The sequence below is a fragment of the Quercus lobata genome, chromosome 6, assembly GCF_001633185.2.
Source record: "Quercus lobata isolate SW786 chromosome 6, ValleyOak3.0 Primary Assembly, whole genome shotgun sequence".
NCBI lineage: Eukaryota > Viridiplantae > Streptophyta > Magnoliopsida > Fagales > Fagaceae > Quercus > Quercus lobata.
The window spans coordinates 13,755,498-13,827,308 of NC_044909.1; the positions used below are offsets into that span (position 1 = coordinate 13,755,498).

Sequence of the window (71,811 nt, forward strand, 5' to 3'; positions counted from 1 at the left end):
ATAACCAAATACATCAATTGTTTGGTCAGTTTATAAAAGTTATATAGTAAAATTTACAATATTTTTAACATTTTCTCTATATATACCATTTGTGACACTATTTGATAATTTAGGCTATTTAAGTATGTACAAAGTTCATTAATTTGAAGATTCACAATGCTTAAAATCCCACTAAGAGTGCGTTTGGATACCGTTTACATGAACAGTGCAAGAGACGCTGGTTCAAAAAAAAAAAAAAAAAAAAAAAAAAAAAAAAAAAAAAACGCAGCTCAAATAATCTGAATCCAAATGCATACTAAGAGTCTGTTTGTGGTCTGCTTATTTTGCTAAAAATGAAAACTTTTTAGTGAAAGTACTGTAAATAAAAGTGAAAGTTAGCTAGAACAGTACCATGAAACTCTTAAATAGTACTAAAAAGTGCAATGAGCTAATAAATAGTAACAAAAATAAATTAAATAGTAAAATAAATTAATTTTTTAATTTGAAACCAAAAGCTAAAAGTTGAAATGGAAGAGATGGAGATCCTCTTTTCAGCCTCATGGGGACACAGAGCCTGCGAGCCTGGACTCCAACCTGTTTTGAGTTGAAAGAAATGGCAAGCTTGTCACAAGCCCCGATGAAATGCGATCAATAATGTAAAATCTGATCACTTTCTCAAATTTTCTTCTCGTGGATCCCAGCACCAGCCTGTCCAACGGTCAAAAAGTGTCTTCAATTATGGAGTAAATTCCGGAGACCTTTTTCTGTACACTCACAGTCACTCACATTGGTGCCAAAGTCACTAACCTACTCATCAGATTGAACTCGTTTTGCTCTTCTTTGTTCTACTACACTCCTACCTACATTACATGAAAATTAAATAAAATTGCATCAAAATGCAATCTACACTAACACCCTACACCCCATTCTTCAAGCTTCGAATCTTAACACTACTATTATTACAACTTCAAATCCTCCCTACTCTCTCTCTCTCCCCTTGCCGTACCTCCTGTGGCAACGTTGCTATAAAGTACCCATTTGGTCTCGACGATGGTTGCGGCGCACCACAGTTCAGGCACATGTTTAACTGCACCACTGACTTGTTCTTCACAACACCTTCTGGTGCCTACAAAGTCCAATCCATCGACTACGACAAAAAAACTATGGTAGTCTATGACCCAGCAATGTCTACATGTTCCATTCTACAACCTCACCACGACTTTCTTATGACTGACATTCAATCTGTCATAATACCTCCTTCACCAGACACCATTTTTGTACTCCTCAATTGCTCCATTGACTCTCCTGTACTTAACCATTACAAGAATCTTTGTTTCAACTTTTCGGGTCACTCTTGCGACGAGCTTTATGGTTCATGCAATGCTTTTAGATTGTTCCATTTGTTGACTAATAGTACTCCACCATGTTGTTTTACTGGTTATGATACTGTGAAGTACATGAGCATGAATATCTTGGATTGCACGCATTATACTACGGTGATTAATAGTGATAATTTGAAGGGAATAGGACCTTTGGATTGGGTATATGGGATCAAGCTTTCGTTCACTGTTGCGGAAACTGGGTGTGAAAGGTGTGCAGACTCTGGTGGCACTTGTGGGTTTGATACTGAGACCGTGGGGTTCTCCTGCCTTTGCTCAACTTCTATGAATGCTACTAGAGAATGTGGTAAGGCCTGTTGGAACTATTTGAAAGAAAAAAAAAATAGAACAATTAGTATTTTCTTAAGAATTTTTTTTTTTTTTTTTTTTTTTTTGAGAAGGTTAAGAAAAATTCTTAATTTACATAAGTTTACATTATTTTTAAATAAATGTGTACAGTATTGTACACTTTTATGCAAATGTATATAATATTATATATTTTTTGCAAATTTTATATTAATAGCACAATGTAAACATATATTGTCATTTTCTTAAATTATTATTATTATGAACAAGAATTTTTATTAAAACAAAGTTACTGATTGCACTTGCACATAACAAAGAGACCAACTACTCTAGTACTTAGTGTAAGAAAAATGTTAAAGTCACAAATTATTTTACAGTTTTTTTTTACAAATTGCTAATATGGTGAATGATTATTAGTAAATAACAAAATGATATCAGTGATGGGTCTATATTAGAACCAATAAAAATTTGTCACATCAATAGTTCGTAAAATAATTTGTAGCTATAGTATTACTCATACTCAACATTTAGGCTTCGTTTGGATTGGTGTCTGTGTCCAAGGAGCCTGCGTTTTTGGCTTTTTTTTTTTTTTTTTTTTTTTTTTTGACCAACGCCTCTTGTACTGTTCATGGGACATGAACCAAAAATTATTTTTTTATTATTTTCAGTTTTCAGCAAAATAAGCGATATCCAAACGCACACTTAGTGTTCGATTGACATTTATCAGTTTATAAGCTTACCTTTTAGTTTTTATGTACAACTTTTTAAAACCTCACATTTTATTACTTTTTCATATTTTTTCAAGGTACAATTATATTTTAATACACTTTCAACAAAAAGTAAAATAAGTTGAATATTTGGTATAACTTTTTTTTTTTTTTTTTTAGTTTTTAAAAAATGAGAGAGTTTGAAAAAATTGTCCTAAAAAATAGTGAAATTTAAAGTAGTTGTACTTGTACAAAGTAAAGTTTCAAACTACGAATTTAACCATTTTTTCTTTTATTTTGACAAACATCTTAATTCGATTAAATAACATAACACGTATTTTCACAATACTTTTTCATTCATACGTATTTTCACAACACTTAAAACAGTAACTTGCCAATTTTCCTTTGCAGCCCAAGCTAACTAGCTCCCCATCCCAAATCCAAATAGTTTTTAGGTTGTAAACTTGTACTAATTAAGTGACTAAGAGCACAAGGGTATTTAATATTTTGTTAAATAATATTTTTTATATTTTTTCTTTAAAAATAAAGTCAATATTGTGTACAATCATTAAAAAAACACATACACTTGTGTGAACTTAGTAATTTTGTATGTGCAAGGTGCAAACTAATGAATTATTGAAAAGTTTGTTTATTTTCTAGATAAATATGTATTACAGCTTGTAATTGAATATTGATTATTTCTTAATATGTGCACTTAAGACACTCATTAACAGGATTCTATTAGGAATATTCGCTAATTTATCAACACTTTGTATTTCAGCTGCAGGCAGTGTTACAGATGAGGGACACGGTCATGCTCCGATGTTATTATTCCAAGCATTTGTTTTGATTCTGGGGACATTTCTGTGCATGAATTTATAATGATGTCTCGCTGTTATTTGATTTTGATTTTTTTTTTGGTTGTGGGGAGAGAGAGTTGGGCTTGGGCGCAAACAATTTGTAATATCTTTTTGGACCTATTGAGAACATGCTTTGCTTGGGTTTTGCAATCTTTCCAAATAGCAAAGGTAGCTAGCAGAAGGGAGTTCGCATGAATTTACTATGACTTCCCTACTCGATTTGTACATTTTTATGTTGTTTCTCATACAAGGCTGGGAACTCTGTGGGAGAAACTCATCACCAAAATGTCATAAATAACTGTGTTGAAATTTGCGCTTCAGAAGTTGTCTCAATTAGAATATTTGAATCATGTAATATGATCAATCTTTATTACCATATTCAAGCAATGGAACAAAAATGGGTTTTAAGTTATAAGAAAACTTGTATTGGATTTGATGGAGAATAAAAATGAGCCATCGTCCAAAGTACTTGTCTAAGTAATGACATCATCCATAGTAATTTATCTCTATCACTTAGTAATTTTTAGCTACATTAATTCATCAGTTTTGGAATTTATCACAAAAGTCTACTACTTTAGAACTTATCACAAAAGTCTACTACTTTAGAACGTGGAAATGAATTCTCCAAAACTCGCTCTCATTCACCTCACTAAGTCCACACTTTTCTCTTGAGGAGAGTGACACAAAACAATGAGACCTACTCAAGATCCTCTATATAAAGGATTAGACTTTATCAAATCAAAGGTAAGTGAGAAATTTACCAACTCTTGCACTTTGAGAATTACATGAAGATTTTGAGAGAATTCTAACTTAACCATCAGAAGGGCCGGCCCATGGCTTAGGCAAGTTAGGCCTATGCCTCAGGCCCCACACCCCCCCCCCCCCCAAAAAAAAAAAAAAAAAATCTCCTTAGAGAAAAGGCTCCATCCACTTCCAATGATTAAAGACCCAAATTTTTATAATTTTTTTTTATATATAAATGTTGTGCATTTTTTATATTAGTGATGTTAAAGATACTACAAATTTTACTATTAACTTACAAATTGCCATGTTGCTAATAAAAAAAAAGTGGTTAAACACTCATTAGTTAGATTGATGAATTTCATCAATGAGAGTCAATGTCACATCATATTGTGAACATTTTATAGTGATTTAAGTGCATTTTTCCTTTTCATTTCTATTAGGACTCTTAATGTACGAGACCAATAGAACCCTAACCCAATTGAAACTCTAAAATGTTGCAAATGTGTTAAATTATCAATTATGGATTAATCTCCCTTAATAGTTTGAGACTTTAATTTTTATAAATTGGTATCCTACAAAAACGCACACCAAATAATATCTATCTCCCTCTCTTAAAAACAAGATATAAAATTAAAAATTAGATTTTAATTTTACTTAACTATGTATTGTTGTATATCCAAAATAAAGTGTTTTTTTAATTGTAATATATTTTTATATTTTTTTTCTTAATATTTATGGTTCAACTTTGATATTCAATTCTCTATATGAAATTGACATTAGTTTAGTCAAGTGTGAGTAAAAGAGATTTAAAATCTATGTTGTGTATCCAAGATTTAGACCCTTTTGGATATATACTACTGTAAGTTCTAAAAAAAAAAAACATTCTCCCCTCTTCCCGTGTGTATATATTAAAAATACTTAGTATTTTCAAAAAAAAAAATTATGTATTTAATGTATCAAATTAATCTAGATTTAATTAGTATTAAATAATTTTGTTTAATTAATATTTACATATTAAAAGTCTCACATAAATTTTTCACCTTAAAGCCCAAATAATATTGGGCCACCCTTGACTATCAGAGAGTCCTTGCTCGGCACCACATTGGTGTACTCCAATAATGTTTTTCCCTTCTTTCCAGGTCTTCAATCATACACCAAGTTTGAAGTATACAGCTCACTGATTTCATACTTGATACTTGAACATTACACACTTGACACTTCTACATCTAAATAAATTTTTTCTTGAACTAACCATGTCACTGCCACCCATGACCCACACGTAGCTTTTTTTCTTCCCCTATTCTGAGCAGTAGACTTTGAAGCGTTAACTCTCTAGTAAGTTAAAAGTGGTAGACTCTAACAGAATAAAGTCAATAAACAATAACGGCTAGATTTTAAACAGTAAAAGTTCATCTTATTTATAAGGACACATACAAATATACAATGGTACAGTAGTGACTAGTGACGATTCAAGAATCTAAAAATCAGATAGTCGTGATGATTCTTGTAAATTCTATGTCATAAAATTAGCCTTCACGAACTTAAGGGCTTTTTTAAAGGGTTTTTAAAAACTATTTTCGATTAGTTCAATATTTTTTTGAAAGGGGGAAAAAAAAAACAGAAAACGTCTTATAAGCATCTTAGCTCTGCATTCAGAATATATCAGTTGTGAGAATGAAACGTCCTGCATCTTATACTTCTCCTCTTTTAATTAAGTGGATCAGTAGTTCTTTGGATTATGTAAACAGTCACTTATTCAAGAGTATCATACTGAAACTACAAGTTTCATGGAACTACACTGTTATATTTCATTATTGATGACATTAATGAATTAAGATCCTTTAGAATTCTTAAAGCACTCTTTTCTAAATGATAAAAAAAAGAATTCTCAAAGTACTCCATCGTAGATTTTTTTTTAATCTTTTCTATTCATCTTGGTACTTTAAAACATGACTATCATTGTTTTGGTATTTATTTAAACATTGAAAAATACAACAAATACATTTCACTCATTTCAAAATATACATGTAAGATTTTGGAAACTCTATGATAAACCTACCCTAAAAACATCCTAATCATGTATATAGACAATTTCCATATGATGTATATAGCTTTGTGGGTTTGGCATATCTATGCTAACTAAGATCATAATGGTTTGTTACCACCATGTATTAGTTTGAGGGGGCATAGATAAGACCCATAAGGGTAATATGCACCTAGAAGATCTTTTCCAACTTCTCAATGTCAAATGACAGCCATGCCAAGATTGATTAGCCTAAATTGTGAGAAATTGTTTGGTGCACTCGAAATACTACATATTCTCATATAAATATGAATCTCATGTATGAGATATACTTACATGTGTGAAGATAGTATAGTACATCAAGTGCATTGAATAATTCACATACTTTTGGAATTTAACAAAGCTCATAGGATATTCTCTGGATTCCTTTTTAAACGATACTTAATTATTTGCAATCTTTGCACTACAACCATATGACATTTAGTTGCGAGTTACTTTGTTTAGGGCCTCAGCCTATGAATGGTAATCCTCAAAGATCTTCTCTATTTTACTTGAAATGAATAAAAGTCCATCTTTAATATCTTTTTTTCAAGCCGCTGAATACAACATTAGGGATTCTTGTGGAAGTCCATGCAATTCAGCAGAAAAAGCAAAAGATTAATGGAGCCTATTGCCTTTCATTTTAGTTAGACATTATAATAATGATCTCTTGCAAATGTTAGTGTTAAAGTAAGTTGAAACTGTCAGCTTATTTACTTTCACAAATTTTGTACTCGATGATTTGTTTTTCTTTCAGTCCGAGATTCCACTAACTTTTCTGTAAGTCCCACTTGCTCCACTCTTTAATTATCGTCAAATTGAATTGCTATTCTATACTTTCTAATCTTTATAATTGCTCTTTCCCAGTTTTGCTGGCCAAATGCGCCTGCGTTCTTTATGTATGCTGGACCCATAAGCAAACATTTGAATTCAAATCCCCCATCCTCTTTATTCCTTTTGCAAAACTCTTTCAAAATCAGTCCATAACGTTACAACTTATTAGTATTAGATTATTAGTGTTGTAATCATAGCTTACTTTGAATTCATCAATGGCCCACTATTACACTTTTTTTTTTTTTTTGAGGGGGCACTATTACACTTATGATTGAAGTAATTATTCTCATTTAACATCTTTTACTATTTTAATCTTTTTGTGACACTAATTAACGTTAAGATTTTCACCCTTGTCAGAGTGTCATGCCAGTGTAAGAAATTGCAACCACTACCACACACCATATTGTTAAAAGGGTCTTGTAAAATGCCTATTGAGTTTATAGGATAGTTTCAGTGTATCATTTGGGAAATAAGTAGATTGAAAATTGCTATGTTTTTGAGGGGAGTATACTGAAAACCAATATTAACTAGCAATATTTTTGTACATGTTGAAATTATTCATGGTATAGCAAAATCTAATCCACTAATTGAGTGGATTTCACAATTAATGAATAAAATTTTAAGAACTTCACATTAGAGTTACTCGTGGACTTGTAGATGATTTTAATCATTCTTTAATCTGAACAAGGTTCTGAAATATTAAATATTTAATTATGAGTTATAACGTACATTATTTGAAATATATATATATATATATATTAAATGAACTTGTGTTTTGTTCGATAATAATTGTTATGTATTATCATGTGTAAGATGCCAATGGATTTTTAATATAGAAATTTTATTTTGATGTAGGCTAAATTTGATATTCACATTTGTGTGTTGCATTTTATTTTTCAAAAAAGAGCTAAAAACAACCATTGTTTAACAAATGATTTAAATAATCATGAGCTTTCTAACTTAATTAGTACTTGTTAGTATTTTCAACGGAAATGTCTAAGGGTAAGGGTTCAAATTTTAAATCCCTCTTCTCCCATTGTAATTATTAGATTATAAAAATAAAATAAAAAGATTTGAATGTAACTTTAAAGGTGGGTTTCAGTTAGTCCGATAATTTTTTTTGTTGTCAAATAAGAGATTTAAGGTTTAATCTTTGCTTATGCCAAAAAAAAATTGGTATCTTTGGCTTGATAATAAAGAATAATAATTATAAAGTAGTCTTCATAAGCTAAAATTATATTGCATTTATATATATATATAACTTTAACGGTTTAATTTAACTTTATTGATTCAATGAAACCATCCTTAGAGACTTTTACGCATATTTTTTTTTCACATACCTGTAGACTAGGCAATTTTGGAGCTCACAATTTAGCTAAAAATGCTAAATATGTTAGAGGTTTATTGATGTGGATGGAGGATGTTTTTCCACACCTTTATGGTGTTCTTCTAGCTGATAATGGTTAAGTTTTTTTTTCAATAAAGTTTCTAGTATTTCTTCTTTAAAAAAATAAAAATAAAAATAAAAATAACTTTAACCTACAAAATCTGTCCAATAAAAAAAAAAAAAATCCGTCTGGGGGTCCATTCAGTATTCTCAATAGTCCAGCGGCTAACTTACAAAAAACCATCACTTTAAATTTGAAATACGAGCGGGCTTATACTATTTCTCTCGCTTATTCACTGAGCTTTCACCTTTCAACACGCTGACACTGTCCCATTCTCAATCCTCCATTTACTTCTTCTTCTTCATGGATCTAATTCGAGCTTCAATTTCAAACTCCATGCCTACTTAAAACCACTCAGCCACTCTTTTTCTTTTTAGCCAAAAATTTTCGAGCTCCAACATGTCCAAAGAACCCTCCACTTCTCGATTCGTAGCTCGAAACGTTTCGAAGAACACACACCCCGAATCAAACGAGAACGAATTCGAAACTTCGTTGAATCCGATTCACTTTCCACCTCCACGATCTCCTCTGAACACGATTCAGGATCCATCGCAATCTCAGTCCCAAAAGGATTTCCACGACTCCGATTTCGATTCTCATCACAAGCTCGAAGCGGTTCGATCAACTCGGGCTTTGGATAAGAAGCTTGAAGCTTCAGATAGAGTCGGAAATGCGAGTCACAGTTACGTGACTCCTAGGGTTTCGGCTCGGACCGGAACGAAGTCACAGTCGGAGCCGAACTCAACGCAGAGTACTCCGGCGAAGAGCGTCTCGAGGCCTTCGATTGGTGGAGCTAACGGAGCTTGTAATTTGAGCAGCAGAGCTTGGAATTTGTACAATGGAGGTAGAGCAGGGAGTTCCTCTAGGGTTTCTAGAAGGGTTTCAATTTCAAACACTTCGGTTTCTAATTATGAATTTCCAGTGGAAGTTCAACATTTCGAGCTCGTTCAAGACCCCTCGTTTTGGACAGATCACAATGTACAGGTTTGTGAAATGAATTCTGAACTAAATTCTATGTGTTGTAGAGGTTGGTGTGGATGTGATTGTGATTGTGATTGTGATGTGTGGTTTGTTGGATTCAGGTGCTGATACGAATTCGACCATTGAGTGCTATGGAGAGAGTTTCACAAGGTTTCGGTCAGTGCTTAAGGCAAGAGAGTGCGCAGACTTTGGTGTGGCTTGGTCATCCTGAAACCAGATTTACCTTTGATCACATAGCGTGCGAGACCATATCACAGGTGCTCTTACAATCCAGGTTTATATATAGAATTGTAAAATCTATGTTTAAATGCTAAAGGAATACTATATATATTGTGGACGCTTAGGTTCTTCAATTGAATTCAAGTGCATGGTTGTATTGATCAATGCAGTAAAAACAATGTCATCTTTTTAAAAGATAGTTATATTCAACCATGTGGTTCGTTGGTCAATGCTACCACGTGGTTGAATTTAATTGAAGAGCTTAAGGCACAACACTTAAGAAAAAAGTTTAGTTAGACAAAAAATTTCATGACTTTCACAATTGATGAGGTGGCATGTTATGATTGATACATAATAAAGTGGTGTTAGTGGTTCCGGGTCCATATGAAAGTGATGTTGTCTTAATCACAACTTGTCACCTTAGTGAGTTGTTAGAAAATTGTGCATAATGTTGTGTCACTAGGAATACGCAAAACCAGAGGGTTCCATGCCTGTGGTTCTGTACAAAATCATGGTCCACAGTATCTATAGTTTTCCTATAGTATTCTAACAATATAGGTATTGTTTGAAAATTTATCTGTTTGCTTGTGTGTATAATGTATTTTAAAGGGAAAGTATTTTAATTCTTTGGTGTGAAGTTGTTTTGGGTTCCAGAAATATTAACTGAAGTTTGTACCAATGTATGAAGTGGAAAGGAAGCTGTTTAGTTCTTCGGCTTTATTTTGTTTTGGATTTCTAAAATATGGCAAATTGGGCTCAACTTAGCTGTAGTTGTATTAAGATCAATCAAGTAGAGGATATTGTTTGTTTTGTTTCTTTTTCCTATATCAGATAGACTTGAGCTTCATATTTTTTATTCGTTAGTTTCTTTTCCTTTATTTTCTTAGCAACTAAAAGGAACATGAGTGAAAGTTTATTTGGATGCTTATGTGCTGTCTGGCATGAATTTTGGTGTAGGAAAACCTGTTTGTGGTTGCTGGACTGCCCATGGTGGAGAATTGCATGTCTGGTTATAATAGCTGCATGTTTGCATATGGTCAGGTATGTGATGATGGGTTTTCCTGATTGTTTGTGTTGTTATCAACTTATCATAGAACAAGATGTTGAAGCTCGCAGTGTTTTTCTGCAGACAGGAAGTGGCAAAACATATACCATGATGGGTGAGATATATGAGATGGAGGGAAATCTCAATGAAGATTGCGGGATAACTCCACGCATTTTTGAATATTTATTTTCTAGAATTAGAGAGGTGCGATATTCACATTTCTACTGTTTTTCATGATTTGACCATTCATGCTTGTTTAATGTGGATTATGGTGTTCTTTTAGTTATGGTATAATATCTAACTAGAACTCATTTAGGAAGAAGAAAGCAGAAGGGATGAAAAGCTGAAGTATAGCTGCAAATGTTCCTTTCTAGAGATATATAATGAGCAGATAACAGATCTTTTGGAGCCTTCATCAACTAATCTGCAAGTAATGTATATCTGTCCACATGTTTGATGTTTTTCATTACATTTTCATTCAATGGGCATTATCAAACTCATTCTCCTGTTACAGCTCAGAGAAGACTTGAAAAAAGGGGTATATGTTGAAAACCTCACAGAGCATAATGTGAGGACTGTTAATGATGTTGTCAAACTTCTGTTACAGGTGGGAATTTCTGGTGAAATTTGTTGCTTAAATGTTGTTATTCTATCACATTTTATGTCACAAACGTGATTGGCATAATTATATCAAATACAGGGTGCTGCAAACAGGAAAATGGCAGCGACTCATATGAACAGTGAGAGCAGCCGCTCCCACAGTGTTTTTACCTGTATTATTGAAAGCTGCTGGGAGAAAGATTCCATGACTCACTTCAGATTTGCAAGGTTAAATTTAGTAGATCTAGCTGGTTCTGAAAGGTAACTACATTCCACAACAGTTCTACCATTGTTTTTTTCTACAAAGCTACGCTGACTTGCTTACTGATTCAGGCAGAAATGCTCTGGTGCAGAGGGAGATCGTTTGAAAGAAGCAGCAAATATAAACAAATCTTTGTCAACTCTTGGGTAACTAACTGAAAAAACAAGTGTCTCAGTTGATTTGCTCTAAATACATTGCAGTGTCTTGCAATAATTTCTTTCCATTGTCACATGCAGCACCTTTATAGTATACATAGTCTTTTGGAGTGTGTTGCTAAGCATTTTTATCTGAAATGCCTGCCTTGGAAATTAATTTATTGATTTGTGCTGTAATTTATTTGGTGGGGGACATTGGCCTTCAACTTTGTAAGAAATGCTAGATAGTGCTGAATATAATCTTTGAGCTGGCCAGTCAATAGCTTTCCGGGATGAATCTCTGCAAACAAAACCTTTCTTGTGATTGATCAAATTAAGATATATGCTGAATCTAGTCTTAAGAAGTCTTTAATGCTAATGTGTAAGAGTTTCATTCTATAATTGGTTAACCTGAATTATTTTTGTTCTGTACTTTTAGCTTGGTGATAATGTCTTTAGTGGATTTAGCGCACGGGAAGCATAGACATGTTCCCTACAGAGATTCAAGGCTCACATTTCTACTTCAGGTTAAGCTCTAAAACTGAAAATGAACCTACTAATTATGTGTACTCTTTTATCTTGCTAGTTGCTACCTTATATTAGAAGCTCATATTGTCTACAACTGTGAATGCAGGATTCTCTGGGAGGAAACTCAAAAACAACAATTATTGCAAATGTCAGCCCATCTATTTGGTATGTTTCCTTCCTTGAACTCAGTGTATTCTTTTTATCTGTAGTATTTTTTTTTCTTAACAAAACTTTTGCTTTCCTTGCAGCTCTGCAAATGAAACACTAAGCACTCTGAAGTTTGCCCAGCGTGCCAAGCTTATTCAGAACAATGTACTTAATTTAAATGCAATTACATCTGTGTACTGTTTCCAATGAAGTTTAGGAATATTTGAGTTTTGAATTTACTGTTTTTCATCCTTTTCTAGGCTAAAGTGAATGAAGATGCTTCAGGTGATGTAACAGCACTGCAGCGGCAAATCCAACAGTTAAAGGTATGGATAATAGTTGCAGATTTGTGAGAGTTTTATCTTGGCCGTTCACTATTTAGTAGAACTGAGGCATTTCTAAACTCAAACAGGGCCAGTTATCCATTCTGATGAAGCATAATAACCTTACAAGGTCTATGTCAAGATGTATTCCACCTTTTGAAGAATCTGGATTGAATGACCTGTCTGAGGAATATGACTCTTTAGGAGAAAGAAATCCAACTGATAATCATAAGATATATAGTCTTCAAAGCAAAAAGGTAATGTTGATGTATACATTATAGTTAGCTCTCTCTCTCTCTCTCTCTTAAGATTTGTATTATATAAGTATGGGCGGCTGTCTTAAATCTATCTAGCAGATGAGATGCATGGAAGCTACTTTAGTTGGTGCTCTGAGGAGAGAAAAAATGGCAGAGACTGCAGTTCGAAAGTTAGAGGCTGAAATTGAACAAGTCAACCACTTGGTATATCTGTTATATTCAGCAGTCCTACATTTTCCTATTTCTGAAAAATATGGGACATGATTAGATGATTCGTGTCCGTTTGAGAACATCTTACTTAGCTTTTTGCTGAAAGTATGCTAAAGTATACTTGTATTTTGAAAAAGCGAGAAAAAATGAGGTTATAAAAAGCTGTACATAAAAGTTAAAAAGCAAAAAGTTGGCTTATAATCTATTCCCAAACACACAATATTTCTCAGGTTTGTCACATGCTTAATCTCATGGACAATTATGTAAATTATTGTGGCATATTTTGTAGGCTTGCCAAAGGGAAGAGGATGCTCAACATACTAAAATGATGCTAAGGTTTCGCGAGGAGAAAATTAAACAACTTGAGTTGCTTGTGCATGGAAAGCTGTCTTTTGACACATATCTCGAGGAAGAAAATAAGGCTTTACTAGAAGAGATTCAGTTGCTTCGTGCAAGGACTGATAGGAATCCAGAATTGACCCGATTTGCGCTGGAGAATATCAGACTTCAAGAGCAACTCCAACTGTAATTTTGTAGTGCATTATATTATTCTCTCCATCTCTTTTTTGGATGCTGAGGACTCACCTTGTAGCTTTCACATGTCAGGTTCCAAAAATTTTATGAACAAGGAGAGCGAGAAACATTGCTAGCTGAAGTTTCAGAATTACGTAATAAGGTCTATGAAGATCTTTTCATTCCCTTTTCTTCTATTCTTCTTTCTTACAATAGCAAAAACCCTTTGTTGATCCTTTAATAACTGTCTTTACCATTTTCAATGTGCAGCTTCTTGAAGCGCTAGAAGGAAAGCTTACATCCTCAGTAAGAAACGATAATCAGGTTGACACGGACTTTTGAATTAATCATATAGAATTTATTATGTTTCTTAATATTTGTGCTTTTCAACTGCAGAATAATTGTACTATAAAGGAGTTGGAAGATTGCAGGAATACAAATTTCAAACTGATCAGGTACTTAAATAAATATACTTCATTTTAGGCATATTCCAATCAGTGATTGGAGCAAAAACATTCTCCAGGGGGTTTGGAAATTGGGGGTACCACTAAAATTGGGTAGCAATGCCCCAAAATACCAAAGCTAAGGCCTACATGAAAATATCACTAAACAAGTGTATCTACAGCTCTAACAAATTAATATGACTAAAGACATGATGTATGAACATATGATTTATGATCATGAAATTGCAACTAACCATAAAAAAAAAAAAAATCTAAGATGATAATCACCATAAATTAAAATAACATGTGGAAACTAATCTATTTCCAACGCATGTTTTTGTTTTTTTTTGGGTACTATCAAAGCATGATAATAAGGAACCAAACATATTATATAAAACTATAAAAGCACTAATTAACTAACAAGGAATGAAAAATACATGCATGCACTTTTTTGATTTCTAAGCAATTGGCGAACTCAGGGTGGAATGTCTCTCTTTCTCGCTCCTATGACAGTCTTTTGATCTTGAATCATTTTCTTGAAACCTCCACCTGTTATATACCTTCTCTTGAAGATGGTTGCTTGTTGATAGATCTTCGTTCCAATGGCAGTGTTGATTGATGCAAACTCCCAAAAAACTAATTGAATTGGATCTTTATTGCTGATTCCTATGGATGCTAGGGTGATTTGTGTGCTGTGGAAAGGTGTGTGATGAACAATATGCAGAAAATAAAGAAAATTTATGGCTTCGGGTGATGGGCAGGTAGGTAATCTAGGATCCGGGGATTCTCTAAACTACAATAAGTGAAAACTAGGACCCCTTCTCAGTTGGGATACCTCTCCTATTTACAGAGAGGAGTATTTTAATTCATTTTACAGCTCAAAAATTGTAGAATTGGTAGTATTATCTCATATTTTCTCTCACAAAAATCAGAAAAAAGAAAATCATATAGAAATTAAAAAAAAAATTGCAAATCTGGAACTATAGTGCCAATTGGCACTAAGGTTCAATAGATTGGCTCTCTTGTAGTTACCAGTGTCAACTGTTTGATGATTGGTAAAAAGTCCCATTTTCAATAAGTATGACCACATGGTTTGGTCATGTTCAAAGGAGAGCAACTAATGCACTAGTAAAAGAGAGTGAGTTGATTCAAGTTGAGGTAACCAAAAAAAGTAGGGGAAGACCAAAAAGAACTTTAGAAGTAGTAAAAAAGGACACATCAATAATTAAGGAAGTAACAAAGACAAAGAGTATGACTTTTGATAGAATAGAATGGAAGAAAAGAATAAATGTGGCCGACTCTTATTAATCTCTTGAGGATTCATAGCTTACCCCAAAATATTTGGGAATAAGGCTTTGTTGTTGTTGTTTTATAACCAGTGATTTGAACACAAAATAAGACCATTCATAATAATAGGATCATTCATACAAAAAACAAAAGATCTAACACTGTTTTGAACACACAAAAAGACCAATTTACTATTAATTGTACTATGACCACTTAAAATATGGATTTTAGGGTCAAGTAATTCCACTTATGTAAAATTACCATTTTACCCATAGTGCTAAAAAAGGTGTAAATTTAAAAAAAAATAATAATATAAGGGTTGCAAAATGGGGTGTCTACACATGGCCCTTACACTGGGCTTAAACAAATTAGGATATTGATGTAGTTTACATGGACAACTTAGTGCGCTGATCATCTGGACATTTGGTTCCATTAATTACTTTTTTCATCTTCCTGATAGCAATTTGAGCAGTTGTGAAGGTCTAATATTTTTTGGCTTATATCTGTAGGGAAGTAGATGACTTACGAACAGAACTTAGAAAGTATTTGAACTGTAGTCAAGCTACTACTGATTCTGTAAGTATAGCTGATGAGTTATAGAAAGAAGGGTTGTTGAGGTTGCTTAACCTTTGTATTTTGGTGATTTATTTTCTTTTGCACTTTTTGCAGGTAACAGATTCTTTCTCTAAGGATCATGAGGAATTTATGCAGACAGATAATTATTCATTGGTGAGAAATTATACCAACTTGTTTTCAGTGAGATGTTCAATTAATTTTTAAAGATTGCCACAAGCAGAAACTGGTAACTTTTGGAAAAATACATGATCTTTGCTGTTGCATTTTCTGTGCATGTACAGTTTCATACTATTTACATAGCATCACATTGCCTTAGCAATCTTTGGCAAATCAATCACGTGAAATCTATGGCTTTCTTTCTTTCTTTTTTTTGGTCGTGTTGACAAGAGAAGATTCATAGCCCAAGGAGACAATTCTGCGCATGCCTGACCACAAATGTTCTATCTTCCTGACAATAATTATTCTTTTATGTCTTAAACTAAAAAAAATGATCTCCTGAAAATGCCATGTATAAGTTTCCCGGATGTTTTGACAGAATAATTTTTTTTTTTTTTTGTTCACTTCTCAGAAGATATTTTTACAAGCTAGAAAGCATGCTAGTTTGGGATGTATTAAAGGGAGGGACTTACATGGATGACATGATCTTTGCTGTTGCATTTTCTGTGCATGTACAGTTTCATACTGTTTACATAGCATCACATTGCCTTAGCACTCTTTGGCAAATGAATCACGTGAAATCTATGGCTTTCTTTCTTTCTTTTTTTTGGCCGTGTTGACAAGAGAAGATTCATAGCCCAAGGAGACAATTCTGCGCATGCCTGACCACAAATGTTCTATCTTCCTGACAATAATTATTCTTTTATGTCTTAAACTAAAAAAAATGATCTCCTGAAAATGCCATGTATAAGTTTCCCGGATGTTTTGACAGAATAAATTTTTTTTTTGTTCACTTCTCAGAAGATATTTTTACAAGCTAGAAAGCATGCTAGTTTGGGATGTATTAAAGGGAGGGACTTACATGGATGACATGATCTTTGCTGTTGCATTTTCTGTGCATGTACAGTTTCATACTGTTTACATAGCATCACATTGCCTTAGCACTCTTTGGAAAATGAATCACGTGAAATCTATGGCTTTCTTTTTTCTTTTTTTTTTTGGTCGTGTTGACAAGAGAAGATTCATAGCCCAAGGAGACAATTCTGCGCATGCCTGACCACAAATGTTCTATCTTCCTGACAATAATTATTCTTTTATGTCTTAAACTAAAAAAAATGATCTCCTGAAAATGCGATGTATAAGTTTCCTGGATGTTTTGACAGAATAAATTTTTTTTTTTGTTCACTTCTCAGAAGATATTTTTACAAGCTAGAAAGCATGCTAGTTTGGGATGTATTAAAGGGAGGGACTTACATGGTTGACATGTTTCAATTCTTTCTTCTTTGTTGTAGTTTATGATTAATCACCACATTTACAGGAAGAAAACATATCCATCCAAAGTGACTCCATAGATGATACAGCATCTTATACCCAGACAGATGATGGGGCTTTACAAAATAGGATTTACCAGAATGCAGCAACACAGCCTGATTATACTCAAAAGGAGTTGAATGATGCTAGATTGTTGATTAAAGCAATGGAGTCTGAGCAGGTCCATCTAATTACTGAGCTGCAGCATACACAGGAGGAGAATCAAAGACTTATGGAAATGGTAATCAACAAGGACAAGGTAGACAAACAATCTGTACCAGAACTTCAAAGTCATTTCCTGACATCAGGTAATTTAGAAATATGCAACATGGGCTCGCTGATGGAGGGAAATGAAGACATTGACAGAATGGCCCTGCAAGCCAAGTTGGACAAAATTGCTAGGGACCTTGAGGAGGTCAGATCACTTAATAATCAATATCAAGAGGATCAGGCATTCCAGTTGTCTAAGCAGCATGAAATTGAACAAGTCTGTGAACAGGTTGAGATGGAGACTAGCAGAACAATTCTTCACTTGCAGGAAGATGTTGCTGCTCTACAGTTGGAACTACATCAAAGGTTATGTTTCATGACTCAAGAAAATACAAGACTAAGAAACACAATAGCAGCTAAAGAGGAGGAAATCAAGGCACTTTGTATGGAGTGGGAAAGGGCAACCTTGGAACTAACAAGCTTCCTTGTGGATGGTTCTAAATCCCTCAAAGATGCCTCTGGTCAGATAGAAGGTATTGCAAGTTCATTTCCCCAGGCTAGTTGTTGCATTAGTGAACATGTAGAGAGGGCTGCCAGGGTTTGCATGGAGAAGGAAGAAAGTATTCTACTCTTAGAAAAAAGCTTGGAAGATGCACAAAGAATGGTTGTTGAAATGGAGCTGAAGTTAAATTCCTTGAAGGAAGCAACAATGGCTTTAAATGAATTCCAGCAACTGGATACTGATGAGAGCACTGAACAGGAAATCCATTCAAGCATTCTGTTAAATAAGAACACCAGCATGGTAAAGATGCAAGAAAGAAAGTACAAAATCAAGAAGGATCATGTTACTGAAGCAGAAAAATCTGCTAGTGCTGCTTTGCTTCATGGTCAGAGAAATGACATTGAGAAAGATATTACAATATCAAATTTGGCTAATCCCACTGATGTGGGCAATCATAAGCTTTCAGGGATGAAGGTTGACACTAATGTTTTAGCACTGGAGGAGGTTAAGGATCAACTGAAGTTGGCCAGATTAGGAGTATTGGAGTCTGAGAATGCTATTTGTGAATTTTATACTGATCTAGAAATGCATATAGCTACCCTTCAAATTGATGTCTGTGAAGTTTCTACTGCATACAGCGAGTCAGTTAAAGACTTGGTGAAAGAGATTCATGAGATGAGGAAGATATATATGGAATTGAGAGAGAATCATAAAAATTCTCAGTTTTGCAGAGTTGAATCACTCTCAATGAAACCAGATAAATATCTGAAGTTTGAGAAACAGGATGACATGCTGAATCAGATAAGGGATAAACTTACTGAAACAAATGATGTACTGAACCTTATTAAAGATTGCGTCAAAAAAAAAGAAAATGTGTTTGAGTGTATCTCAGTGGATGAAGATTTGATAGAAGCAGAAGCATGGAGTGCTGATTGTTCTGTCTCTGGCTCAGAGTTTTCAACTGAAAGTGTTGCTTCAGGAATCCAATTGGATGACATCTTATACACCTGCCACTCTAGGGTGTCTGCAGGGATAAATATGACAGACCTGAGTGTTGACAGAGGCTCAGCAGTTCAGTATGATGATCAAGAATCTGAAAAGTCAAAGAAGCTACCAAAGTCTTCAAATGTTCAGAATGACGCAACACGATTCTGCCTGAGAAAGGAATTAGAGTTGGCATTCTGTGCTTTTAGTAAACTATACGTTCAGTTAGCCACACTACTCAGTGAGTCAGATGTTGGAGATTGTTCTATCCGACAAGGTACACTTTTCCTTGAACCACTTGAATTTGTACATATTTTATTAGAAATAAACATTTTGGAAGGGACTTAACTAAACTCCTGATGGATGGCAGAGTTGATACATGTTCCATATATTAAGTTGGGAATGGAGAAAGCTGAAGCAGGTCGCTATAATACAAGGGAGGTACAGATCAATTTCTAACTGCTACTTTATGAAATTATTTGCATAAATAAGATCAAAGTAGATGTTTCAAGGGCCAATAACAAAATTTTTGTTACTCACATTCATCAAACTTTCATTGGTAAGATCATTGACCTCTTACTCGGTGCAATGTTTCTTGACGTGCAGGTAGTTGCTGATGAGAAAATTAACAATTCTAGTAGCTTCTTAACCAAATTTGAGGAAGCCCGTGCTACAATGAGAGAAGCTGATTTGATGTTAAATGCTTTGCTGAAGGCAAATGAGAGTGCAAACCAATTGGCTGGCGTGTGGAAGCAAGCTGGTGAGGAGCTGATGGTAGAGAGAGCAAGCTTGATTGAAGAAGTTGCACAACTTAAGTCATCAATACGTTTGAAAGAAGGAGAGAACGAATTACTGAAGGATCAAATCAGTTATGGTTTGGCAGAGATGACAAACTCATTTTCTTTGCTTGAAGAGTGTTTTTCGCAAATGCAAAAGACTGTGGATGAGAGGTTCAACATGATGTATTCTGATGCCTTATCTATGGGACAGGAGATGCTGTACTTAGTTAGAAACTCCAGTTCATCGCTAGAAGATATTTGCACTAAGATAATGGAGAAAGAACTAACTTTGTTTGTGCTGTACCAGTGCCATGTAGGGGACTTTGTCAGCAAACTCCCACATTTTAATGCACATCGTGGTTTGTATCCATTCAAACATCAAGAATGCTGTCCAGCAAGAAATCTGCAAACTATTTGCTCTAGTGATAAGGATGACATTGCCAGTGAGAGAATCATGGATCAAAGAGATGGAAGTGAAATAGTCAGGAAGTTGGAAGAGGAAGAACTGGGATTATCTGATGACAATCTCATTTATGAGAACTTGGCACTAAAAGAAGAATTGAAACGGAAAAAAGTTTTATTAGAAGGTTTGCTTTTTGATTTTACATTGTTGCAGGAATCAGCCTCCACTACAATGGATATCAAAGATGAAACTGAAAAGCTAATATTTTCTTTAAGTCAAGTTCGACATGAGCTAGAGATGAAAACTAGTCAGCTTGATGAGTTGCTGGTTGAATATAGGAAACTTGAAGGTCATCTAGCTGATACTGAAAAGGCTTTGTTTATATCAAATTCTGATCTTGAGCAGGCTAAAGAAATGATAGGCAGTTTTTCAGATCAAAATGCTGAGTTGAAGGTGCTTTTAAAAGATTTCTATTTGAAAAAATCTGAAACCGAAGAGCTATTGGATGAACAAAAGCAGGTGGTCAAAGGTTTGGAAAAAGAAATTCTTCATTTAACTTCTTCAGCTGAACAAAAATCAATCTCTTTGGTTAAAGGCGTTGAAGATGATTTGAGGAGGGTTATTAGTGAAAGAGACCAACTTTATGAAGAAGTCCAATCGTTGAATGATAAGCTTGAGATGGCTTATGCATTTGCTGATGAAAAGGAAGCTATTGCTGTTGAAGCTCGCCAGGTTTGTGTTTAGTGACTTCTCTCTCTCTCTCTATATATATATATCGCTCTTTCTCTCTCTCACACTCTTTTTAAAATTTATTTATTAAGAATATGCATGTGGATTTTCTCTTGGGTTGATCTGGAATTTAATTTTGTAGGAGTCAGAGGCAAGTAAAGTATATGCTGAACAAAAGGAAGAGGAAGTTAAGATTTTAGAACATTCTGTTGAGGAGCTCGAGTGTACCATAAATGTATTGGAGAAAAAGGTTTGTTCCAATGCATTATTTTCTTTTCATCTAATGTGTAAATGCTATTCCTCTATGTTTAATGTGGTCTATTTGGAGGGAATCCATGCTAGATAGTTTGATGGGATTTAAGCATCTTAGCTTCATTTGAAACTCTTCTTTTTTAGATCTTTGTTTGAGCGGTTGAGGGATATTGGGGATTGTTGTTCTTCATTTTTAGAGTTCCTAAATATTTGTGTTTTTGCTCTTAATTTGTTGCATTGTTTACTTCCCATGTACTCAGGTTCGTCCATTTTCTTTATTAAAAAAAAAAAAAAAAGTCTTATTATCTATCCCAGAGCTTTGATGAACAGCTATTAAAAGTTGTATTAGAAGTACATTTGGCTGCATACAAACTGGCATAGTCTCAGTTGTGTACGTCACTTACGATATATGTGTGTGTGCGCACTTTTGGCTGTCTTGGCTACTGATTTCTAGTAATATTTTCTTATGCAACTGGTGTGGAATGTTTCCCCCCTTAGGTATATGAAATGGATGAGGAGGTGGAAAGGCATCGATTGATCAGAGATTCGCTGGAACTGGAACTCCAAGCTTTGAGACAGAGATTGGCATCTGTTGAGAACTTCACCGAGAATGTGGATTCAGGAAACAGTAATGTTGAACACACTGAAGAGCATATATCTAGGTCAGTAATGCTGCTTTCTTCCTTGATTTGGAATATTTCTTATTTGCGTTTACTTTCCCTTGGATTGAAAGAAAGAAAATATTCTGATGTAGACAGCTGTATTGTAGGTTACTAGAAATTCATGAGGCACAGAAAAGGATAAAACTTCTTGAAGAGGAAAAAGGAGACCGGGACAAAGAGGTGCTTTTCTAACTTGCTAGTATTTTTAATTGTCACTAGAAGTCTTTTGAATTGTAGAACACACTATATTACATCATCTGCTTTCTCTGCTCTAACACTGAGATTTTGACTATTGTGAAGATCAAACAATACAAAGAGTACATCGCTGAACTTGTATTGCATGCTGAAGCCCAGGCATCCCAGTACCAACAAAAGGTACTATACTGGACACTCGCACTAAATTTAAAATAGCATGGAATCGGTTTGATTTATATCCTTGGGTATATATCTTAGGATTCCAAAGTTAATCGCCCTGTGCCAATATCTCGTATACTTGTTAGTCAGAAAACAGCCATTTTCCAATTACTGACATCCTTGAGCATATATCTTAGTGTTTAAATTAGATGTTGACTTTCAATAATCTGTTCATCGTAAATGAACGTTTTACATGTTTATCTTGACTTACTATCTCTATGCACAAATTCTACAGTACAAGACTCTGGAGGCCATGGTTCATGAAGTAAAAACTGATATGTCATGTTCAACATCAATTGCTGCAACAATAGATAAAAGTGAGAGAAACACAACTAGGACAAGGGGCTCCAGCTCACCATTCAGATGCATTTCAAATTTGGTTCAGCAGATGAATTTGGAAAAGGATCAGGAATTGTCAGTGGCCAGGCTTCGTATAGAGGAGTTAGAGGCATTGGTGGCAAGTCGGCAGAAAGAGGTTTGATAATCTTTCTCCTTTCTATAGATTTGTTAACACCACCGCAATAACCTGCTGGTATTGGCAGGGCCATTTTCTTGGGTGTTTTTATTCTATTTAGCAATTCATCCTTATAACAAAGATTCTCTTTCACACTCTCACCCCTGTAGTGCACATAACCATATCATGCATTTATATATGTTCCCTTTAAAAGAGTGTTAATTATATCTATGCTGGAAGCAGATATGCATGCTGAATACAAGGCTGGCTGCAGCAGAAAGCATGACACATGATGTCATTCGGGATTTACTTGGTGTGAAATTGGACATGACTAACTATGCAGTAAGTTTTAGTCTTGTATTTTGAAGTGTGAATGTTAATAGCTGCATTTCTCATTTGTTTGCTTTCTGTTTGGTGCATTGTAGAACTTAATAGACCAGTGTCAGGTTCAAAAGTTAGTGGAGGAGGCTCATCAGCAAACAGAAGAATTCCTGGCAAAGGTGGTTATAGGAAAAACCTTTGATTTATCACTCATTTGGTTTAGTCGTAGTCCTAATATATGTGCTCATTGTGTTAGGAGCAAGAAAATCTCAATTTGAGAAAGCAGATTAATGATCTACTTGAGGAAAGAGAGAGGTTAGACTCTGAAAGTCCACTTGTATATAATTGTATTACATATGCTGCCTATAATATCAAAATGGGAATCCAGAAGCAGATTATCTAATAACTCAAAGTTCATCTTAGAGAAAAAAAAGGTCAATGGCAAGGAATTATGTTTGATCTAACTCCATATTTATAAAACCTTGTCACTTACTAGTGCACCCTTTTGGGTTGGTTAAAGTTTTGAATTAATTGTCAAAGGAAACCGTGCCGGGTCTGTGACTATCAACTGGAATCTCCCATGTTTTTATGAAGGGTGATATAAATGATCTAGTCATGTCATATAATGGCCAGTGCAATGTTTAGCTTTAATTATCTTTTGCCCATTTCTAAATCGTCGTTTTACTAGTTCTTTCCCTTCGTGCTATATACTTGGTATATGTTACAGGAACTTGGTAGACATGTCTCTAGGCAATAGATTACTCTTGTCGTCAAAGGCATGCTTATATATGCTACCAATTACCTAAGAGTAAGATATTTCCATGGAGCATTGCCTGTCAGACATGAGTAAAGACGAAGCTAAGGGTGCATTTCATACTGACACCTCTCTGGACACGTATCATAGTGACACCTGTGTTTGGCACAATTGTGTTACTTTACTCCTTTGAGGTGTCTATGAAACACAACTGATGTTAATAGTCCCTAGGGTTTACAATTGTTGCTCTTATCATTTTAGACTTCCTACGTGACACCAAAGCTGACATTTTTCTTTTCAGTAGAAAGTCTAATGATTTCATGATCTTGCACCTTCTTCTTAGTTGGTTTCAATGTATGTCTTGTTGCTGTAGTTGCATATCGGAGATAAATAAGAAAGAAGCAGATATATTTACTTTCCAGCTGAATGTAGAGCAACTCCAAGAGCGGGATCAATTGCTCTCTGCACAGAATGAGATGTTAAAGGTAGGATAATTACTGTAAACCACTTAACTTGTAACCTTGAATTGATAGATTTAGCTGATAGTTTAGTTTCTGTAGATGAAGTTTATGATTATCCCATTCTTTCTGCTACTTTATTTTGTAGATGGACAAGAACAATCTTAAGAGGAGGGTATCAGAACTGGATGAGATGGTAAAATCACTTCTTGAAGCACCTAGTATGCAACAGCAAACTCAACTGTCAAAGAGCCACCGTGTAAGATTATCTGTTAATGACGGTTTGTTTATTTGTTTATTTTTTTGATAATTCAATTGTTACAACATCTGAGAAAATGGAGATTTGAACTTTGGTTTTCCTTGTAAAGGAGACTGGTTAATACATTAAAGTTGTTAAACTCTTGGCCATCTTTCCGACCATTTTCACCATAACGGACTAACAACTAATGCATTGAAGTTTTTTTTTTTAAAATCTTACAGGACAACAGCTCATTGAAACCGGGTGATGGTGATTTCACTAAAAGGCTGGCTCATTCTGAAAAGCTTCTTTCTCATGTAAATGATGAAATTGCTCAGTATCGCCGGTCCAGTGGACATGGAATTAGAAACAAAAGATAGGCGATTCATATAACCCCAGTTGCTAATGTAATTACGTCTTTTTATCTTCATTTGGTACATTCAATCAATCTCAGGAACTCATGATGTTGACCAGTACGCACAGGGCTTGTGTGGACGGCCATAGAACAGGTGCGTAGACTGATATACATTGTCTACCAAAGGAAGGTGGTATCTTAGACCTGGCCCGGTTTGATTGATTGAAAGGTAATAACTGTACGATAATGCATAATCTTCATGGAAGCAGCTTACTGCCCCTAATTATCTTTGATCATTACACACTTCTTCATTTGATAACTTTGGTTTTTTGTTCTTTGGTATATAAAATTCACCATCCCTGCAAGTTAGGTTTACAAACTAAAAAAGAAAAAAAACGTAAAATGAAAGAATCCAATCGATCCAACCTTGGACTGGATGCTCCGTTGCTTTTTATCTGTAAAATTTCATAATTTATCTGATGTAAAATGAAAATCCATTCTCAAGATAACCGGAATAAAATATCAACACTGCACGCTGAGCAGGTTACAAAATATATATCTTCCTTTAATAGTTCCATTTCTGTGCAGATAATCAGTGAGCAGTACATTTCCATGCGAACTAGAAGGCAGGCTCTCAACGTTTAAGTTGTAAATGTTATTTCCTCTTTTTAATTTAATTTTTGGATGAGTGAATTGGATTAATTTGGTGGTTCTTTTCATCGTAAGTGTGATTTGCGAGTCCATTGTTGATTATCCTAACTAGGACGGGGGGAAAGTATGTGCTCTTCAATTGAAACTCTTGATTTTCTACTATACACGCCATTGAATGTAAATATTATAATCTTTGTATTTGAATATTTAAAGCCTGGCAACAAAGTTTCAACTGTTTACCACCTCCAAATGACCTGTAATGTTGTGTGTGATAGAGGATTCAAATTTCTGAATTAGAAGATTAAGCGAGTTGGCAGCAAGCAACCAGATTATCTTTCTCAAGCCTTCACCCTTTCAAAAACAACAAATGCAGAATATGAATGCATTTAGCTCAACAAACGCCAACAGCTTCCAGGCTGCATAAGTTCAAACTAATGAGCAAAAACTGACAATATTAAGTCAGACACAAAAATCCCTGTAAGAATTAGTCAAAAGCAAACGTATCCATCATTCAGGCAAAGAGTATCACACTATTAAAGAATATATTAAATCAAAGTTGATATTGTGTCAAAGGTTTAACTACATATGCACCTACCATGTGCTGAATAAAAATCACCAACACCATTTTCAACTTCTAATAGGTGTTTTGTAAAAATCATAATCAGTATTCAGTAATCAATACTTTTCAATGTTGCCATTTTGCATATCCCATATTCCAGTTAAAAGCTGCCTGCTTCCTTAACCGTATTCCAGGTAACTAAATACTGTTTACATGCGGAGAAAAAGAAAAGGAGAGAGGGAAAAGAAAAGAAAAGAAAAGAAAAGGGCATATACAACTTCCCCAACACTCTTTCTCCTCCAACAAAACCTCCGAGTAAAACGTGTTAGACATTACTTACAGGTAAAAAAAGGACGACCAGTGGACAAATCAAATGCCCTGACAACTTCAATCACCAATCTGCTGTAAATGCAAGTTCCTTTGAGAATGCACAGCCAAATCTTCCACTGTACTGGCCTTTTGTGAAATTTCACCTTGTAGTATTGCACCACTCCCTCCATCACCCATCTGTTGAGTTGCAAATATGTAGAATACAACAATCAGAAGGAATCATAACAATAATACATTAGATTGAAAACTGTTTTTAGTAACTAAGAACCTTCTTGTGAGAAGTAACACACAAGTAACACTTATTTGTTGCTGCCATTCACCATCATACTATGACCTCTTCATCTTTCAATTTACAAAATTGTACATGATTGCGACAACTCAAACCGTAAGATGGTTGATAAGATAATTCAATAAACACAAAAATTATGAAAGTTAATATTTGATGAAACAATAAAATACTAACTGACCTTTAGATTCTCAAACTTGGTAGATAGCCTCATATACTGATCACGTGCTTCTGGATAACGAACCATGGACCTGACTCTAGCAAGAGCTTTCTCAACTCCAGCAAATTTCTGTTTCCGGCCAATTCGTAAGAATTCATACTCATCAGTTTTCTCAATCTTTGCCTTTTCCACTCGGAATCCTCGCAAACCAGACCGTTTCCGCCTCCAGCGCAGTATTGCCTTTTCCACAATACTAACAGACCAAACAACCTTTTTATACTGCTTCCGAACTTGATGTCCCCTAACATGAGCCTGAGATCAATAAGCAGAATAAAAGGAAATTTAGCATCAGCCAAAAATGAAAAACCAAACCTGGTGCTTCAGGGACAGTTTATTTGAAAGAAAATACTCCAACTAGTGAAAAAAACAGTAATGGACCAGGATATATCTCCTTCGGAGGGACATAATAATCGAAGCTAAAACTCTGTGGCTGTGAATAGAAGACAGAACAACTTATGGTAACTTTCGATTGTCCAGAAAGTTATCTGGTAAGCAAACATGTTAACTTTATGCATAAAACACTAGAAAATGCCATAAATATGGGAGTACCTGAATTTTCACAATACGATTGCGTATCTTCAGAAACTCTTTTCTTCCCTTCCAACCACGATATCTTTGTTGGATCTTTATAGCTGCAGCAGTATGCAAATAATCCTCATAGTTGCTAAATTTTCGGACCTTGGTCAAAGAACCAAGTGCAACTAGGTCAAGTGAAGAAGCTTCAGAAATATCATTGTTGCTTTTAGTTAATTGTCTGTGATTGAATGATCGAAGCCGGAATTCAGCATGTATCAGAGCAGCTGCATGAGCTGATTTCCTAACAGCATCAAGAGATCCTTTCAAAGAAGGATCCTCATTTGCTAACATATCTGATGGAACAATTTGTGCTGCAGTCTCAATAGCCTTTTCAGCTGCAATAGTTGCAGCAACACTGTCCATTACATTTTCATTGAAAGTCAGTGAAGAAAGGTGAGTGGTTAGATCTGCTTCTGCCAAATATCCAGCAATCCCTTTATGTCCTCTACTTGATGCTAGATCAGCAGCTGTTTTTCCTCCTGGAGATGTTGATGTTGGGTCCTCAACGGCACCCGGAGCAGCACCCAATCTAAGTAGGGTAATGACTGTTTCCTCTCTACAGAAAGAAGAAAAAGAATTATAATGAATTATATCAATATACAGATTCATGAGTAGTGCATAAAATATTTAATAGGGGCATAAATGTTCTTCTTTTCATGCTAAAAGAAACTCAAGATCTGGCTAATGTATAGGAAGGGTAAAATGATAAGGGAGTTTATGTCCCTAATAAACATTTTATCCACTTTGTTCTCAGTTTGATTTCATTCTTTTAAAAACTAAAACTGAGGCATTTGATAAAGATAGATAACTTGATTGATAATTTTTATACTTCACATTTGACATTGGTCATTCAGTAATACATGAATAGTTCAAATTGATATACCAGACAGCCAGATGAAGAAAGGAAATAAGCCATATGAAAGTATTTGAAACCATTACTTAATTCCCCAAGTATACATCAGAAGGCGACAAAACACTTGGAATAGAATCTAAGAAAGCAATCTGACCTCCCAAAATATGATGCCCAGTGAAGCCCAGTTCTTCCATGTGCATCTCTGAAATTGGGACCGACACCAGCAGCAACTATGGGGCGCATGGCCCACTCATAACCAAGAGCAGCTGCCAAATGTATAACACCTTGGCCTTCATTGTCCAAAACATGTGTTCCTCTACCTCCTTCATGAACTTTACAGATTAGCCACTCATAAAGTCTATCCTTAAACAAACTTTGAATCAATCTATCTCTAGGGTTCATGTGATCACTATTGAAGGCCAAAGAAGTCTCATCAACCCTTCCCCAATCTTTCCCACTGTCACATCTCATTGAATATATGGTACTTTTAAGCTTACATTTATCACAATCCTGAATAGAACAGTCCAGCCATTTCCTCACCTGGGCCAAATTTAAAAGTTTTGCTAGACGCATTTGAATGCGCGCTTCATCTTCTGGTGCATTTTTAATAGCCATAGGAAACAAATTTCCTGAAGGTTTTTCACGATATTCAAACTCCCTCACCTCACTGCAGGCTAACCTATTGCTGCAGGTGACATAAAATGGAACACGTCCAGGAGCATGTTTAGGAGTTTGGCATCTGATGACAGTATCAGACAGAACTTCAGCAGAAACCTCAACCTCACCAAACATACATCCCCACTTAATCTTGCTAGATAGCTCCTTGCTTACCAAAAAATTACCAACAATTAAAACCTGAGACAAAGAATGGGGAAGAAAAAAAAGGCATAATTTAATATATTACATCCTCTAGCATCAACAACTAAAGGAAATAAGCATGTCCTGATTTCCCCATGATTTTTAAAATATGCAGGAAAAATAGCCTCTAACAGAAGTATACGCACCTTTGTTCTATCCTTTGTTGTATCCTCTGTTGTATCCCCAGAATAGGTCCAATCTGGTGCAAAATCATGAATTGTAAAAACCTGTTGTTGGGAAAGAGAAGGGCCCAAAGAATTGATCTCCAGCTGCATATGGTGTGATAAACTGGATACTTCCTTCTCGTCGTTTTCAGCATCAAGTGTATTCGTATTCCAATAATTGCCAGAGTCTGAACCCATCAAGGAATCATCACAATCACCACCAATTTCTTTATCCATCCATCTCCCAAAGCTGTCAAGTTTCTTCAGCCCAACAGTTTCATTATTATCTTTGCCACCATCTTCAGATTTCTTTTCGACATGAATGGTTGAAGTTACTACCACATGAGGATCTGAACAATTCTGAAACTGAGGACGAACTAAATTGGAGCCACGCTCTTGCGGCACCTGGAACAAGGTGAAAGTCTCACTTGGGCAAATTCTACCAAGGCAAACATTCATCTAAAATCCATGAAAAGAAATGGCGACAGACAAATAACTGACAGGAAAATTAACATTCAATTTGATATTACATTTTTAACAGAGAAACCAGAAGGAACACGCAGATCAGTACAATTAAAATCACATGATATATAAACATTAAAATGCATGAAACATCATACATCAACACTGTTGCAGAGTACTCTGTCACTATTTCTCTTATTGTTTTCTTCTTTTTTAATAGGTAAATACAACTACTGCACTTTTACAGAATTGAACCATGACATATTTTACATGCATGTGTGGCTTGACACCTTTTTAATAAATTTTATACTCAGTTGTAGTCAAGTAAGAAATCAAATAGGAATAAATAGAAGATATGTAAAGGCTGTTGACTGCACAAAACAAACCTGAACTACTCCCTGAGAAGCAGCCATCAATGTCTGGTTGTCTTTGTCTGTGATCAATCTATTTGCACAAGTTACAACATCTTGAACAGAGCTATCAGTATCCAATCTAGCATCCGTTAACCTACGGGTTATAAAGTCAGCTCCAGTAGGATGTTTAAAAAATTTCTGGCCATGCACACCATCTGTGACGTTCAAGCTGTTAATTTCAGCCCAGTTGGTTGATTCGGAACCATGATATTTAGATCCAGAAAACCATATATCGGGGGAATTCCTTGTTAATTCTGGAAACCCTGAAAGCAGCACAACAACCTGATCACATCTAGTAAATTCCCAAAACATATTATCAAAAAGTTTAAAATAAAAAATTAAGGGATAAGTACACAACCTGCTGTAATTTCTCCGTAAAATACAGAACCCCCCTAAAGTTTTGGATGTAACACTTAACTACTACGTGGTATTTTTTTGTTTTATGTGTAAGCCATTAAATATCCGTTAAAATAAACAGTGAGTTGCTCCTGTGATAACACGTGTCTATGTTTAGAGCTGCATTTTCACATAAAAAAATACCACAGGGGGTTTTGTGTTACACTCAAAAATCCCAGGGGAGGCTAAATGTTACATAATTAACGGTTCCCACATAAAACAATACCACAAAGGGGTTAAGTTTTACATTAAAAACCCCGGAGGGGGGGGGGGGTATTGTGTATTTTTCCCAAAAATTAAAATGACAGTTTACATAAAATGTAGCCAAGAATAACTGTCTAATAACGAGTAAAGGGAACAATTCACAATGCGGGAATTGCTATTAAGTGACAGTTTCCAGAAAAATATGTTTGACCAGATCAAATAATTGTACCGACTATAACCAATTGTAATGATACTTCACAAGGTCAGAAAAAAATAATAACATATTAACATTATCTTAGAAATTAAAAGTTTCTCATGGTTTATACTCATCAAAAAGAAAAGATTCTCTAAGTAAATTCAAAAGCCATAGCAGAAGGAGAAAAGATAAAAACCTAATTCTTAATATAATACAATTCAACTATACTAGTAAAAGTCAAGCATGAATTCATTGTAAGTTTGTAACACAATTTACCCGCAACTTCATGTGCAAGCATAGAAGTGCTGTGTGATGTAGAACCAAAAATAGGTTGAGCAAGCGAAGATGCTCGAGGATCACGCCCTGAATCCACATCCTCAAATTCTGATGATAATCTTCGTCCATTTCTGTCAAATCTGTTTGGACTTGATGGATAAGAGGTCTGAACTGTTGAGGCAGGTGAGTTTGCAGGGCATGGTACTGAACAACTTTGAGGGCTTCCAGCCTGTGATCCCGGATCTGCCATCAAGCGAGAGATACCTGACTTGTACCCCTACATAGCATCACAAAGTATAACAGAACACCTAAGCCACATAAAGGAAAGGAAAGTAAAATATAAGAATTCCAGTAAAATCAACTAATCTACATTCAATTTTAATCAGTGATAGCAAGTCTTCACATGACCAACAAACTCAATTACACAAGCCACTAAGCTCAAGCTCAAATGCCACCTCCTCCCCCCCCCCCCCCCCCCATAAGAATAGGATAGAGGACAAGTTCGTTTAAAACCCATTGGGGATCTGTGTAAATTACCAATAACAAAACACTAATTTTCACAAAAGCATTTTAAATACACCAATTTACCCATTAGGGAGCTTTTAAAATTTTAACAACAATATTTGAAAAACTCATTTAAAAAAAAACTACAGAATTAAATTAAAGGCCATAGATGAGCATAAAAGCAGAGCAGACCTCTTTTACTTCTCTGTAATGAACAAGAACAATGTGTTCTAAGCACCTGAAGAGAAGGAAAATATAAGTAAAAAATGAGAACAAAATACATGTATTAAAATAATTGTTGATGAAATGAAAAATGATATTGCACAGAATACAGAAGAGCTAAAAATTCTTGATCTCAGTCCTCTTACTATTTATTCCTTATATAGAAAGGGTAACTACAGTTGTCAAAACCTGAATCGTATCATGAATCATTTATTAATTTTTATATATCATGTATCGTATCATATTGTGTATTGTAAGGCATAGATACTTTATAAAATTGATGAAAAAATTATTGATATAAATATATTAATGGTATATTTATTATAAACTTGAAACATTCTGTAAATCTTCTTCTTGAAGACATTCAACATCAAAATCATTATCAAGTTACAGAGCTCCTTGTTTATTTTTTTAATTTTTCCAAAATTTTGGCAAAATAATATCATCTGGCACCTTCAAGCATGGTTTAAAATCCTTACGAGTTTGTGCTACGTGGTTTTTCATTTGTGTAACTTTGCCCCAATGGCCAAAACCTTTAACCTCCACCACCTATCCTTTCTAAGGAAGAGAACCTTCTTGATGAATGGATAATTTTTACATAGTATTCATTTGATAATTTTTACATAGCGTTCAAACACAGTACACTGAAAACAAAATTTGAAACTTGAAAGGCTTTTAAAATTTTAATCTAAGCAACACTTACGCGTCAAGCATCCAATAGCTTCTTCGCTGGAAGTTCTCATTTTCCTCACCATGGGCATAATAACAATGGAGAACATCCACGCTGTTAGCCTACACAAAAACCAGTGAAACTAATTAATTAAGCAGCCCAAAGCTCAATACCAATGCAATCAACTATAATCCAAAGTGAAGAGATTTACATTGACATTTGGAAAAGTAAATAACTTAACTAAAACAATAGTAACAATGATTGGCCTCCCTAGACAAAGCCTAGCTTCATTAAAAAAGCATGAACACAAACAAAATACATTTAATCACCAAGCTTGATGTATTAATAAAATTATCAAAAAATGTGAAGTAGCAGTATTAGTAAATACTAAATACTTGTTGAAACTACCAATATTACACATGCAATGAAACATGTTAAGGGATACATGTCTTAGACATTCATCAGCTGCTAGTGTGGATAAAAATGATGTTATACATGAGTTCCATCCTATACAACGGATAAAGCATAAACAAGGCCTAATGATCCCAACTAAGAGACATGCAAATGGATATTTTTTTTTTTTAATATTTTTTTGGGTGGATAGCTTTAGATGTCTTAAATTTGTTAAGGATCCATAGGCCATAGCTGACCCCAAAAAAATTGAGACTAAGGCTTTGTGGTGGTTGTTGTATTAGATGTTTTAAATTGTATTTAGAAATTAGTAGTGAATCATATGACCCAAAATTTCTTTTCTGGGGTTGATGCTAGACACACACCCACTAGTAAAAAGTGTAGTAAATATCTTAATTGTTCCATTGTGAGTGCTTATAAATTTTTTTTTTTATAGGTGTGAGTGCTTACAAATAATAGATCCGTTTAGACAAAGAACAAATTAATTCAAATACAAAGGAGCCCTATTGATCTATTATTTGGCGTTGCCTGGCAAGAACTATCATCCAGAGAAAGAATGTCTAGCTACAGAAGGTAATGCCCAGGCAAAGGGAGAGTGCCTGACTAACTGTAAACCCAGAAGTCTCTAGTTTGACTCTTAGCTGAGGCATTTTGCGATTTACCCAATGCCTGCTCAGTGGGGGTGTGTAGGCATCTGAGGTTTTTCCCTTCAGGGGTGGTCCCCCTGGACCATACCTTAAGGGGGCTCCTCGTCATAAAAAAATTACTACCAACCCTACTCCCCACCCAAAACAAAAAAAAAATAGTGAACTTACAAATAATAAATTGAACAGCACACCTTCAACTTTTCATGAGCTTCTTTAACAGTTTTCCCATCTTTCTTCTTCCTCCACCGGTAACCATCTTTACGAAAATACCGAATAACTTTTCGATCAAACAGAAACAGAGAACCAGCTGAAAAATAAAAATATTTAGTTGCTATTTGAATGCTAACAGAGAATGATAACATTCCATCTCTATAAGAAGAGTAGCTTGTGATGTTTGAATAGACAATAGTACATGCACTGGTAAACAAAATAGTGTTGGATGATTCTGCACAGAGAAAGAAGCAAGAGGGAAATGGTACTTTTCTAAATAGAAAAATATAAACATTTTTTATACATACATATGCAAACACACATGCACATTTATAATATCATATCCCCAGGGCCCAGGGGCCAAAACTTACAAACTAAAAAAAAAAAAACCTCACAAAGTAGCAACAAGAGAGGCTATTCAAATATTCCTGTTATTATCAGGATTTTAGAAATACCCTTCAGTTAAAAGCATTTAAAGATTTTAATAACAAAAGAGACTCTGTGCCTCATAGAGCCAAAAACACCTACTATGGACCCTCCAAATAAGCAAAACCAATTGCTACATGCTGAGCCGGACATAAAGTTCACAGCCTACAAAACACTGTCGGACAACAAGGAAGACCTCGAAAAGAACAATCTTTTACTAAAACAAGAGCACAGTAGCACACAGCAACTCGGAAACTCAAATCACATTTTCTTTGGCTTCCTGGTACTACCTCATATTAGTACGACTCTGTTTAGACTATATTGCACATAACCACATCAAAATTTGGTTATTGAGAGAAAGGCGCAAAGTGAAAATCATTGACCTCTAGCTCTTGAATATTTACTTATTTCGAATACTAAAAAGTCACACATTTGGCATTCTTATTGTGGCAAAGTTCAGCCCACATTTGTGCCATAAAACATTACAAACCATATTTTCCACATTATTAATTCCCTATAACTAGATAAATATTTCTTGACCAGAAATCTTTTCCAACACTACCCCATCAAGTTGTACTCAAAATAGAACTACAAAAAATTTATCCCAAACGATAAAAGAATCACTTTAGGTATCTTCTAGACATCGTTTTCTTTTTTTTCTTTTTTTTTTTGTAATTCAGTCATCTGCAATCCTATTGGCACTAAAAGCAACCCATTTAAGCCCAGATCTAAATATGGAGTTTAATTCCCACACTAGATTTATCAAGAAAAATATATCTAACGTCATGCATCATGACCTCTCTTGAATGCATATCAAATGTATAAAGCCCAAAACTAGTTTGCAAATTGCCAACTCCTGATGTAAGCTTGTTGGGACCAAAAGCTCTGATTGTTTCTAAGTAGTTACCACTAACCACTTCATCATGCATATTACTAATGACTAGTCTACTTCTAAATGTAACACATAATCTTCCATGAATTAACTCAACTAAGCCTAAGTTCCAATATCTTATCTTATAAATAGGCTTAAACAAAATCAACTATACCATATGCCAATCCTTATCCCCACATATTTACTCCCGTAGTAGTAAAGGATTACTAGATTCTTCATAAATGATAAACATGAGTATTATGTGTTACAAACACCTTTTCCTAGTACTGAGGTGAAAGTGCAAAGAAAAGAAATCACAACAGATCAAGGTGTGAGGTGTGACTTGTGCAGGCCTACAATGGGAGTATTCTCTTAAAATTGAGCAGATGGAACACAACGGAGTGGGCACAAAAGCTGATTCTTAGGAAAGTAATAAAATTAGTAAGAATTCACAGCCTAACTAAAAGAAGATGGAAAAATATTAAAGTAAATACAAATTCATACAAGAAAATGTAAATGCATCTGTTTATTACACCCAAATGTCCAACAAACAATTGAAATAAGATGCAGAGAAGCATGCTGGTTACAACCTGGAGGCCTAGCAGGTGGATCTGACCGTAGCTGAAACCTTTGATGGTTGCGAAGTATTTCACAGATTTCATTTGGCCGAAGCCAACGGTGTTGAGCTTCTGTCACTATCCTGTCAAGGTCTGCCAACATCCAGGAGGAGATGGTTAAATGCTACATTATTAAAAGCCATTCTACTTGTATGGAAAACATGCAGTATAACCAAAATGTCAAAATCACAAACCACACAATAGCTGAAATATAGTAAAAGAAAAGCTACTAGATCAACACTCCCAAATCCAAATTAGGTAACAATCACCTTTATAACAAGTATGCTGCATTGTACACATCTAACCTGTTTGATACCAAAGCCATAACCACGAAACTCTTCGCGCTTGTAGCGCATAAGGCATATGATGTATATTTATTCTTTTAAAGAATCAACATCAACATGTACAATGAAGTTCTTAACAAGCGTGCATGCATGCAAGAAATCAAACAGAGTAGCATTCCGCCATTACACACACAGAGACACAAAAATTAGAGCATGACATTCGCACAGAACCAAAATGAGACCAAATCCATCAAGAAAAGAAAGATTCATATCCTTGAACCATTTACCATTCTCTAACCAAAAATCACATTTGAAATATCAAATTTCTGAACCTCAAGAACGCATACAAAAATGAGAATAAGAGGGAAAATAAATCATACCTAATGGTTGATTTGGAACGTATCTTTTACTCTCAGCCATAAACCCTAGCTTTCATGAGCGAAGCTCCAAATTGCGAAACCACAAAACCGATTCTGAGCCTGCAAACGAATCCAAAAATCTCAAAAGAAGGATCAAGAAACAGAGCTTAAAGAACGAAGAAGAAAAGTAAATCTGCAAGAATTAAAGAAATGAGCAAAATAGAAATTACAGGCAAAGATTTAGGAAGGTTGGAGAAGATAGAAAACCCTAACAGCAATGGTGAAAATGAGAGAAATGCGAGGGAGAGATATGGAGGTGTTTGTGGGTTCGAAGAAACGAACCGTATAGAAAGAAATATAAATAAAAACTGTGAGAGAGAAGCGCGTGAAAGGCACTAAAGCGAAGGGAAAAAAAATAAAAAAAAAAGTTAATAAAGAGAAAAAGAAAGAGAGAGAGATTTAAGTCAATGAAGATTGGTTCGTGTTTACACTGGATTCAGATTATGTCTGACGTGGCAGATGTCGCTTTCTTTCGTTCATTAAAAAAAAAAAAACAAAAAGAAGTCGCTTTCTTTCGGACCAAGCCGTAAGCTATGGGATTGGGCCGGGTGATTGGAAAAATTCTTAGTGATTACAATCAATAATAATGTGCTTCCCTCCTCTTACGTGGATTTTATCATGAATGGAAGGAGTAGACTTTATTACGAACGTGAGAGGAAAGTTATTATCCTCTGTGTTTCGGGAATAGTTAAAAATTACTCGGGTTATTATATAGAAAAGTTTAGGCTCACGAATTTTTTTTCTAACTTTTTGTTACAACTGTAATGGTAGAGTGTGATTGATAAAGAAAATATGATAAATAATAATTAACCACTTACAATCTATCACGTTAAAATTGTGATAAAATAATTATGAAATAATTTGTGATCCTAGAACTATTAATAGACTAAGACATGGTGTTTTAATCCCCATATTGATAAACTTCTTCTTATTTTTCTATCTTTTAATAAAATAAAATAATATAAAACTTCCTCTTATTTGTATCTATACCAATATTTATGATTTTATGTGTTTGGATATTAACCTGACATTATTGAGGACTAGAAAGTTGACCGGTGTTCATCAATAATCAACAAAGTAGCAAAAAATTCTTTTTCCAAGTTAGAAACTATGACTTGAAATTACAATTTTAGTTATATTTTTAGAATGTGCGTAAAATATTGCTCTTCTTTTTATACTTTATCAAAACATGATATGACCACAAAACATGATATGACCATTTGGATGGAGAAATGACCCTCCTTTCTGCTGCCCGTTGCTCTATTTGGTTGGCTTGTTTTTGTTGTACTTCATTAATTTCTGTTAAAATTTCAATAAAACTACCATTTCAACTCCAAAAATAATAATAGTAATTCACTCGGATATGATAAGCTAAATTTGTTTTCACATAAGATGTGATAGCCTCCATGTAATAGTCACAATCATTAAGGCCATATTAACTTCTCAAAAAAATAAATAATTAGGCCATATTAAGTACTTAAAGATAAGCATCAACTTTTACCTCATTAATTTACCCGATCATGTTGAAACCCCTCGGTATTGACAAGAAATGGATCTTTGAGAATTTTTATTCTTCTTCCAAAAAAAGGTAAGTTTGTAAATACCGTTAATAAAAAAAAAAAAAAAAATGTCAAAGTAAACAATACTCTGAAGATGAAGAGGTTATGAGCTTACCTCATTTTCATTTTACTAGTGGTTTGTTCTCTGTACTTCTTCTTTTTCTTTTATTTTTTTCCAAAAATTCAATAGTTTGGAGAGGGGGATTTGAACCATAAAGTCTCTGATAAAAATAATAAAAATAACAGAAGATATCAATTGACCTAAAAAGCTCTTTGATTGTCCCTTATACTTCTAATGTCACATGTTTACTAATATTATGTTTAGTTTACTCGTTAGCTTAATTGCGTTCATTCTAGACTTACAACCTCAAATCGAGTTGTAACTTCACCGTTCCTTTTCATATGAGTTTTTCAAAGATCTTTTCCATATGAATTTTTGTTCATAGTCTTAATTTTGAGTAATTATTAATGTTTCTGGAGTACAATGATGTGGTGCTACCTCTTTTCACATTTTTTTTGGAGCCCATTAATTAAATTCATAGTGAGATTCACATAAATGTGAGAGGAAGGATTTGGATTGTCTTCATTTCTCTTTGAAATGGAGCGTGTCCATTTTACCAACAAGATGCATTCAAAATAAATCAAGGGTCCAAGACTTGCTACCTCAATTAAAAATTAAAACACTTAACTCAACAAACTCAACTGTGGTTAAACACTCAGTTAACACAACAAACCCATCTAATATCAGTATTTCAAAATATCTCTCAATGCTATGCTTTGTTCTCTCAAGTCTTTTTCTTGCCATCATTGCTGCGCCATAACCATCTGAATTGTGTCGTTGGCACAACCATTGCCCGGTACATTTTCTCTCTCCGATTTTTTATTGATAAGCTCTGTTTGGTTGTTGGGAAAACGAAGGAAAATAAATTATAATACCGCTATTTTATTTTATTTTTGATTTATTGGTGCTGAATTTGGTTTCTTTTGTGTGTGTGTGTGTGTGTGTGTGTGTTGTTGTTGTTGTTTGTTTTGAGCTTCGAGATTGATTGAAATCAACTGGTAGGTGTTTCGGCTTTGTGGGATTTATGGGTTGTTTTGATTTGAATCTGTTCCAAAAGCTATGTGATTTATGGGTTGTTTTTATACAAGTTTCTTGAAACTAGATGGAAAATATGTGATTTATGGGTTGTTTTTATACAAGTTTCTTGAGACTATGATGAAATGGAATGGTCATAAGGGGATGGAAAGGAAATGAATGGAATGTATTTAAGCAAAGGAAATGAATGGAATTAAGTAACCTTAATTGGATGTTTTAAAATAAAGGAATGGAAAGAAATGAAAATGAATGGAATGTAAGTAATCTTGTTTGGGAATAATATAAAAGGAATGGAATTAAATCATGTTATGACAATATTACAACTAGACCCCTATTTTAAAATAAAGTGATGAATATATAGGGGTTGATAGCGATCAAGGAATCAGTTAGTCGAACAACACGGATCACGATGATGTTGAGGGCCTGAAAGATAAGAAATAGAAGATCAGAGGAGACCGGTGTCAAAACTGCCTTGCTCTCGCCCTAAGTGCTGTTTGGACGAGAAATAGTTCACCAGTTAGTACACGTCGTCCAGAGGTTTTTCTGGACGACAGTATTGTAGTCTGCCTTGTGAACTTAGGACGACGTACCTTTTGTATGGACGACATCCATGGACAAGTAAGGAGTTGGCTATTTTTTAGACACCATCAGTTGCCCCCTTGTCCATGGGTCGTCTTAAGGATAATTTAGGCAATTTTCAAAATGTGTACTGTATGCCACGTGTCAAAATCTAACTGATGAACTGATGCGTTTGGTTTTGTTTTCGAGATCTATGCCACGTGGCGCAATTTGGTTGGCTGCGTCGTTTCACATCCCAAAGTTTACAACTTATAAATAGTAGAATTCCTCCAGTGCCCTTCATATTTCTGAGATTTCCTTCCCTGAGCATCCTCGTCTTAGCGCCTCGTCTAGAAGTATCATCTCGTCCTTAGTTTCCTCGTCTAGATTTCAGGTATTTCTTTACTCCTCGTTCTCAGATTTTAAGTTTTCTAAAATGTTTGAGACCGTTCTTTCCTCGTCTAGTAATAGTTTAGGCAAAGCCATAGACGAGTATCATGACCCAAGTAATTTTAGTGGCTCTAGTGATAGTAATAATAGTACTAGTAGTGGAAACACCACGGACGAGTATGTGTCCGGCGTCCCTGGGGTACCTTTAGAGGTTCTCCAAGGACTCAAGACGAGGAGTGAGTCTGGATCCCAGGCAGGTACAAGTGCCCCCTCGTCCACAGTTCAGGACAAGGTTGAGGTAGTGTATAGCTGTGCCATAGGAATAGAATCCAAGACGGATGATAGGAGATTAGATTTGCTTAAGAAATGATACCAAATCCCAGACAACCTTTATCCTAGGTTAGCAATTCGTGGGGAGTGGTGTTGTCAACCACGTTTTGGGGTAGGTATTTACGAAGCCTATCTTTTAGGTGGACTTAGGTTACCTTTAAATGCTTTTGCCAGAGAATTACTCACTAAGTTAGGTATAGGTGTTTGTCAACTTAACCCCAATGCGTGGAGGTTAGTCATCTCCATGCAAGTTTTGTGGAGGGAGGTTTTTGAGGGGAACCGTCCTCTGATTGTGGACGAGTTCCTCTACTGTTACAAGCCTTCTGAGATCAATCAATCCCTTGACTTTTATCAATTCACAGCCAGAGGGAAGGATTATAGATTGATCAAGTCCATAGTTTCTTAGGATAGGAATTAGAAGACGGAGTTCTTCTTCGTCTCAGGTTTCTGGGCTGGACGCCCACTCAAGATTTCTCAAGACCCATCTCCTTCCTACACAGGAGAGTTAGGGAACCTTCATCCTGAAGGTGTACTTGTGTTTGTCATTTTACTATGTTGTAATTACCTTTGTAGACGGCTATATAATAATTAAATTTTTTTTTTTTTTTTTTTGCAGGTGTTGGACAACCTCACTTAGGCAGGTTTCATATTGAAAGAATTCAAAAGGTTCGTCTATACACTGATAGGGCTTTCCATTCTTTGGTAAGCCTCCAACGTCTTGCCACCTGGGGTTTGGGTCCCAACCCGTCCAGTGAAGCCCTTGCACACGAGCTCACCATTCGTAGACGTAAGTCCGTATAATTGTTTCCCTTTCTTCCTTTTTTTTTTTTTTTTTTTTTTACACCCTTTTTTTTCAGGAATAGCTACAATGAAGGAAAATAAGGGTAAAGAAGTTGTGAACGAGGCTACTGTCGCTGGGCAAGACACACCTCAGTCTCACTCGTTCGTAGGTGAGAAAAGAAAAAACTTATCACTGGGGGTTGACCTGGGGAATCTTCCCAGTAGGCGCAGGGAGAAAAAGGTCAAACATAAGTCGTCCAAGCCCAAGGACGTTCAACCTGCGCCTATTCTTGCTCATGAGCCTGAAGACATCCAGATCCTTGATTCTGAGCCCAAAGATTCACCCATGCAAGTCCCGTCCACAGTCAAGGCGCCGTCCACGTCTCAGCCTTCTCCCTAAGCACCTCAATACCTCATTGGGAACGAGGATCTGGCTTGGGAAAGATTTAGGATGGCTGTGACTAATGCGGACGTGTCTGCCTGTTATAACATGTTTTTGAAGGACTTCGAGCATTCTGGGGTTCATGATCTTTTCAAGGTATGTATTTTTACTTTTTTTTTTTTTTATTTTGTCTTGTCCTTTTTGATAAGCTTCCTAACTAAACCATGATTCAGGCCATGTCCAAGTTCATTGCTGCGTCCAGGCAAGCAACTGATCTGGACAAGACGAGGGTCTTGTTAAAGAAGAGAATCAAGGAAGTGAAGGACGAAAGCAAACGCTGGGCTGAGGCAGCTGCTAAAGCCAATTAAGGGGCAAAGGAGCTGCAAAATCAGATTGAAGAGCTGAAGACTGATGTTGTGGAGAAGGAAACTCATCTTGATCACTTGCAAAAGAAGAATGACGAGCTGAATGATCTTCTCAAGAAGGCCAAGGAAGACGCAGTTGCAGAGTTCAAGGCGTCCAAGCAGTTCACTGATCTGCTAGATACCAACTATGCAGCTGAGTTTGAGGACTTCAGGATGGACGCCGTGGAGAACTTCCCCAACATTGATTTCAGCTCTATCAAGCTCAATCTTAGTGGTGCTCTTACCAGCTCCCTCCTCCAGATGAGCTCAGAAGATGTTAATGTGGAGGATGATGCTACAACCCAGCCACTTCAGGACGAGCAGAACATAGACGCCCCACCAGCCTGATGCTCTTTTCTTTTTCTTTTTTTAATTTTAAGACTTGATGTAACTTTCTATTTATCTCGTCCTTAGTTTTAGAACAAGTTATCATGTAACTTGAGGGTGTTTGGACGTTGGTCGTCCACCCTTTAAACAATTGTGTTTTCTTTTTTGTTATATCAAGGATGAAAGTTATGCTTTTGTTTTAAAATTTCTACTCGTCCATGAGGGTGATATCTTATGAAGTGCTTGGAACTTTCTACTCGTCTTGGAGAAATCCCAAGTATCAACATCACCCTTCTTCAGACTTCGCCTCTTTTTTGATTATCTCTAATGCAAGACTTTGTATTCGTCCATAAGCTTAATTGCTCTGGAACGTTCTTGGTTAATAAACCAGAACATTGTCTTTGCATGTATCCGTCCATGTGTGGACGTGTAAATCTCACCCGTTGTTTCAGGTGAGCTTTGTGGACGTATTATTGTTCGTCCGTGTGTGGACGTACTATTTTCCATCCTGTCTATTTCAGGGACGGATGTTTTGTGGACGTGCCATTTCAAGGAAAATTTTCTCGTCTACACTTGGGCGTGCATACATTTCCCTTGTTTGTCGAAGTTATATCCCCGCGTCCGGAGAGTTTCCTCGTCTTGGGCTTTTCAGCCTTGTGGTGGATTAGTTCGAACGAAAATAGCATGGAGATTAGGAATTTACACAATACTTTGTACATAACATAAATATTGTTTACAGATAAGGCATATACATATATTTATGCCTTTCTTTTTTATTAAGTACAAGCTCCATAACTTCGTCCATAAACACCACAACATAAATAGTAAAGCCTTAACTTCGTCCACAACACATACATAAATAGTAAAATAGTAGTTCCAAACACAAACAACATTAAATATAAGTAGAATCATAAGTCTGCAGACAAGGTCCAGACTCGTCCATGGCCATACTTCCATCTAGGCTGACTTTTACTGATAGTACCTCCTCAAGTGCTCCACGTTCCAAGGGTGCTCCAGTTTCCTCCCGTCCAAGGCCTCCAAGTAGTAGGATCCTTGCCTTTTACAGTTGATAACTCTATAGGGTCCTTCCCAATTCGGGCCCAATTTCCCATGTGTTGGGTTCTTGGTTGCCAAAGAGACCTTTCTCAGGACGAGATTTCCTATGTTGAAACGTTTTGGTTTCACCATTGCATCATATTGCCTAGCCATGAGGTTCTTGTACTTTATTGTCCTGTATTCTGCGTCTGCCCTTACCTCGTTTACTAGATCAAGGTTCAGACGGAGCTGCTCCTCATTGTCCTTATCTTGATACATCATCACCCTATGATTGGCCATATGTACTTCTGCAGGTATGACTGCTTCGCTTCCATAAGCTAGCTTGAAAGGAGTCTCCCCCGTAGGGGTTCTCACCGTCGTCCTGTAGGCCCATAGAACACCAGGCAACTCCTCTGGCCATACCCTCTTTGCCCCCTCAAGCCGGGTCTTGATGATTTTCAACAAGGATCGGTTTGCCACTTCAGCTTGGCCATTTGCTTGAGGATGAGCGGGTGAGGAATAGTGATTCTGTATTCCAAAGTGTGCGCAGAAGTCCCTAAAGAGTGCGTTGTCAAATTGTCGTCCGTTATCATATGCCAATACCTTGGGCACTCCGAATCTGCATACGATGTTCTTCCACACGAAATGCTTAACATTTTGTTGTGTGATTGTTGCCAACGGTTCAGCTTCCACCCATTTTGTGAAGTAATCGATGCCCACAACTAGAAATTTCATCTGCCTTATGCCCTGAGGAAAGGGACCCAAAATGTCTAGTCCCCATTGTGCAAAAGGCCATGGTGCCATCATCGGGCTGAGGTACTCTGACGGTTGTCTGGGAATGTTGCTAAATCGTTGACATTGGTCGCAGACCTTGACGTACGCTTTAGCATCAGCTTGCATATTTGGCTAGTAATACCCTGCACGAACGACTTTGTAGACAAGGGACCTGGCTCCTGAGTGATTGCCACATGCTCCTTCATGAACTTCCCTCAGTACGTAGTTTGCTTCGTCCGGAGCCAAGCACCTAAGATAAGGTTGAGAAAAACCCCTCTTGTATAACACTTCGTTCAGAAGTACGTATCTAGCCGATCTCACCCTCAGATTCCTTGCTTCGTCTTTCTCTTCTGGTAGCTGTCAGTCTTTCAGGTATGATATAATCGGGGTCATCCAATTTCCTCTATTTTCCACCTGTTGTACTTCCGGAATATCTATGCTTGGCATGTACTGAATTTCATCAGATTCATCAACAGATTCATTTGCTGAGGCTTCTTTCGCTATAGTATCAGCTTCCACGTTTTCCTCCCTCGGGATTTGAACGAATTCAGCTTTTTCAAATCTCTTCATTAGGCGCATCACCCTACTAAGGTATTTCCTCATCTATTCCTCCTTTGCTTCATACATTCCATTTACTTGCCCCATGACCAACTGAGAATCTCCCAGGACGAGTATAGACTTGGCTTCCACAGACTTAGCCAATTCTAGTCCTTTAAGAAGGGCTTCATACTCGACTTCATTGTTAGTTGCTTGGTACTGTAGACGAAACTTATGCCTCAATTTGTCTCCTTCTGGGGATTGTAAAACCACACCAATTCTCCCTGCATACTTTGTAGATGATCCATCCACATGGATGACCCATCTGTCACTGCCTTCTGTCTCATCATGACTTGGGGTAAATTCCGCAATGAAATCTACTAATGCTTGAGCTTTTATGGCATGCCTTGGTTGATATTTGATGTCAAATTCACTGAGTTCGACGGCCCACTGAATCAACCATCCAGCAGCTTCCAGTTTGTTCATCGCCTTCTTGAGTGGATGATCCGTCATGACATTAATAACATGGGCCTGAAAATAGTGCCTCAGCTTCCTGGAAGCGGTGATCAATGCGAAGGCTAACTTCTCCATTTGTGGATACCGTCCTTCCGCTCCCCTCAATGCCTTACATGTATAGTACACGGGTCTTTGTACTTTACCTTCTTCTCTTATCAGTGCTAAACTCACGACATACGGGGTTACCGCCAAGTATAAGTATAATTCCTCTCCCACTACTGATAGACTCAACAATGGAGACTTGGTCAGGTATGCCTTCAGATCCTCAAAAGCTCTCTGACACTCGTCGGTCCATTCGAATGCTTTTCTAAGAACTTTAAAAAATGGCAAACATTTGCCAGTGGCTTTAGAGACAAACCTGTTGAGTGCAGCGACTCGTCCAGTAAGAGATTGGATCTCCTTGGTATTCTGCGGAGGCTTCATGTCCAGTATTGCTTGAATTTTATCAGGATTCGCTTCAATTCCACTGTGGGAGACCATAAAGCCAAGGAATTTCCCTGATGATACTCCGAAAGCACATTTACTAGGATTCAGTTTCATGTAATACTGTCTCAGCGTGTGAAATGTCTCCTGCAAGTCGTCTAGATGCCTCCCTTCGTCCTGGCTCTTTACCAGCATGTCGTCTACGTAGACTTCCACATTCCGCCCAATCTGCTGTCGAAACATGTGATTGACTAATCTCTGATACGTGGCCCCTGCATTCTTTAAGCCGAATGACATCACCTTATAATAGAATAAGCCTTGACTAGTGACAAAGGATGTTTTCTCCTGGTCCGCCTCGTCCATCCTTATTTGATTGTATCCTGAAAAAGCGTTCATGAAACTAAGCAACTTGTGGCCCGCAGTTGAGTCCACCAATTGATCAATGCGTGGCAGCGGATAACTATCTTTCGGGCAAGCCTTGTTCAAGTCAGTAAAATCCACGCACATTCTCCACTTACCATTTGCCTTCTTGACCATTACAACATTTTCCAACCAATCTGGATAGTACACTTCCCAAATAAACCTCGCCCCCATCAGCTTTTGAACTCCGTCTTTGATAGCATCATTTCTCTCAGGGGCAAACACCCTCTTCTTTTGCCGCACTGACTTGGAGGAAGGGCATACATTCAGACGGTGGGTAATGACACTAGGGTCTATTCCCGGCATGTTCTCGTGACTCCATGCAAACACATCAATATTTTTCTTCAAAAAGTGGATGAGGTCCTCCTTAATCTTCTCTTCTAGATCTGCTCCAACCCTGGTACACTTCTCAGGGTTCTCTTCATCCAAGGAAATGTCTTCTAATGCTTCGGTAGGCTCTGCTACCATTCTCCTTTCTTCAATATTCATGGCTTGAATTTGCTCGTCCATGGCCAACATGGCCAAGTAACATTCTCTTGCTGCCAGTTGATCCCCTTGTACCTGCCTTACTCCGTGTTCTGTTGGAAACTTAACTGATAAGTGGTAAGTAGAGGTAACGGCCTTCCAACTATTCAAAGTTGGTCTTCCAATTATGGCGTTATAGGAGAACGGACAATCTACCACAAGGAAGTTCACATCCTTGGTGATTTGTCGTGGGTATGCCCCCACTACCAATGATAAGGAAATAGTAACCACGGGTTGTACCTTCATTCCACCAAAACCTACTAGGGGGGAGTTCACTGGACGGAGCCGGTCTCATCCTAACCTCATTTGTTGAAAAGCTGGATAATACAAAATGTCCGCCGAGCTTCCGTTGTCTACAAGCACCCTTCTAGTTGTGTAGTCAGCAATCATTAAGGTGATGACAAGAGCATCATCATGGGGGTGATGAATTCTCTCAGCGTTTTCGTCCGTGAAAGTGATCGCTGCTTCGTCCGTGGACCTTACTTTCGGTGATCATCTAGAAAGCTGGACACTCTACACTACCTTCAAGTATGCTTTCTTGGACTTGGATGACTGGCCTGTCGAACTTCCCCCTATAATGACTCTTATTTCTCCGAGGGGTGGTCGTGATGATTCTTCCATTTTCCCTTTCATTTTCTCGTCCCTATTATCTCGTCCAAGGAAATTCCTCAGCTTCCCTTGCCTTATGAGATTTTCGATTTGCTGCTTTAAATCGAAACACTCGTCCGTATCATGACCATGATCCCTGTGGAAGCGACAGTACTTGTTTTAATTGCGTTTATTGGGATCTCCCCTCATTTTCTCTGGCCACTTCAAGGAAGGATCATTCTTGATCTGCATAAGGACCTGTTCAAGTGGGATGTTCAAAGAGGTATACTGCTGGTTCCGTGCTGAAGAGCCCAGCTTCTTAATGTCTCGGTCTTTCCTGTCTTCCGTTCGTCCCTTCTTTGGACGAGGGCCTTGCTCTAAGTGGCAACCGGGATTTGAGTCTACTCTCTCAGACCTCTTCCTCTTCTTACCAATGATTGCGTCTTCTGCATTCATAAAATTTTGAGCCGAATGGACAAGTTCTGCCATGGACTGGGGCTCTTTTTCATAGAGTTTGTGAATGAACAAATTCGAATTCACCCCATTATGGAAAGCCGCCAACAAGAGCTTATCATCTGCTTCGTCCACACTCAGGGCTTCTCTGTTGAAACGGGTGATGAACGACCGTAAACTCTCGTTCTCTCCCTGCTCTATGGTCAATAGACTGGACAAGGAACGCTTATGTCTTTGTCCTCCTATGAAGTTGTTAACAAACAGCTTGCTCAACTCTCCAAAAGAACTCACCGAATTCGGGGGTATTTTGCTAAACCAAACTCGTGCTGGGCCCTTGAGGGTAGTAAGGAATGCTCTGCACATTATTTCGTCGGGAACCCCTTGGAGATGCATGGTGGTCTTGAAGGTAGCAATGTGATCGAACGGGTCTTGTGTTCCATCGTACGAATCCAGAGAAGGCATCTTGAACTTCGATGGTAGAGGGTGACCGTTGATGGAAGCCGTAAAGGGGGAATCAGTTCGGTGGACCAGGTCTTCTATAGGATTTGTCCTTCTCATATTCTCTTTCATTTCCTCCATGACTCTTCTCATCTGGTACATCTCTTCCTTCAAATGTGGCACCGCTCGTGAAGTGGTAACTCTTAACTGACTTCCAATCTCAGTGTTCTCTCTGTCATCACGACTCTACATTTGTCCTCCACCCTCACGTTCTTCACGCGTCTGCCTCCTTAGATTAATCTCCATTCTTAATTCTTGGTTTTGGCGAATCAACTCCACCATTGCGGCCGCCATGGATTGTATGTTTTGGACAGATGAAGTCTGCATGGCCAGTGCAGATTGGCAGTCGCAGTGAGGGTTGCTCGAAGCATCTCTGCTTCCCTAACGGCCTGGGCTGGTAGCCCTCGATCTGGTCCGTACCATCAACTTTTTGTCCAAGAGAAGAAAATTGTAAAACAATTTTTTTCCCACAGACGACGCCAACTGATAGCGATCAAGGAATCAGTTAGTCGAACAGCACAGATCATGATGATGTTAAGGGCCTGAAAGATAAGAAATAGAAGATCAAAGGAGATCGGGGTTGGCCGATCAAAATTCCTCCGATGATGAAGTTAGCAATTCTCCTCTTAAAGAAATATATTGTCTGGAAAGAAGAAATACTTAGCCTTTTTTTGTCAGAGATTCATCTCCTTTTATAGGTTTAGGGAACGGTTATCCGTTGGATAACTTCCCCCTATTTCACGGTGTCCGAAGCGTACAATTTGATAACCACTATAGCGGTTATCTTTTCATGTCAAAACTGCCTTGCTCTCGTCCTAAGTGCTGTTTGGACGAGAAATAGTTCACCAGTTAGTACACATCGTCTAGAGGTTTCTCTGGACGACAGTAGTGTAGTCCGCCTTGTGAACTTAGGACGACGTACCTTTTGTATGGATGACATCCATGGACGAGTAAGGAGTTGGCTATTTTTTAGACACCATCAGGGGTATTTTGGGAGTTTTAGTAAAAAATTCATTAAATCTAATTTCATTCCCTCCCATTTCTTCCAATTTGGGGGGAAATAAAAATTTAAGGTTTTAAGGGAATAGAGAGGAATGAGTGTTCCCTCCTACCCATTCCATTCCCTCCATTAAATTCCCAAACAAGGGAAAGGAATAATATTCTAAAATTATTTTTGGCGAAAAACACATTTCAGTCCCTACATTTTCAGCCGATTCCCGTTTTAGTCCCTAAGTTTTTTTTTTACCGCTTTTAGTCCCTCTCCTGAAAAACGGTTCCATTTTTGTCCCTACCGTTACATCATAAACAGATATTGCTGTTGTGGCAAACGGCATGCACTGTTGGCCTGACGTGGCCATTAAAATAATAATAAAAAATGCCACATCAGCATTTAAATTAAAAAAATTAATTTATTAATTTTAACTAAATAAAAAAAATTAAAAACAGAATTAAAAACTAAAAATCATATGAATTGAGATCTAAGTGTGTCTTGAACAAGAACACCAAGAACACAAACTCAAATCCAAGAACACAAACCCAGAAATTTAAAAAAAAAAAAAAAAAAAAAACCATCAAAGCATTAGTTCAAACCCAGATCTCCGCCGATCCAAACCTACGCACACATCACAGCACACAAGCTCAAATCCAAGAACACAAACCCAAATTAAAAAAAAAAAAAAAAAAAAAAAAAAAAAAAAAAAAACCATCAAAGCATTAGTTCAAACCCACTCCGATCTCCGCCGATCCAAACCCACGCACACATCACAGCACACACCCAGTTTCAGTCACGCCCAGATCAACCTAGAAACCCACTGAGAAACCTACCGATCCAAACCCACGCACACATCAATATCAGGTATTTTACTACGTAAAAAAAAAAAAAAAGTCTTTATTGTTTTTTCACATTTCGGAAATGAAATTCAGACCACAGTTCCGATTGAAACTCCGGTGAAATGGTCGGAATTTATTTTTCAGAAGGAAAGAAGTGGAACATACGTGAGGAGAACGTTGGCGAAATCAGAGGGGCAAGTGGCGGAGGAGCTGAGTTTGCAGAGAATGGAAATGACGAGATCGTCCGGCAAGGAATCGAACAAGTCACGCTTTCCAGCGATATCAGAAGAATTCCGGCTTCTTTTCCGGTAACTAACTTGTTCGGCGGCGAAATCTCTCCTTCGCTTCACAACTCTCATGTTCTTATCTTCAACAACTCTAGGGTAACAGAGCCCTCTCCTTGTTCTCATATCTCTCTAACTCTCTCTCTCTCTATCTAAATGAAAAATCTTTTCTTTTTATAACTAGTTTGCGTCTCTCGCTCTCTCTCTCTAAAACGGAGACAGGCTTTTTTTTTTTGTTTGTTTTTTAAATTTTTGGGTTTATGTTCTTGGATTTGAGTTTGTGTTCTTGGTGTTCTTGTTCAAGACACACTTAAATCTCAATTCATATGATTTTTAGTTTTTAATTCTGTTTTTAATTTTTTTTATTTAGTTAAAATTAATAAATTAATTTTTTTAATTTAAATGCTGATGTGACATTTTTTATTATTATTTTAATGGCCACGTCAGGCCAACAGTGCATGCCGTTTGCCACATCAGCAATATCCGTTTATGATGTAACAGTAGGGACAAAAATGGAACCGTTTTTCAGGAGAGGGACTAAAAGCGGTAAAAAAAAAACTTAGGGACTAAAATGGGAATCGGCTGAAAATGTAGGGACCAAAATGTGTTTTTCGCCATTATTTTTTTCATTCATTTCCATTCCCTTTTCTCAAACAATGGCTTAATATTTTGTGAACTTGGGATTCTAAAGCTTTGATAACAAAAGAATTTACATAATGAATAGACATCATACAGGGCAGTGTGGGACAAGCTGTATATCATGAGACAAGTTAAAGTGATCAAGCAAAGACTGAAACTTTCAGACTGTGGAAGGGATGTAAAGTTAAGAAGCAAGAGACACACCCTAGTGTGGAATGATCATGTTATGATGACCTTGTAATCAAAACCTTGTTTGTAATCAAACTCTTTATTTAGAACACTTGTTAGTATGTAGCCTGGTAATCAAAATGCACATTTTAATAAAATTTTGTTCTTTTTTAGATCAATTTTCTTTCTTGTCTACTTCTTCTCCCTGGGATCAAAATTTGATTGTAATGCAACATCAAATTGTTCAACTTGAAACAATTAGTTTATTGTTGATGATGCCTTATACTAGATATATACACTTTCAACAGAACATTAGTTGCATGTTAAAATATTGATAATAGAGTTAGAGACTATGAATTTTGCCTCGGTGTTTTTTACTAATGCTTTACATTTCTTTTTTAGATTTCTTGATGAGTCATAAGAAAAATATGATAAGTACTTGATGTTGTTCTTTTGTGTAATGTGTAATTCTTTTCTTGTAGATGTCCTGTACTAGTGCTGCATCAGGTCAAAAAGGTTTATTTGCAAGTGTTACAAGCTCCAGCCACAAAAATTGATGATGCAAGACATCCCTTAACTCAAGGAAGTGTTGCAAGCAGAGATAAATAGTTGTTCATAGTTTTGAGCAATTTTTTCTAGTTTAGGATTGTGTTTTGTAATCTTTGGGACCTGTTGTGACTAAGTGCTCTAATGGTTGTATATACTTTATATGCCAATTGGTTTGTAGCTTGTACTAGTGTTTCCTGAGTGATGTTATCATGAGCAATTTTGTTTTTAATAAAATTTTCTACAGCTTGTGCAATTTATGCAGATTATGATCCTTCAGTTGTCATTAATCCAAATTTATGCAAATTATGATCCATTGAAAATAAGCTTCAAATTTATGGATCATCGTAACTTCAATTTTAAAAGTAAGAAAATTACAAAACTAGAATGCTTAGTCACAACTTGTACCCCTGTTTTGGCTAAATATAAACAAAGATGTGCTCCTTTGTAATAAACTAGAAAAATTACAAAACAAAAGCACTTAATCTCAACATGTGTTAGATTATAAAACATAATCCTAAACTAGAAAAATGGCTCAACTTTATGAACCATCTCATTCGATCCACTTGCAACACTTCCTTCAGTCAAAGGACCTCCACTTGCAACACTTCCTTGACTCAAGAGACCTCTCGCACTATCAATTTTGTCATTGGAGCCTACATGACTTGATATACTCTCTAGGTGTGATGCCAAAGCAATACTTGCTGGTGAGCCTTCTTGATGTGATGTATAACTTGTAGAAGCTGACTACAAATAAAAAATAAAAAATAAAAAACCAATTACACACTACACATATCACAAGCTTAGCATTAAAATTATCAAATCATGCATCTAAATTATTATTAATATCAAGGTAAAATATATAATTTTAAATATCTTTACCATTAAAAGTTATGTAAAACTAGTAATATTTTCAGAAGTGATATCCTTAGTTTTCTTTTATGTCATGATGTCATGTGCATATATTTCTTGTAAAAATTGTACTTGTTTATCAACAATAATAGTATATTATATTAATGTGCAAAAATATAATAGAATGATGAAAATAAGGATAATTTAGAAGATTACCTCTTGCATTTTTCTTTTCTTTGTTTGCTTCTTTGATGTGTCTTCTTTTGGTTTCGACATCTTCTCTATCCATGATTTTGTCTTATACTTTTTATTACGATAAATCTCTATTTTCTATATCCGTTTTGGTACAATCATAATCGAAGCACAAGATTGATCTTCTTTGTCTACAAAATCAGTGGAAGGCCTAATGATGTTTTCTTCTACATTAGCTTTGCACTTCCTGAGATTATAAAGGCTTTTTTTTTTCTTTTTTTTTTTCAAATCAACAATTGCTAAGCTTAGAATATTATGGCCTTCTTTAGTTTCACATGCCTCATTAACCAATTGAATATGTTTTGGACATAAATCTTGATACTAATCTACATATTCAAGTCAAGTATCCGACTAACTATTATTCAAATCATGCCTACACAAAATGTCAAGTGTCTCAAATTTTTTGCAATTACGAGATAGAGTCTCATCTAATGGATTCCACATGACATCATATTTTGCATATCGATTGAAAACTCCAACCATATAACTATGTATTTGACTCACATTGCATTATAGGATGGAAAGTGTCATTACCTCTTCAACTTCTGTCTAAAATAAATCAAACAACGTAGGCGTGTACATTGTTGCTACTCGGTTAAGCATAGTAGAGCTTTTGAGCTTCAATCTTGGAAATTTATATTTAAAGTTGTATTTTGCATCTAACTCCTTATATCGTTTTTGATTGACAACTCTTTCAAAATGAGTGAAAAAATCTACTATATTTAGATTAGTACACAAGCAATCCTTCAAGTCAGCATTGAAACTCTCATTAAGTTGGGTTGTCTTCATTCTTGTAGTCAAAGTTCTCTTAACATATGCTTGGGCCTATTTTTCCTTCAATTTAAATAGATTAACTAGCCATTTATTTTCACGAACATCGTACTTATCCAACATTTCATTCCAAGCTATAAGAAACTCATCTTCACTATCATACTTATAGATATATGCTAAGATATCATCATTAAATTGAGACTAATTTTTAAGTAAATGACCCAAATGCCTCTCAACATTCTGTCACATATGCCAACTACATGATATGTCTTAGGCATGACTACTTTTATTACAACTGACATTGCTGCATCTTAATTTATGAAAATAGTAATTGGTTTCTTTTCAGACATTGCTTCTCAGAATGTCTCAAATAACCGTACAAAAGATTCAATTGTTTCATCAAACACAAGTGCACCTCCAAATACAATAGTTTCTCTATGGTGATTGAGTCCCAAAAATACTCCAAGTGGTCTTGCATCTCTATTTCTACTATATGTTGTATCAAACGTTTTTACATCACCAAAGTGACTATAGTCAATGATCATTCTTGCATCAGCTCAAAATATATTAGTAATCAACTCTTCACGGTCCAATTGAGTAGCGAAATAATATGAAGGATTTTCCTTAAGTTATTGACTAAAATATCTTCCCAAGCTAGCAGTTTCCTCATGCTCCATGTCTCTTTGTCGCCTAGTGCATATATAGTTTTTACGATCTTGCTTGGTAAAACCAAGATTATCATATGCACTAACTTGCTTACTAAAAAGCTCATAAGATTGCTTTAATCTTAATCCTCATTCATATGCCAAATCAATTTCAATAGCATGAGTTGCAGCCATTTTCCGTTGTGATTGCATCATGGGTATAGTTGATGGGAGGTGGAGATAGTGGTTATGCCCAGTAATAAATTTATTCACATATTTTTTACTATCTCGATTAAGTACAATAACCAAACGTGCTTTGTAACCACATCTTGTTTTTGCTCATGGCTTCTTTATATTCTGATCTCGTTTGTCTTTGCCTCAAACTCCCTCATTCGCATACTAAAATCTCCTTGAAGTAATCACTCCAGTCTTTTTACATTTATTTAAATACTCTTTTTTAATACTAAAACCAGCTTTTCTGCCATATTTATTATAAAAATCATATGAAATCCCATCTGCTTCAAACTCCATCCCTTTAAATGGGATAAATTCCATGGGCACATTAGAAGGAACATGTACTCCCATTAAAACATCTATCATTATCCCTAGAAAAAAAATGACCATAAATTTATTATAAATTTTATCTATCATTTTCGTTTTCAAAACAGAGATGATGTTAAAAAAATCCAGTTGAACAAACATGATATTGTATTATTTTTTTTTTAAAACAAAATATAGGTTTCACTTGAATTTTAAAAACTGAAAATAAAGCTACATTGCATCATTTTGAACAATATGTGAGCAATAAACATGTCCTCTAATATGTCATATGTCATATATTAATAATGACTAATAAACACAAGCATCACTCATCAACCCACATTTGCGTTTAATAAAGATTCAATTTTTATCTCAAAAAAAAATATAGATAAACTCCAAGAATTATCCAACCATTATAAAAATTCAATCTTTATCTCAAAAAATTAAAAATAAAAGTTCAGATAGACTCCAACTGGCATCCAACCACCAAGACAACAATATAAACGTATAAAAATGATCATATATCAAATAAGATAACCATAAACAACTTTTATTGTTATACCTTTGTTTTGGCAAGATAGAAACAGAGACGTGCTTTGTTGTACAAAAGGAAAACAACCTTTGAAATATGTCCCTCCAAAATAATAAAAAATCTAAACCTTTGAATGTGTTCTCTTCAAATAATCAAACATTGACTCTTTGGTTTTCACTTTTCCCTCATAAAACAACTATGACTCTCTCTCTTCTTTCTTTTTGTGTTTTATTTTTTTGTTTTTCAATAGGCTTTGTCTGGTTGAGTTAAAGAGTGCTCTAGTTTAAGTGTTTAACTACAGTTAAGATTGATATTGGGTTAAGTTATGAGTTATCATGCTTTTTACCATAGATTTATCTTAAAAAGATCTTGTCCCTTAACAAGACACTCTTAATTTCAAATAGAAATGAAGAGGATTTGGATTCATAGAGGTACCAAGTCACTTTGCTCCAAGGGCATTGTGGGCACAACACGTGGTTGGCCTTGGGGAGTACGCCTTGGCCGAGTGGACCAGGGCGGATAAAAGGAGTCACCACTTAGTTTTATGGTTTAGAAACCATGTATATAGTGCCCTTACATGGTAGGACTGTTTTACTACCAGAGTATGGGTTTGGAGTTTAGATATAATTTTGGGAAGGTGTTAGGCACCCAAAATCACCTGACCCATGTGTTGGCTTCCACTCATTTAGTCTTATGTCTTAATTTCGTTAAATGCACATTCAAAATTGCATTCTATACTCACACACACTAATATACATCTAGCGATCAACATGGCATCTATCCCACACTCATCCATAGCATAAAACCCAAATATTCATCTAGCAATATATATCCAAAGGCAACAAACACATCACAAGGTTGTAGCATCAACAAGGCATTTAATTAAGCATATTCAATCATTCAAACCTAGCATCATGGTATTCATCAATCAAGGAGACCAATCATCATATTCAAATATGCATGTTCATATTCATATGCATGACGTACCTTCACTGCACCATAACACCTCGGCACCTATGCATCAATGCATGTTCATGTGGTTCATCAAAGTTATAAATCCTAATCATCAATTCAACAATCAAAGCATGTGAAACATGTTATTCTACTAACCCTAATGTTAAACATGTGAAAACTAGATTCAATAAGGCCTAAACATATGATTAAAAAAAAACAAAACAAATAAAAAAAATCAAGAACATAAATATGCATTTTTGGGCACGAGAATGCATACGCATACATAATTATGCGCATGCATACCACCAAGAAACACAATTTTAAAGCAAGCAACAAACAACAATCAAACAAAACCTAGCATGGTTCTAATATATAACCAAACAACCTAAACTAACAACAAAGATAATAAATAAATAAAAACTAAATATAAACAAAAGAAAATTTATTCATAAATATACATTGGATCTAACAACAAATAAGAAATAAGAGCAACATTTAACACATCAAAACATGTTCATCAATATATTCAATCTTTCAATTCATTAATCAAAACATAATGAGACACAACAAATCGAACCCAAACAAATCAAATCATATTTCTAAGAATATATAACACATAAATAAAATTAAGAACAACAAGAACACAAAAATAATCCAAATCATGGAAAAGCCATGAAGAGAGACTCACCTTACTTATGGAACACAACTTAATTGATATTTAACTGGCCCTTAGTGCCTACACAACAAGATTCAATGAGATAATCAAGGGATTCAAAGTCTTCAATGGTCCATTAGTAATCACAACTCAAAAATATAAAAAGATATTCTTGAAAAAGCTTTAGAAAAAATGTTTGAAAAACGTTTCTTGGAATGAAATCAATAGTTTCTATCTTAATGAATAATAGAGAGAGGTTTTGAAAAACCAAAAAAGGTGCTTGGTGGTTGTGTGTCTAGAAAATCAGAGTTAGAAAAGAGTTTTGGAAGATTTTAGATGAAAAATCAACTCTCTCTTGCTAGGATTTGAGTTTGGAGGCATAAGATTGTATTTATATGTTTAAACTAGGATTTTCAGGCTCATTTAGAGGGTTTTGGACGTTCCAAAGGATCTATGAGTCTAGTCCCATCAAAGAGGGAGTCTTTGGCCCCTAATAACTAAAGTTCTGAGATCCTAGAAACCCTAACTCTAACAGCTCTGATGGTCCAACTTCAAAAGCTCATAACTCACTCAATTTAAGTCCAAATTAGGTAAAATTTGTGTTCAAATTGAATCTCAGGATGTCTACTTTCCTATGAAATAAATCTCACTCAAAAATTCTTTGTGGATCAAAAGTTATGGTCAAAATAATGAGCAAACGTTATTTTTTAGCATCATTTTCAAAGCGATTTGAACACTTTTGAGTTGTGATTACTTCCAAGATATCAAAATAACTTCAATTACCTTTTGTAGACATGTCAAGCTCATCATTGGGATTGGAGACTAAAGTTTATTAACCGGGTACAAAATGAGGTGTTTGCAGGCACCCAATAATTTTTCCTAAATTTTGGTCATATTTAATTTTTATTTTTTATTTTTTATTTTTTATTTAGCTTTTGTGTTGAAAACTCCATAGATTTTTAGATTCTTAAACCCAAACTCTATGCACAAAAAACCCCAAATTGCCCCAAACCCTCTACCCCAATGGTCACCCTCCGCACCTTCTTTACCACCGAAACCATGCATCACCAACAAAGCCACAAGTTCTTGGGCCTACGCCTTCACCAGTAGCTAGTGGCACTTTGAGAATCTCTTTTGCAATGTTGTAAGTTCCCAACCCTATACACGCCTTGCTAGATCTCAAATCTCAAATGTCCACTTTCCCAAGGTCATTGTCTTACGCCATAAAACTTTTTTTGTTGGTGGGGGAAGTAGAAGCTTTATTAAGTGGATGAAACTTTTTATTAGGACTGGCGAAGGACTTCGTGATAGATCATTTTATGGGATTTGAAATGATGTTTGCAACTAGTTTCCATGTTGATCTTATTCACGTAGTGCTTCACACGCTAATGGTGAAAGAAGCACAGTTTTCTACTTACTCCTCATTGTTGGATAAGTCCATGGCGTTCGGGTTGGTCACGAATTAGTACCATTTTAGCTCTATTTGCTCTTGGGAGTCGGAGATTGCTTTATGTGGCTTTGTGAGATTTTTGGTCATGTTCCGGTGTTTAATGTACTTGATTGGATATAGGATACTTTAGTACATTTCTTTGTTTTTAAGGATTTTTGTATGGTAATCTCTATCTTATCAGATTCGGTCTATTTGCCTCGAAAGGAAAAGGAAATGAAAGAATAAAGAGGCACGAGAAAGTTTCAAGCAAATGGAGGAAGATGGATTTGTAGTTTTCTTTTCCAAATCCCTTTGCCTCTCTCAAAAATGGTTTTCATAGCCTTCTCCTCCATTAGCATCAACCTTTCTTGGACCTTTTTATTCTTTCATTTATTTTTTCTTTCGATGCAAACCAAATCTAATAAGAACAAGAGATTACCACCCAAAAAATCCACCAAAAAAAAAAAAAAAAAACTTGCACCAAAGTATCCCATGCCGAATCAAGTATACAAAACACTAGAACATGACCAAATAGCTCACAAAACCACATAAAACAATCTCTGATGCATGGAAACAAATAGAGCCTAGTGTATTCATGATAGATCTAAATGTCACGGATTGATCCAGCAACAAGGAGCAAGAAGAAAACTACTTCTTGTTCCATCGTCAGTGTGTCAAGCCCTACATGAATGAGATTAACATTAAAACTAGTTGCAAAAATGTCTTTGTTTTACCCGTCTTAACAAAAAGCTCTGTCCATTTAATTAAGCTTCTACTTCTCCCACTAATGGTAGAAAGTTTTGTGGCGTATGAAAATGACCTTAGGGAAAATGAGTGGCTAATTTTTGAGATTGAGCAAGACTTAGGTATAGTATTTAGGTGTTGTTTCTTAGGTTTCCTTTTTAAGATTTCGCCATGTGAATTTTTTCTTATGGGATGGAAGTGTATTTTTTTAGTTAAGTAGTCACATGGCTGAATCTTAAAAGAAGAACCTAAGGAACAACACTTAAGGTACTGTACCTAAGTTTTGTCATTTGAGATCCAACAAGACATGTACAACTGTGGTTAGTGACTTACGACATTGCATAAGTGGTCCTTGGAGTGCCAACAACTACTGATGAAGGCCCTAGGCTCAGGAACTTATGGCTTTGTTGTTGATGTATGGCTTTGTTGGTACTGGTTGGAGAGAAGGTGTGGTGGGTTGCAAATAATTGGGTGGTGGTGTTACAGTTCAAGGTGTAAGAGGTGGCCATTGGTAGATAGTTTAGGACAATTCAGTGTTTTATGTATAGAGTTTTGGTTTGAAACCCTAAAATTTTATGGAGTTTTGAAACCAAAAGGTAAATTAAAAAAAATCAAATAGACTCGACTAGAATTTATATATAATCTCAAGAAAAACTTGATGGGAAAGATCTTTGAGAATTTACTATTTTTTTTTCTTTCATTTTCTACATTTTTTTTTTTAAATTTTGAAAAAAAAAATCAGAAAAAGTTTTTTGAATTTTAAATATTCAAAAATACCAAAACGGTTTCAGGACACTTTTAATGGCAACTCCTCTGATGAAAGTAGATGGAGTGACTGAATTGAATAAAATTAAAAGTTAAAGAACTGAATTGAATGAAATTGAAGATACATCATTGAATTGAATTTTGGTCAAAATTAGAGGGAGCAACTTATAATTTAGCCTTAAAGTATTGTGGTTGAAAGCTCGAATTTGTGTGAAAACACAAAAGCTATTTAGACCCCAAAATTAAAATTATGACTCGGTTGATTTTTATTCTAACTTAAACTAAGTGCAGAATAGAGTAAATGCGAATGGATAAACAATATAACTATTCTAAGCCATATTCATCAAATCACAGTAGTAAAATAAAAGCTAAAAGAGTAGGGAAGAAGAATGGAAACACAAGATAATACGCCGATGTGTTATTGAAGAGGAAACTGAAAAATTCAGTGAAAAACCTCTCCACCGCCCTCTAAGAGGTAAATTGATCCACTAGAGAATGAGTTGGAGTACACGAATAAGAAAAGACCTTCCAAGCCTAATCTATATCATGTACTTGAGCCCTTCAAGCTCCTGCTATCAACTGACTTAACGAAGCCTTGTCTTCTCTAGCTCTCCAAATCACACAATTCAACTCGATTTCATCCACCAAACAAATGACTTCTTCCAATACTTCCCAGCAGCATCAAAACCTCACTTTACACTCAGGATGGGTGTGGTAAGTGTTTGGGCTATCAACCTCTCAAGGATTTGGATATGGAAAGGTAGGAGTTGAGGAAAACCACAATGGATTGTGTAGAGAATTGTGGGTATGATAATCTCTCACTCTCAAGGGTAATGGCTAGGGTTTTCTTTCTGAAAAGCACTCATTTCAATATGTGGGTAATGTGGGTATATATATTGTGGGTAGAGACTAAGTGTGGGTAGAGACTAAGTGTATCAGATATGACAAATTGGCAAAACGGAATGTTTCGCAGGTATCTTGCTGAAAGGCCTTACTCGCTAGACACTCGCGAAAACCAACTGTCACCATCTGTCATGACTCTTCGCATTCCAGTCATATGTTGGGCACATACTTCACTTCATGGGAAGGCTTCTCGCGAGTTACCCGCGAAAACATCTTTGATCTTCAATGAATCTTGAGTCTTCACACTCTCTCTTACACATAACCCTTACAATGAAATCCCATATAAAATACAGGGTACAAAAGAATGAACAAAATTACAATCAAATTTGGAACAAAATTAAAGCCAACACAAATTAGTTGTAAATCACAACTTTACAATGGTAAATGACAAATAGACTCCAAAGGGAACTAGAAAATGAAGGAAAACATGTATAAGCTTCCTGTGACTACTTATTCCAAATCACCCAAAACATTATTGTCACCATTCTAAAATCCACTTGCAAATATCCACAGATCCAACATTGGAAAGAGTAAGAAGAGCAAAGAGAGAAAGCAAGTTCAACCAAAGTGAAGGAAGAGATAGAAGGGAAAAGAGAGAGAGAGGTTTGATAAAATAATAAGTCACAACTTTTTTCATAATTTTTTCACAACTACTAAATGATAAGTTGTTACTAGTAGACAATAAAGTGGTGTCATTGATGGACCTGTAAAGAATAAATAACATGTACCAACTCAACAGTTACAAGTTGTTAAGCATATAATAAAGTGGTGTCAATAATATACCCATATTTTTTTTTTAGAATCCAATAATATACTCATGAGAATTATTAATAACACCAACTCAACGTGACAAAAAATGGGCCCAAATATTTCCAAAACCCAAATAAAAGCACACATAATAATCATAATTAAATCTGCATGAGCACATTTTCATTGCTTTCTTTCCTCTTAAATAAGAGAAACATATTACATTGGTCCTAGATACATTCTATTAACAAACTCCATACCTCCTTTGAACGCCACTCACTCCACTACTCTCCTAAAAGCATCACATTTTGTAGCAAATCGCCACAACTATTTGCTTAAAGTCCGTTTGGATATAGCTGAAAACTGAAAAACACTGTAGTAAAATAATTTTTAAATATGCAAATAGTACCGTGAGACCCATTTTTAATGAAAAAATTACTGAAAAGTGAGGTTTGTGGGTCCCGTGAACAATACATAGGACCCACTGATGTGCTGGAAAGGGTGGGAAAAGTCAATCATTGCGGCTACTGTTCATGAACAGTAGTCGTAACAGTGAGGTTTGTCTCTCAAACGCGTGCCCCAAAAAAAAAAAAAAAATGCAAAACGCAAATGCGCTAGGTTTTTCAGCTGAATCCAAACGTAACCTTAGTAAAGCTTGGTTGAATGACAACGTCTGTCGCACTCCCAATCCTTCCTATTGGACTAGACAACAAATTGTTTCCCAATTCACAAGATGATATTTAAATTCTTCCCCCAAACCTTCTCAAAGAAAATCTCGTTGCACCTTCTCAATACACCTAGCAATGCTTGAGAGAGAGAGAGAGAGAGAGAGAGAGAGAGAAGTGTTCATTCGGGATGGACTGAAATTTTCAGCTTATTTGCAATTTTAGCTTGTTTTTGCTACTATTCATGGGTTCCACTATACTTTTTGATACTATTCATAGGTTTCATTGTACTATTTAGCTTATTTTTCAACTTTTTTTCTACACTTTCAACAAAAAGTTTTCAGTTTCAGTTAAATAAACTGTTCCCAAACGGACTCTTAGATTTAAATATAGCAAGAGTACTCTCTTTATTAGAGTCAGCCTACCCCCTTTAGAGGTATATTTTCTTCCAACCCACAAGCCTTTAGTTGATGTTATTCTAATCAGGCAATCATAGGATAGTTTTAGTTGCTCTACTTCTCTTAAAAAAACCAAAAAAAAATAAATCAACATACTCCTTGCATACTTTTGTGCTTGGCAAAAGTTAAAACAAGTCCACCCCCGCAACTTATGACAAAATTCTCAATGATATACAATATAGTGACATCAATAGTGAATGCATGAGAAAATCAACAACTTCCCACCTTAGTAGTTGTTAAAAAAGTTGCGAAACATATAATGTCTACATTACTAAAAGTTAAAAACACTAAGAAATACAGAGCTTCACCATTACATTGTAATTGGCTTGACTTCAATCGCCTCAACTTCTAAATAATGAAAATCAGAGATTGATTCAATGGAAGGTTATACTAATGGCCAATTGATAGACATATACCACAAAACTTATTATCACTGTCAGAACAACACATTCCTTAAAACACAACAAAAAGAATTTCCAAAATAGTTTGAAGTTGCTTATCGTCCTTACTCAACTATCACTTCATGCTTTGGTCCTGCTTTTAAAGATTCGTCCTAAGAGAAAATAAGATAAGGACAAAAGCTTGTTAAATTGCAAATAAAGGATACACCTTAGACCCATCTCATATGACCAACCTTTTTGCAAGCGAGTGTATAAAAATAACAAGCCATAAATTATTTTACAAGTGAACAAGAAAATTGATATATCAGGTTTTAATGACTAGGGACACAGAGAAAGTAAGAGAGCTATGATGAGACATTTTTATTACCAACCTTGGTACAAATGTATACATAATGGACATCAGGGTTCTTTCCAAGCACTGTTTCCACGGAGCTTCCATCACCATCTAATGGAACAGGATCAGTCAGCTTCCATTTAGGATGTTCAGCGCTTTCTTCCAACACAAGTTTCTCTGCATGTGTTAAACAGTGAGCTCGATTCAGAGTATTAAATCATATTTTCTTGTACTTATGAAATTCAAGAGGAAGATTATATTGGAGTTTTCCAAAACAAAAATAGGAATAGGCAGCAATTGATGTAGATAGTAGAAACACCTGACCATCTTTAGTAAGTAACATCTCACCCAGTTGTAATAAAATATATATAATGCATAATGCAGGAAAATTTTGGGTGGAAGATTAGTTTTCTAAGTTGTAACATATCATTTTATCACAAACTTATAAAAAACTTGGCACACAATTATTTCTCTTTTGCAGAGGGGAATTGGGTAGCTGCCTGGAGATAAAGAGAAGAGGGCTTACTTAAAGTCTACTTGGAAAACTGATGTTGTCAATAACAACAACAACAACAAAAACAACCAAACCTGATGGAAAAAATATAATGTGTCTAAAATGTCCAAAACCACTAGTTCAGTAGTTTCAATTTTAGGCATCATAGTCCCACATATAAAATTGGTGAATGTGAACCAAGAATCTCACCCTCAACGTCTAATGTTCAATACTTCTTAAGGTTATCCTCCCCCTTTCCCCCCAAAATATAGAGAGAATTAGAAAAAGCAAGAAAGCAATGACAATGGAAACCAGGCTCAACTGAGAGCCTGGGGAGACATACATCTCATTCTTGAAAGAAAGCAAGAAAAGAAATGTAACAGATTATGATAATAACTAGAATAAAACTTTAATCCACCTATCACATGGAGTTTTATTGTCCACAAGCATGAATCTTTCAACAAATTGAGGCGATAAATTGGAGCTCCATATGTGATCTGCAGCATTATTGAGATTAGTCAGACTAAAAAAATATATGCAAAGACGTATTACATCCCAATAGCTGTTGGAGCTCAAGCAAATGCATGAAAGTTATGAATGAAAAAGAAAATAGAAGGAAGAGAATAAGGTATAGTAACTATATTTACCAAAATATACACTCCTTTATCCTTGAGGACCCTATAGTTTGTCATCAACTGCTTCAATAATGGTGAACAGATCAAGCAAAAAAAAAAAAGAAGAAGCAAATGTATGAAACAATTGTACCCTATTGTTTATGGTTTATGTTTACCTCCAAACTTCCTCAAGCATCTTGACAGCATTTTGTCGGGAATTATTTCCGCACTATGGACAAAAAATTGCTATAAGCATGATTTCTATAAAGATTGAATCATCACAAACATGCAGCACTCACCAGAAGAGAGTCTAGAGTCCCTGAAAGACCATACAAAACAATTAAAAAAAATCAGCAAATGAAATGAAAAGCCAAAACAAAAATAACAAGCAACCCATATGCCGTGCATAAAGCAAAGAACCTTTGTCAACAATGGCGTCGAAGGAACCTGTCTGAAAAGCACTCATATCTCGAACATCCATTGTCATGTCTACCTACTAATTAAGGAAAGCACAGCTGCAACTCGCAGAAGAACTTCATTGCAGAAAACTTCTAACAAAATCAAAAAATTTCAGTACGAAATTCATAGAATTTGTACAAGTACTGCATTTACTAATCTATTGACTATTATGGTCCATACCATTACATAGTCACATTAGGCATTAATTTCTAAAGAAGGTCATACAAAGCTTCCACTTTTGCAAGATTTGAGAGAGGTGAGAGAGGTTATTGGTAAGTAGCTTTACACCTAATTTGGTTTATTTTTTTTTAGAGGGTTGATTCCTGGACTTGAACCCATGACATGTCACTTTTGGTGGAAGGCATTTGCCATCAAACCAAGACCCAACCTATATTAGGCATTAATTTCTAACTGAGACAGCTAGGCTCATAGCAGTGGAAGTCTTATGCTTGTTTGTCACATCTAAACATTAGCAAGTGTTATTTTAGAGTAGGTCCATGCCCCGTTTGGACGCAATACCTGTTGTACCACATTTTGTATTTTTAGTAAGTAAAGGATCTATATAAAGGCAACTTCTGTACAGCTATTGACACACAATAATATACAGCGTTTTCTTAGTTTTCTTGCAACAAGCATAAATTATAACACAATTCAAGTAGGACATTAATATATAAGTGATAAAGGTCAATTATCCATGTAGATTCTAGTTAGCTCATCGACTAAATCTTCTTAAGATCAAATCCTGCCTACACAAAAAAAGAAACACATCCGTGTTTTGGGCTAATGGTAAATAGCTATCATTATGACATGTACCCAATAAGTCTCAAATCCTATTGTGTGTGTATATGTATATATATATTGAGTTGTAACAATTCATGTAGCACATAAATATACAAGTGACTTAGGCCAGTTCACGTGGATTCCAGTTAGCTCAATTGAATAAACGATCTCCTATACAAAAAATTGAAACACATTAATATATAGCGATCATCATCGTGACCAAAAAAAGGATACATTTGAGTTGTGGACGAGTAGAGTATTTGTTGCGCATAGCGTCAATGACAACAGAGGAAATATCGATGTTGACAACATCCTCGTACCCATCATCCACCATGTCTTGGCTAAATGCTGTGAAAATTAAATATATATAAAAAAAAATCTTTCAAAACATTGTAAATTAATAATCTTAAGAGATCATAGGGATCATGAGAGAGAGAGACCTGAGTTGCCACATCCGACAACGAGGACAGGATGGTGGCGATGTGGGATGTAGAGATGGATGAGAGGAGCTAAGGAAGGGTATTTCTGGTACCAATCGAAGCTTGATGACTCGTTCGAGTATCGGGTGTCCCAGTACCATGCTTCACCGTATGCTTGTGTTGAACATGTCCCCATCGTAATCTTCCCTTTTCTCTCTCTCTCTCTCTCTCTCTCTCTCTCTCTTTCTTTCTATCAAAAACTCTTGATTCAGTTTGTCATTTCTTCCATCAGGTACTGGGTGGGTAGGCCTAATGAGTGTTTTTTTGGGGGGCCGGGTTCGGGTTATGGGCCTATAAGGGCTGACTCAATCTCAGTCAGGCCGGCATATCTATTTCTATAGGTATTACTTGCTGATTTAGCTGAGAGTCTACTGGCCATTGTAGAACAAGGTATCTTTTTTTTTGGTAGAAAGAACAAGGTATCAAAGATGGGAAAAGTTAACCAATTGATTTATGAAATAATTTTAGAAACTTCTATGGAAAAAGAAAAAAAAAAAGTTAAACTATTTTTTATATTTTTCATGAAAATATTATTAAAATTTTCTTAAAATAGTTATTATTTAGACTCATCAAATATACTAGCCTCATTACACGCGCTTTGTATGTGATGAAGCTTTTATTTTTATTTTTATAGTGTTATAATTTTTCACTCATTTTAATTTGAGGTTTACACATTTTCTCATTAATATTACGCATTTAGAACTACTAATACAACTAGGAGTGTTATAAGGCTAGTTTCAAAAAATGAACAAATATTACACTTCTATTTTGTAGCAAAAAAAAAAAAAAAAAACTTTTTTTTATTTTATTTTATATATATAATTTTTATTATTGAAAATCTAATTTACATATGGATAAAGCAATTTGAAAATCAACAGAAAAATGACCATATTTTTTAGGCAATGTTTCATTAAAAGTAAGAGTTGTATTTTTATTGAATTGCCATTTAGTTTTGTCTTTACTTAAACATAGAGGTGTAGAATCATTTTTTAACAAAAAATAAAAGAATTCCAAAGAGGAAAAACTCTTAAATTGTAGTATAGATACACCATTCCTCTTTTATACCTCTTTATTTAGAGTTCTATCCAATGTGGTCATGACTTATAAATGAAATAATATTAGTAAGCTCTAGTTAGTTCGACTGATAAAGTCTCTTATTGTCAGATAAGATATTTGGAATTCAATCCCTGTCTATGTCAAAAAACCTATTAATATCTTAGTCTAATAATAAAGAGCGAAGAAAAAAAAAAAAAAACTTTTGGCTTATTAATCAAACGGACTGTTGCCATCAGTTTTTTTTTGCTTTTAAACTTATTTGTCACCAGCTGGTCAAGGCCTAAGAAGCTCCTTAATATATTTCACATTTCATGCAGATTGCAAATTACAGCCAGTGTTTTCGAAGGCCAGAAATAAAAGTAACAACAAAGCTGAGCACTCAATTTAAGTCCTGCCAATTTTGTAGTTGTTGGTTTTACTTTCAAGCATAATGAAAATGAAAATTTCCCAAGCAAACCAGACCAAGATGCTAAACCAATTAAAATGTTACAACTGCTTTGATTCAACCCCTTGAGAAAATTGGAAACCTATAGAGAATTGGGTGTCAAAAGTGAAATTCTTATTAGCATTCACAATATTGGATCTATCTCTTCTTTTTGCCACCCTTGGAAGATTTTGAAGGTCCAGCAGTTGATGCAGCTGCAGGCTCCTGCTTCTTCACCCTCCCAGGATGCCGAGGTACTAGCTCAGCAACACGGAGCATCAACTGTTTCCCTACAATATAATAAAAAAGGAGAATAAGTTCACAAGAGAAGATGGGAAGATGGTGTTGGAAGGATGGTATATTCACTTTTACTAATTTGTGCAGATAGCACTTCCAGATAAGTTACTGATATGGCTACATCCTTTTTTCCTATCCTTTCATGATTGTAATTAGTGAGACAATAAAAATAAAATGAAGTACAAAAACTCCCTAACAACATAGTTGGTATAACAAGTGCCAAAAGCCCAGGCAAAATGTTGAGAATTCAGAATGCCTAAAAGCAACCGTGATGATTTCGGATAATCTATAATGTCAAAAGGAAGAAGGGGGAAAAACATCCTTCCGTACATCCAAAAGGTGAAGTCTCACCAAAGAATTCTAAAGAGCTTTTTAAAAAAATATTTATAACATAAAGAAGATCCCTTTGGACTCACCTCTAACCAGTAGAACCTACGGGCAACTAACCCCACCCGTCAGAAGCAGTTGTCAGGTACTCAAGGGACATTCACCCCTAATGGGCTAAGTAGTTTATGCTCATGCCCAGGTGCAAGTTCCAAAGAGCTATCTTCAAAGATAGAAATATCAAACAAAGGACTAGTTCATACAATCAAGCAATGCAGGATCCTATTATTAATAATATTCTTACTTTACTTATCAAAAAAAAAAAAAAAATCAAGCAATGCAGGATATTCTAAATGCTAAAACAAATTGCAAAAACAAGCACTTTCAAATGAGGTCAACCATGTGTTAATATATTCACAGCTGAAGCACTATTATGCAGGGCTAGTTCACTGAACTGAACATGGTAAACATGCTAGAAAATTCAGACTTTAGCCCACATGTGCCAGACGAGAGGATAAATGAAGGTGAATTGATTGACCTAAGGCAAACCTTCAGGGGCAAAAAGGAGCAGTTACAATTTGCAAATCAAGTCTCAGATTCAGCCACTTAGCAATGACACTTAGGAGGATTCCCACAATCGAAGTTTGTGGAAGATGAGAGGTTGGTAGTAATCAAATCAAGAAAATGATTAAATCCTGCTGCATTCACTAATAAGGTTGATTTCCACTACATGCCAAGGACAATGGAAAACCAATGATTGAGATACTTTATCAACAAGTTTTTATCTTCCCTTTCACTATAAAGAAATAAATCAAACAACAGAGAAAACTACAAAGACATCATGGACTCTCAAAATGGGGCACTCAACCACAAAAAAGGGTGATAACATCACTCTTCTGAAAAAACTTTTTAGAAATTCCTCACTAACCCCACTACAAAGCCAGATAATAATATGTGCAGATCTAATACAACATCAATAACTGTCCACATCAATTAGCCAACAACAGCAAGCACCCTCTGATGAATATTTAAGACAGGAAAGTACTTGAAACTCAACAGTGGTGCCACAAATAACATGGACCCCCCACCCAAAAAATAAGCTACATAATTAAGAAAACCTTCGCCATTCCTTTACATCAGGTTACGTATATTTGAACATAGATATAGAAGTCCACGTTCTTCAAGCAAGCCACACACACACACCGAAAAAAAAAGAGAGGATTAGCCTGCAAGCCTAAGTTTTCAGAAAGAAAGGGTCACAATGCATGCATAGTTTATTCAGACATATAGTGGTTTTCCAAAGTAGGATAGCCAAGAAAGTAATTACAGATTTCCATCTCAAACAGGAAGGGTAATTGGCCCTTACTGGAAGTAATAGCTGGATTGCACAGAGTCCCATCCTCCTTTTTCAGCAATACCCTCACTCTCCCTCTTTGCATAAAATCGCGTGGATAAGCCTTGTCTAACTGCAATAATCAAACACTTCCAAGATCATTAAAAAAAAAAATTAAAAATAAAAGAGAAGCATAACCACTATTCATTCAAAAAAATTAATAAGCAAACCTCAATAGCACTAGGGAGTTTGAGATGGCTGCAACAATCATTGATCTCAACACAAGTGGGATTTTCACAAGCATTGCTCAAGCTTATCCGCCTCCCTTCGGCCACTGTCTTCTTCGAGTTTATGTAAACTGGGTAAAATACAGTCCATTTCTTTATATTCAGTGTTTCTCTGTCCATGTCTCCAATCAAAACCCTAACAAAATTATTACATGAAAATTCATAAGGACCAAAATCAGATCAGGTAAACCCCAAAAAATTGCAAAGCAGAAGAGACACCAATTCTTATAAAGGATAACAAATTTTAGGGTCCATTAGTTACAACTGTTTTTATTTTTAATTATTTTAAGAATAATTTTCTGTTTGAATAATCATTGAATGAAAAAGATGAACTGATTGATAAAACCAGTTGAATGTTTGGCAAAATCTGTGAAGAAATTTGTTGTTATTAATTGAGTGTTTTGTTGACATTGGTGTAAAACTGCTATTTTGATGACAAATAACCAAAAAGGACATAAATATTGTTTAACAAGTGTCTTTTTTCCTTTGGGTATTTAATGTTAACAATTTTTTAAATAGATACAATACAATTTGAATCTATGGCATCTGCTTCATGATGATATCTCTTTATAATCAGGCCACCAATTGGTTTTGGTCTAGGCTGGATTCGAATCTACGTCCCTTATTCAACAACAAGAAACTTTACCAGTTGAGCTAACAAAAAATCTAGAACCCACAACATTTAATGTTCGCAATAATAGCAATAATTATAACAACCTTGATGATGATGAATGAAAGCTTTTCAATGCACTTAAAAAACCAGTTTCCATTTTGCTTTTCCATGATCCAAGCCAAGGGGTCTGAGTCTCAAACAATTACCTAGTTACTTCAAGTTCAAGGTGGAGATTTCAAACACACAAAGATGAAAAGCAGTCATACAGATAAATTATGAATTAATAAAATTACAAATTACCATCACAAAAACTGGTAAGTACAAATAAAAGAAAGATGCCGGCAGCATCACGTCTTAAGAGACTTAGAATCCACTGTCAAGGAACTAAAGAGCAAACAAGGTCTAATCAAGTCCTAGCCTGAATTTGATCTCAACAACATTGAGATGCATGATAAATTAACAACTATTCCCAAAGAAAGAAAGGAAAGAAAAAAAAATTTCAGCCAAACCTCTAAAGTCATCAAGTCCAAGAGATTTTATCTTCAATTCAAAGTTCCAATTTCATGTTACAAGCTCTTACTAAAGTTAGAAACAGACATAAAAAATTTTAAAAAAAAAAAATCCACAAATCCCCCTAGGATGATAAATAGACTCTAAACCTAGTTAATAGTCCCATCAAAACAAATCAAAGTCATGCGTAAACAACGAATTACTGTAACAAAGTAAAGAATGCAAAATAGCTATTCATTCAAACCATTGGATGCGCGACGAATTTCACACACCCCAGGGGAAAAAAAAAGGACTTGTGACTTGTGTAACGAAATGATAGGAATAGTTTTTCAGCAAATAAAAAGGACTTGTGTAACAGAGCACTGACACAAACAACTGAGATCCCACATTGGGATACCATAGGATCAATAGTGTAACAAACACAATCCAAGAGAAAGACAAAGCTTTGAACTTCACTTCTTCTTCTTTTTTTAGGTACAACTTTTTCAAACAACTTCCATTTTCAAAAGGCTGAAAAATAAGCTGTACCAAACTGACACTGAAATGGGATTCATCATTCATACAGGGCCGGCCCTTCCCTTAGGCGAGTTAGGCAATTGCCTAAGGCCCCCAAGTGGAAGGGGGCCCCAAAATTTTAGAAAAGAACCGGGTAGTAGAAAATTTAGTTTCAAATGAATTACGAAAATAATCTGGCACATCCTTTTTTTTTTGAGAATCATCTGGCACATCCTTTTAACCAAAAAAACAAAAATTTTGGTAAATCCTATTAAACATTGGTTCTAAACAAAATCATTGACCAAAAATCAACCAGATAAACTACAAATCCGGTCTAAGAGATTAACCACAAAACAATCACAAATCAAAACAAATAAATCCACTCAAA

At 35.6% G+C, this 71,811-nt stretch overlaps 5 protein-coding genes and 1 pseudogene across 6 annotated transcripts in view; 2 read left to right on the forward strand and 4 right to left on the reverse strand.

Moving 5' to 3' along the window:
* Positions 1 to 766: 766 nt before the first annotated feature.
* On the forward strand, positions 767 to 3,606 carry LOC115950616. The gene is made up of 2 exons (XM_031067824.1): positions 767 to 1,665; positions 3,153 to 3,606. The coding sequence occupies exons 1-2, from the start codon at positions 876 to 878 to the stop codon at positions 3,251 to 3,253; spliced, it is 891 nt and encodes a 296-aa protein (XP_030923684.1). The 5' UTR covers positions 767 to 875; the 3' UTR covers positions 3,254 to 3,606.
* A 4,904-nt stretch (positions 3,607 to 8,510) lies between these two features.
* Positions 8,511 to 25,716, forward strand: LOC115994480 (kinesin-like protein KIN-12C). Its single transcript, XM_031118649.1, has 35 exons — positions 8,511 to 9,303; positions 9,402 to 9,557; positions 10,477 to 10,560; positions 10,649 to 10,768; positions 10,881 to 10,994; positions 11,079 to 11,171; positions 11,265 to 11,425; positions 11,498 to 11,572; positions 12,000 to 12,087; positions 12,195 to 12,253; positions 12,337 to 12,400; positions 12,496 to 12,561; positions 12,648 to 12,815; positions 12,915 to 13,019; positions 13,315 to 13,550; positions 13,632 to 13,701; positions 13,809 to 13,862; positions 13,935 to 13,993; positions 15,778 to 15,844; positions 15,938 to 15,997; positions 17,319 to 19,284; positions 19,378 to 19,448; positions 19,614 to 20,921; positions 21,061 to 21,168; positions 21,669 to 21,832; positions 21,940 to 22,012; positions 22,133 to 22,207; positions 22,482 to 22,721; positions 22,944 to 23,042; positions 23,126 to 23,200; positions 23,278 to 23,336; positions 24,149 to 24,260; positions 24,382 to 24,492; positions 24,714 to 25,055; positions 25,415 to 25,716. Exons 1-34 carry the CDS (start codon positions 8,719 to 8,721, stop codon positions 24,849 to 24,851), a joined length of 7,083 nt encoding a protein of 2,360 aa, XP_030974509.1. The 5' UTR covers positions 8,511 to 8,718; the 3' UTR covers positions 24,852 to 25,055; positions 25,415 to 25,716.
* Positions 25,717 to 25,987: 271 nt separating this feature from the next.
* LOC115994481 lies at positions 25,988 to 36,905 on the reverse strand (annotated as a pseudogene). The gene is made up of 13 exons (XR_004093222.1): positions 36,722 to 36,905; positions 36,513 to 36,611; positions 35,822 to 35,941; positions 33,916 to 34,031; positions 32,700 to 32,788; positions 31,967 to 32,012; positions 31,271 to 31,547; positions 30,172 to 30,461; positions 29,306 to 29,728; positions 28,456 to 29,156; positions 27,422 to 28,004; positions 26,834 to 27,124; positions 25,988 to 26,543 (listed from the first exon to the last, which is right to left on the reverse strand). The product of XR_004093222.1 is annotated as a calmodulin-binding transcription activator 2-like (transcript).
* Positions 36,906 to 47,375: 10,470 nt separating this feature from the next.
* Positions 47,376 to 48,227, reverse strand: LOC115949868. The gene has a single exon (XM_031067135.1). The coding sequence runs from the start codon at positions 48,225 to 48,227 to the stop codon at positions 47,376 to 47,378; it is 852 nt and encodes a 283-aa protein (XP_030922995.1).
* A 14,491-nt stretch (positions 48,228 to 62,718) lies between these two features.
* LOC115993723 (EEF1A lysine methyltransferase 4) lies at positions 62,719 to 66,319 on the reverse strand. The gene is made up of 9 exons (XM_031117680.1): positions 66,046 to 66,319; positions 65,840 to 65,953; positions 64,787 to 64,855; positions 64,666 to 64,685; positions 64,543 to 64,595; positions 64,400 to 64,430; positions 64,171 to 64,249; positions 63,297 to 63,436; positions 62,719 to 63,077 (listed from the first exon to the last, which is right to left on the reverse strand). The coding sequence occupies exons 1-9, from the start codon at positions 66,218 to 66,220 to the stop codon at positions 63,030 to 63,032; spliced, it is 729 nt and encodes a 242-aa protein (XP_030973540.1). The 5' UTR covers positions 66,221 to 66,319; the 3' UTR covers positions 62,719 to 63,029.
* Positions 66,320 to 67,429: 1,110 nt separating this feature from the next.
* The window catches only part of LOC115950882 (signal recognition particle 19 kDa protein), a 4,578-nt gene continuing 196 nt past the window's right edge, over positions 67,430 to 71,811 (reverse strand). Inside the window, exons 2-4 of the mRNA XM_031068158.1 lie at positions 69,749 to 69,941; positions 69,552 to 69,651; positions 67,430 to 67,854 (exon numbers count right to left, since the gene is read on the reverse strand). Coding sequence (XP_030924018.1) covers positions 67,724 to 67,854; positions 69,552 to 69,651; positions 69,749 to 69,925 — 408 coding nt within the window. The 5' untranslated portion in view covers positions 69,926 to 69,941 and the 3' untranslated portion in view covers positions 67,430 to 67,723. The remainder of the gene's footprint in view (positions 67,855 to 69,551; positions 69,652 to 69,748; positions 69,942 to 71,811) is intronic.

Coding starts and splice junctions, on each gene's coding strand:
- LOC115950616 (XM_031067824.1), top strand. CDS start 876: ATGCAATCTACACTAACACCCTACACCCCATTCTTCAAGCTTCGAATC. Junction 1,666..3,152: donor GAATGCTACTAGAGAATGTG/GTAAGGCCTGTT, acceptor TTTGTATTTCAG/CTGCAGGCAGTGTTACAGAT.
- LOC115994480 (XM_031118649.1), top strand. CDS start 8,719: ATGTCCAAAGAACCCTCCACTTCTCGATTCGTAGCTCGAAACGTTTCG. Junction 11,172..11,264: donor TTGTCAAACTTCTGTTACAG/GTGGGAATTTCT, acceptor TATCAAATACAG/GGTGCTGCAAACAGGAAAAT. Junction 12,088..12,194: donor GGCTCACATTTCTACTTCAG/GTTAAGCTCTAA, acceptor CTGTGAATGCAG/GATTCTCTGGGAGGAAACTC.
- LOC115949868 (XM_031067135.1), bottom strand. CDS start 48,227: ATGGAGGAAATGAAAGAGAATATGAGAAGGACAAATCCTATAGAAGAC.
- LOC115993723 (XM_031117680.1), bottom strand. CDS start 66,220: ATGGGGACATGTTCAACACAAGCATACGGTGAAGCATGGTACTGGGAC. Junction 64,856..65,839: donor TACTCGTCCACAACTCAAAT/GTATCCTTTTTT, acceptor ATTAGTAGGTAG/ACATGACAATGGATGTTCGA. Junction 64,596..64,665: donor GGACTCTAGACTCTCTTCTG/GTGAGTGCTGCA, acceptor TTTTGTCCATAG/TGCGGAAATAATTCCCGACA.